This window comes from Phycodurus eques, chromosome 11, assembly GCF_024500275.1.
Source record: "Phycodurus eques isolate BA_2022a chromosome 11, UOR_Pequ_1.1, whole genome shotgun sequence".
Classification (NCBI taxonomy): Eukaryota; Metazoa; Chordata; class Actinopteri; order Syngnathiformes; family Syngnathidae; genus Phycodurus; species Phycodurus eques.
The window spans coordinates 21,363,298-21,435,386 of NC_084535.1; the positions used below are offsets into that span (position 1 = coordinate 21,363,298).

The 72,089-nt window shown below is 41.4% G+C and overlaps 1 long non-coding RNA gene across 2 annotated transcripts; it reads left to right on the forward strand.

Moving 5' to 3' along the window:
- The first annotated feature begins 16,806 nt into the window (after positions 1-16,806).
- Positions 16,807-41,169, forward strand: LOC133409925 (uncharacterized). Of its 2 annotated transcripts, XR_009769470.1 has the most exons (4): positions 16,807-17,003; positions 18,636-18,709; positions 40,857-40,969; positions 41,051-41,169. It is a non-coding gene; the product is annotated as an uncharacterized LOC133409925 (long non-coding RNA). The 2 variants fall into 2 exon arrangements; XR_009769471.1 differs by lacking the exons at positions 16,807-17,003; positions 18,636-18,709 and adding an exon at positions 36,904-36,991.
- Positions 41,170-72,089: the final 30,920 nt, after the last annotated feature.

The window sequence follows — 72,089 nt, forward strand, 5'->3', positions numbered from 1 at the left end:
CTCGCCCCATCTTTGCTTGTGAATGACTGAGCAATTCAGGGAAGCTCATTTTATACCCAATCATGGCACGCGCCATTTCCCAATGAGCCTGTTCACCTGTGGGATGTTCCAAACAGGTATTTGATGAGCGTTCCTCAACTTTCTCAGTCTTTTTTGCCACCTGTCCCATCTTTTTTGGAACATGTTGCAGCCATAAAATTATAGGTTAATGATTATTTGCTAAAAACAATCAAGTTTATCAGTTTGAACATTAAATATCTGTTCTTTGACGTGTATTCAATTGAATATAGGTTGAACATGATTTGCAAATCATTGTATTCTGTTTTTATTTAGGTTTAACACAACATCCCAACTTCATTGGAATTAGAGATCTAAGCCAATCTCTAACACAATATGAACTGTACTCTATTGTGGTCTTCTCTTGAATTCTTTGTTGTGGTACAGCATAACATGAGCAATTTTTGCTGTTTAAAAATATGAATCTCCAACAAATCCAATGTCCTCAAAAGAAACTCACTTTTGAAAATGATGGCTTGCGATGTGGCAATACGGATACTTTGTGATGGAGTGATGGAAAAACAAAGACTCCCACTAGATCATTTTAAACACAGCAACTTTCAAAATGGTATCAAAATGAATCATATCAAACAACAGTCTTCTTGCCTAAATACCACAGGAGTCATCACACACGAGCTTGCTCATTATTATTTATTGCTTTGTTCAGGTTATAATATACATGAAGTCAGTCGGTTCGTGTCTCTTTTTGCACTGTACTTTCGGTTTTCCCCAGTACAACTACTTTTACAAGTCACTGCCGAGCTGTGTTTCCCCAAGCTTACAATTCTACAAATTGGTGTCTGATTCTGTGGGGGTGTTTGGGTTCCTATTCTCGATGAGGGTGTTTGTGTGCAGTATGTGCCTGTTGTTTTTTGAGTGGGGAGTGAGGAAGAAAGAAAGAGAACAAGTTGGGATGGGGGGATGACAAGCTGGATCTGATTATGGGTTGGAATGACTGGGAGGCTTTGCGGTGTGGTGCTTTCTCAATAGCACATTCCTGTGAGCAAGTCAGGGCAGGATCCAAAGCTACAAACCAGCCCCTGCCAGAGGGATTGAGTAAAAAGAAACGGTCAGGACTTACATTTCATAGATGGAAGCATGGGAGCCTGCATTATGATTAATGAGTGTGCAGTCATACATCCAGGATATATTTTCTATTGCAGGTTGGAACCTGCAACCTATCTAAGGTTGGAACGGGAGTTTGTTGTTTGTGGATTGTAGGTGGCTGTCCAGTTCAGATGGCCACCGAAACTATCAACACTGTATGGAGTGACATTTGCTGAAGGAAGCCTGCCTAACGAAAGCTTGCATATGCCAGTGTTGTGTTTTGTGTACAGTATGTGTGTGTGTGTGCCAGTGTGCCAGTGGGAAATGTCTGCTCAAATAAGCATGTTCAGTATGTTATATATATCTATGGTGGCACGGTGGATGACTGGTTAACGCATCTACCTCACAGTTCTGAGGACCTGTGTTCAAATCTGGCCCGCCTGTGTGGAGCTTGCATGTTCTCCCCGTGCCTCCGTGGGTTTTCTCCGGGTACTCCGGTTTCCTCCCACATCCCAAAAACATGCATGGTAGGTTGATTGAAAACTCTAAATTGCTCGTAAGTGCAAATGTGAGTGCGAATGGTTGTTTGTTTATATGTGCCCTGTGATTGGCTGGCGACCAGTTCAGGGTGTTCAGGGTGTACCCTGCCTCTCACTCGAAGATAGCTGGGATAGGCTCCAGCACGCCCGCGACCCTAGTGAGGATAGGCGGTTACAGAAAATGGATAGATGGATATATATATATATATATATAAATATATATGACCCGTGTGAGTATAAGCGGTGTATAACTATATATAGAAAACAACAACAACACGGAACATTTGGAAGAGCATTGCAGATGCAAAATGAAGTTTGAAATTAAGTTGCTAATGTTAGTGGAAGACAAACATATTACTGGGTTACAGAAAAATAAATCTGTTGCTCTGATAATTTTGGGGAAGCCAGCAACCACATAAAAGACATATTTTGTTTGATTGAACTTGTCCCGAGTGCATGGCAATTAGATGTGTGTGACCATTTTGTGTAACATTTCATCTGAAACTTGGGACAGCACACACAAATAACTGCTCTGGGAGAAGTCAGCTCTTAGATCATTCGGAAGCTCCAAAATTACATTGCTGAATAGACGATAGGTCGGGATAATATTTGTTTCTGTCATCAAAAATGTTTACACAAGTGGAAAAGATCAGTTCTCCTGCAGGGTTAGGGTTAGGGTTTCATACCTGCCCTTCAGATGCAGTATTTAAAGATGCAAAATCAGCCAATTCGTCTCAGATTTGTTGAATCACATCTAGCATGCTAAATTAATTTATTTGCATATATCCCTCAGAGGATGTGCAACATGAACTGTGCGGCAATTTTGCCCATTTGGCAGACGCAATCCTAGGTGCGCTTAGTTAGTAGACCAACTTCCACATTGGTTTGCGTTTAAACTATGAGTGAATCAGGCTCTTAACCTTCTATCAATAAGGCATCCGCTGTGATTTAAATGTTGTTGAACTTGTCAGTTAAAAGCACAAACACAGATCCCCATACAAAGACACATACACAGACATATGTTCACACACAAACACGGACACACGCGTACCCTGTGCATCAGTTCGGGCGGAGGTTGACACAAAACTGACATACTGACACAAGTCAGTGAAAAGCAGAGGTCCTCATAAGGAAAACTGATAAGGAGGCCTTCCTCCCGCTGCTTACTCATCTCACTGCCAGGAAAGGAGCGTGTGTGTAAGGAGCTGGGGGAAGTCGAAAAGGGTTTTCCAGGTCTTTGCACAGCCCTTTGTTCCTTCATCTACTCCCGCCACCATTGCTGGTGACTGTAAACACTTCACCCGACTTACAAAAGAACCCCCCCCCCCGCCACCCCCACCTCGCCAGTTTACCGGGAAGTCAGTGTGAAAGCAGCGTTTGATTTACAACAAGACGGAAATAACATTAACTTGTTCATGCAGCGCTTCGCCTTCCCCTCCACACTTATTCTTTGTTTGAAGGTTTGTTTACTATTCTCTGTATGGAAAATCCTTCAGGAATGTGGAGGAAGTGGGAGTTTCCTCCCGGAGCAAGTTTTAATAGGTTTGGGTGGAGAGGAACAAGAGAAGAGGGAGGATGGGGCAACTATTCCAATATTACAAAATGCTTCTGGTGGCCCCTGTTTGTGCACGTGTGAGAGTGTGTATACTGTGTGTGTGTGTGTGTGTGTGTGTGCATGCGTGTAGGAGTGTGTGTCTGAATGGCTTCAGGGTAGTCAACGCAGCAGCAATTATTCCTTGGGTTGCTTAATTAAAGGGGTTAGACCAATAAGTAATCCTGAGTGCACGCCTGCAGACCTGCAGACAACCACTACACCACTACTATACTGTATTAGAAAGAAATGATGTGATAATTACCATATAAATCAATGTCCAAATTATTTTAAAATAATAAATAAAAATGGAATGGTATTGAGCATTTCCTTCAAAATATACATGTAACATTTAACTTGAAACAATACAGATTTTTTTTTAATTTATTTGAAACGGAGGTTAAATGACAAAAATGGAACTTGGTTCCTTGTCCACATCAACCTGTGGATAATGAACAAATCTCTGCAGTGTTAATTGACTTTAATGTTGTTTAGATTTTCCCTGTATTTTACTGTTTATTGACAATTATATACAATACACGTTTTGATTGACTTGGCTCAACGGGGGGGAAATATTCTCTGCACACAATATAGTTTCAAGCTTTTATTAACTTTATAGTGCTCAAACTGAGATAATCCTGACTGAACTGACAACAGGCCTGCATGAGCAAAACAAAACAACATCCATATATCCATTTTCTGTACCGCTTATCCTCACTGGGGTCACAGGCGTGCTGGAGCCTATTCCAGCTGACTCTGGGCGAGAGGTGCACCCTGAACTGGTCGTCAACCAATTCCAGGGCACATATAAACAAACAACCATTCACACCTACAGGCAGTTTAGAGTCGCCAATTAACCTACCATGCATGTTTTTGGGATGTGCGAGGAAACCGGAGTACCCGGAGAATACTCACTCAGGCACAGGAAGAACATGCAAACTCCACACAGGCGAGGACGGATTTGAACACGGGTCCTCAGAACAGTGAGGTGGATGTGCTTATTAGTCGACCACCGTGCCGCGACAAAACAACATGAAAATGCCCATTTGTTACTGATAAAAAAATAAATAAATAAAAAAGCCACGTATTGTTGAACGCTGGTAGTTTTTGGCATTCGCTACAAATCATTGTTGCAGCTGACAACGTCAAATAAATCTCTTAAATAAGGCAATGGATAGGGAATATTTTGCTTCTCTGATGCTGTTGCATCATTGTTGTTAATGGTCCCTGGTTCACGTTCCTCCACGATGCTTCTGTCCCTGTTTTTCCCTCATAAGCCCCCAAGAGCTTAACCAATCAATCAATCAATCCTTCCATCCATCCCAAGAAGATGTCAACAATGGATGATTTCAGCTCGCTTTATTTGTGCCATTTTGACATTTTGTTTAACTTAGTAAATCGGAACAAATAGGAAAATACAGATATCTGTTTTCAAATGTAGGGAGTAAAAGTAAAATGCCATAAGAACAAATAAATGCTCAAAGTATACACTCTACTTGAAAACTCTACTACAGTAACCAAGTATTTGTACTTTGTTATTTCCCGCCACTGGAGACAGGAAACCATTTCCATTCACATTCACAGTTCCACCTGTCACACCTATGGGCAATTTAGATACTTCAAAAGGGTTACAGTCATTTTATGAACAATAACTCCATTTTCAGGGGCTCAAATGTGCCAACCACCCACATCCCTGAATTCTGAGTTTCCTCTTTGGAGATTCTTTGTTGAACCTATACTACAGCCACCTTCAGAGGCTGCTTGTTTCTGGGTCTTGCTGCTTTCAGTATTTGTCATCTTTGACTCAAAACTAAGCAGCAAGTGAAGCCAGATGCAGTGAAGTCCTTGGAAACCATCTCCGGGAAGTTAACGTGATGTCCATGGGCTCCAGACTTCCACTAATTGTTGACTGCAAGGGATTTCCATCCAAATAAAATACTGTATATGGGTAATTTACTTTACAAAACATTATTCGATGCATTTTTAATCCCTTCAGGGAAGTTCAATTTACTTTCTACTGTTTTTTTTTTGTGTGTGTGTGTGCACATCACACAGAGAAGCAGACCACACATATGCAGGCAGGCAAGGAAAGATGTCAGATTGTTGAGGTGAGCCCCCAAGCTGAGTTTTTAGGGGTTTGATGCCTTTCTTCAGGGCACCTCAATGGTAGTCGGGATGCTGACTAGCATATTTCCAAGAACTAGTTTTAGTCATTGTTTTCCTGCAGTGGGACTCCATGACCAAATGTCTAATGTGCTGCCCTATTCTACGGCGCCAATGGGCTTTCATAATCATGACGATCGGGGCGCCGAGCTAGCGAGTTGCGACTAGTCAAGGGGCTACATGATCTCATACGGCCCGGAGTCAGATGCTGCACTTCAACACCAAGCCGCCAAATAACACTTGTCAATTAGACACATTTTCAGAAACACGAAAATATTTACTTGGTTGTTTATTTCTCACTTGATCGGTGGAAAGGCACCCAAGAGTTTGTGTACAAGCAATCGAAAAGTACATTTTCCATAACATGTCCTCTTCAAAAGTTGGTGGACACCAAAATAGAGCTAAAACTGAGATTTGGGATGATGCGTAAAATCACTAGATTAGACTAGTTCCCACTCTTCTGGGTAGACCTATTTCATTTAGTAGGATGAATTTGATGTCTACTCTTCCAGAAAAAAACATTAAGGGGTAAATTTACATCAGGTTTACGTATGCAAAAGCAAGAGCAAACTTGATTACACACACAAACAGATATTGAAGCTGATCTACTAACTGGGTGCAACAAGGACTGAGTCTCCCAAATGTGCTAAATTGTGTGGCTACAAATGGCTCGGTCAATCCCAGGAAAACCTCCTGCTTGACTGAAGCGCTAAATGAAATGAGGAAAACACACACACCTGAATGTGTGCTGATTTCGTTTGCTTCAACGATTAACTTATAAATGATTATTTAACACCCGCTATTTAACGTCTTAGCACACACGCAACACATGCAACATGTTGCATGCCTGCTAGAGTGTACGTGCAATTTAAGCGACCGCTATTCTCAGAGGCAACTGATGCAGGTCAGTACACTCGGGCATGCTGTAACAGAAAAAGAATACCAGGAATTTCAGGAATACCAGAAGAAAAGTGAGCAAAACACACTGATATTTGATCTCTCTCTGGAGCACTTTACTAATTGTCACTGATGATATGTCATTGACCCTGTTGTACCAATAAACCACGCCTGTTGTCACCTGCAGTCCTTTTCAGTGAACCCTGACTTAAACCCGAGGAGCTGTCTTTAACTTTAATCCTGTTTAACTATCTATCACATGCACGCACACACTAGACGAGGAAAACATAATGACAGTGTTTGGAAGTGCAATATTATTATTAGTCGCTGGCACCATTATAGAAACACAATTTTACTTTTTTATAACTATTTTCAAATACTGGAGGTCACAACCTTTCCATTTGTAAGTAATATTTTGTGGCTGTTGCGGCCATGCTCGTCCACACACACACACACACACACACACACACACACACACACACACACACACAGCATGACCCCGTGAAAAGAGGCTGAATCGTCTATGTTAATAAGGGCCCAGTATTTCCATGTCTCTCCAATTCTGACTGTGTGCCTTGACCACCGTAGCGCCCAGGCTGCCCACAGAAATGCCGACAGAGGGATGGATGCTTGCCAACTGACTCAATGCAGTAGTGTGTGTTTCTATGTGTGCTTGTCTAGCATGAAAAAAAAAAAAAAACACATTATGGACCTTTTGTTACCTCTGCTAAAGTGGAGAAAGTGCTAAATACAATTTAAATGTACAGATGCCTTCATAGTACCACATATCCCAAAGGCCCTACGATAAATCAGGACCAATAACAGCCATATCAGGAAGGTGTTCATGTTGTTAATGCTTAGTTTTAATTGCCACTGTTTCGGGGGTATCATTTCAGAACCATTAGACAACCTCTATACATACTGTATATCAGTGGCAGACTGTACATTTGATTCCTGGGCCTTAAGTGGGGGACTTATCCAACTTCATATATCGTACCTCATAATTCCTCGACTACAAGTATCATTTTTGAGAAATTGTACTTGTCAGAGTAGTTTGAATGCACCATAACTTTTAATTTTACTTGAGTATTTACATTACGAATCGATGCTTTTACTCCGTTACAATGATCAAACCATCAATACTATGGAAAAATGAAACCTCACAATGTGTAACTGTTTATGGACAAGTCCACCTTGAAATTGGAATTTTAAGGATGTCTGAGACCAAATATATTTCTTCTCATTCATCAGCCAGTTGTGGGCATAAAAAATTATAATGTATTGACCCATGTTGCTCACTCTAGTCATGTGCATCAAACTCGGCTGTAACAGTTTTTCTCTGATCAACCAATTAGGGGATGAAAAAATGCTGACGTTATTGTGGGCCAGCAAGCTACTCCTGTAAGGCGAATTTGAAATCTGTTTGGTTAAAGAAACAGTCCCATTGCTAATATAGTCCAAGTTAGATGGGCCAGCACTACTGCCTCTATTATCTTTGTAAAGGCACAAATTGATACAGTACAACTCATCCAATATTCATCTATCATTTGCATACACACCAGATTGATTTTAAATTTTGGTCACACTTGCCTCAACTATTATTATTGCTGCTCATTGTAATAGCAGTTTTCACACTTTTAATGTTTCTACACACTAAAAGTGTGTCTGTGTGGGAAAGTCCAATACAAGAGTCTGATCAACGTGTGTGCACGTCTCCCTATCTTTGCAGGTGATGATCTGATCTCTGGTGTGTTTATGTGTGAATGGGTTTGAGGAATTCCAGCTCCCCACATCCACCAATCTGTTCATCTCTCAGCACTCTTGTAGCAGGAGATGAAAGTCTCGAGCGGGTGATCACAGGACTGGTTTTTCATTTTTTTTTCCTTTTTTTTTGGGGGGGGGGGGGGGGGGGGGGTGGGAAATAGGCCTATCATACTGGAATGCAGCAACTCACTGAACTAGGATTGTTTTTGAATATTGTTTAGAGAGTGAGATTCTGCTGCTGCTGCTGCAGAACTTATCATTATTTGACGGTTGGCTAGTTAGTAGGTTTATGCAAAATCCGTACATGTTGCATCTTCTCTACGGCTTATCATGTTCAGGATCGTGGGATATATAGAGACACACAACTTCACAAAACATTGTGGAGAGGTAGTAGTGCATTGGCCGAGGAAATCACGATATAGAGCTTGGAATTCATTTCCACGCTTTGAGTTTCTTTTTTTTAACATGCATATTGTGACACATAGGTGAGTTTCATGCAGTCACTATGGGATCAAGGCCTGCTCACTGACAGTAGGTGTGAATGGTCGTCTGTCTCTATGTGCACTGTTACTGACTGGTGACCAATCCATGGTGCAGTCTGCCTTTCGTCCACAATCAGCTGGGATAGCCTCCAGCTCACCCGTGCCCCTGAACAGGTTAAGACAGGTGTCTGGGGGCCACATCAGGCCCGCCACAACATTTTATGTGGCCCGCAAAAACAAATGTGTCAACTTCCATGATTGTTGATAAAATCCGTACCAACATTTCAAATTCTCATATGTAATAAATAATAACGGCGAGATATTACAAGCATTTTTTGTTCGCTAAACAAGCTACAGTAAAACTATTATTCGTGACCGATGATTTTAAAACTTGTCATCCATCCATTTGTTGTGTATATGTAATTATATAATGAGGCGTCTAACTAACGACTGGCACCTGTAATGTGGCCCGTGAGTATGTGCATGAGTTTGACACACCTGGTTTAAGCAGTAGAAAATGGAGATAGACGGACAGTTAATAATATACTGTATATGTTAAAACATACATGTTATAAATGTGGGTGGCACGTTGGTCGACCCGTTAGCACATATGCCTCACAGTTCTGAGGACCTGGGTTCAGATCCGGCCTCACCTGAGTGGAGTTTGCATGTTCTCCCCGTGCTTGCGTGGGTTTTCTCCGGTTACTGGTGTTTCCTCCCACATTCCAAAAACATGCATGGTAAGTTACTTTAAGTTAAGTTAGTTAAGACAATTGCCCTCCCTAAGGCGATATCCATATAACCGTTCATGTATGTAGCAGTTACAAAAATGTTTTGGGCTTTATCATGCTTTTTTTTACTTCAACTTAAAATGCATTTCTGTCTCAATGTTTAATGGTGGATACTTCGCAATTGCCCTTAAGAAAATTGACCATAATTTCCTTTTACAGGCAAGCCAATGCTTTAATTTTTATCTTCCCTGAAAGGATAAGGGATGTTCTCAAAGATCTTAGTGAGACATTCAGTTAGACTCTTTGTAATAAGGACTTATAGGACTGAAAGCTTTCCATAACATCCTCATCATTATGATTCACCAGACCATGATTGAATTTCCCCTCATATACTCTTTTAAACCAGATTTTGTTTTCTTTTACTTTCCAGGCTTTTTTTTTTAACACGACTCTTGGACTTCACAAATATTCATTACTAGCATTAAATCCAGCATGTGCGTATACTAGACAGCTGTACAAAACAACAGCAACATTTCCCCAGCTATTGGGTTTTTACAACCCACGTCCTGAATAAAGGATGCCTCAGAGAACGGCCTGATTTTGATTGGGGTTGTCAGCCTTATTAAATATGAAGCTGCCCGGGGAGGTGATTCACTGCTTGAACGTAAACAACAAAAGGCCGCCTCGGTGTTTGTGGTCGATGCTGGCGATAACAACTAATGACAGGGTTGGGTTTGTTTTGGATCAATAAGATTGCCTTAATTGACTGCCTCAAATGCACACGAAGAATAGCCTGGATCTCCCAGCTGAACAAACCATACATGACCAAACAATTGATGGAGTGAAATGCATAGCACAGAACACATGTAGGGCGAGGAACACAAAACAGACTATAATCTATTTTTAAACACAGACAATTTCATGAATGTGTGTTTGAGGAAAACACGTTGGGCCCCATTTCAGTATTTCAACACGGTGTTTACTTTTGTCAGGTGGGCCTGTAATCTGATCCATCTTGGGGGAGAGGAGGCTAAAAAGATGCAGGGGTGAGTGCTGGTGGTGTATTTTTTTTTTTTACAAGTAAAAAAAGGTATATGGAAAAAAAAAAAAAATAAAGAAAAGAAAGTTCCATTATAAACGAGGAACTTTCAGTTGTAATTGAAAAACTGTCAGTTTTGGAGATGTGTGGGAAAAAATCCCCAGCTGTCTCTGGTCTCATCTTGTGCCTCTAATTTGATATACAAGAAAAGATTGCATCTGAGGAAAAACAGCCAATCAGAGACAGACAGCATAACGAGGTGTATGAGGTGTCAATTACTTGTCGCGCACTCACGGGCACACTCATCACAGGTATACACTTGCAGCCTTGCGCTGAACTGTTACCTTGTTACCCCAGAAAAGCACCCTATTCATAATGGAGTGTTACTATAATAATACATGTTATACGTTTGAAGTTTAATTTTTTTGCAAGGCAAAATAATTTTTCTTTTAATTTTCTTCTGTTTTTCCAAGCAATTACTGTACAGTTGTTTTGGCAGTTTTTACATGCAAAATGGTTGAAGTTGTCATAATGTGAATCTTGTCCAGTCTCTTGTAATCAATCTTCCACAAATACTAAGGTGTAATTTACAATCTAGAATAATCATCATCAAAACTTCCGCCATAGTTTACATTAGAACATCCAGTTTAGAACATCCATAGAGCAGTTTTTCCTAACAAGTGTCGCGGTATGTGGAAACAGGCTTGGACAAGTGTCACAGAATAAATATGCCGGCGTTACGTATTCAGAAATAAAATAATAATAATAATAATAATAATAACTGTTATCTGGTGGGGTTACTGAAAAAAAAAAGAATCAGATTACAGGTACATTTATTAAAAATGTGGATTATTTTGCAGGACTTCATTCTTAAAGTTGGGAGAGAGATTTGATTTGTTGATTTGAGTACACCGCTTTAACACTAGCGGGCCAAGCAACCTTGTCACTAGTTTCATTAGACTATATATATATATATATATATATATATATATATATATAATAGAGTATATTCACAATAGGACTAAGCAATTTGACTGTCACATCCATACACAATGACACAAGGACTTGTCATTACTGTTTTGCAAATGTCAAGGATGATTTGAGAAATGTACCAAAGCAACTGAGAAAAACTGTAATAAAATATCGAAAAAATAAAAATGTTATATCTTGATTCGTTTGCTTGGGCTGACGACCACCAGGCTTGTATTGACAGGATATACCCGATCCGCCTGTTTACACACTGCCACGTTGGTAGATACATAACAGATTGTATCCACATTTGGAAGAGGCCTGATTCTTATCTGAGCATATCCGACCTGGGCCTTATGGGATCTGAATTGTGTCACTTGAACCATAAATAGTTGTAAGTGTGTCATAAAATAACATTCGACGGAGCAATCTGACAATAGCAATTCAGTTGGTTTATTACGTATGTTGTGTAAAATAACATACATTGGTTGACAAGCTCACAGGTCATGTTGTAGATATTAGACAGACATTGGATTTAGACATTATCTACATGTTTTTCTTCAATATGTAAAGACCCATAGTGCCTGATTTACTAAAAACATGTGCAAACTTGATTGTGCACGCAAACAGATGTGGGAGCTGATCACCTAACCGTGAGGATCCAGGACTGCGTCTGTCAAAGGTGCTAAAGATATGAAATTAGCACATGCAATGTAATCTATCAAACCTGAGCTGAATTGCAATGGCTGATTTTTTTTTGTGTCTTTAAATACTACTGTACGTCTGAAAGACAGCTACTGACGGCACAACCACGTTGTTTAACCATGACGAGGAGGACAGGCAAAACGTGAGGTGACGGGGTGAACATATCTTTTCCGCTTGTGTGAAAATGTTTGAAATTCCACGGAAAAAAATATATTGCAACATATTATCTGTCCAGCAATAGATGGTCCAGAGTTTTTATTCCCTCTCGCTGGACAGTCTACATTTTGTGTGAAGTAGTTGATTAAAATGATTAAAGTCTCCACTGATCAGTATGAGGGAGAAGTACCTGTTTTGATGCTGAAATTGTAATCTCGCGATCACAGCGTGCATGAGGTCACTCGTGTTGGCTGCAACAGCTGATGTTTGAATGTAAACAAACAAATGCAGATTCATAACAGCCATTAGTTCATCTGGTTTGTTGACCAACAACCCACATTTCCCATAATGATCAATGGAAGGAATGGTTCAAATCTCCACAAAGAAGTAAAAGAGAAGGTGAGTAGGCACTGCTTCAACAGGCTGCTGACTCTCACTGCCGAGAAGTGACTCTTGGGGGGGACTGAGAATGGAGAGGGTTTATTTTTATTTTCTAAATATTGATGACTGAAGGAAAAAAAATAGGTTCAAGCAGAAAGGGCATGTTTCTCATGCGGCGCAAAAGGGCTTGAGTGCCACTAGGGGTCTATCTATACACGTGCCTGATTGTATACATGCAACCCTGCACTTGGTTGAAAATTGAACAGTGACACACTGCTTTATCTCCACATGAGTGGCTGCAGAGCGATTTCAAAGTAAGAATGTTTCTGTGATTATCAAGACATTAAAAAGGGTACCGATAACATAGTATGCAGAAGGTCAACACACCGCACACTTTATCGCACTTGCCTTTGTCTTTGCTTTCTCAACTGTGAACTGTTGTGTGTGAGTGCGAAGGCTGCCAGTCAAGTTTCCGCTAACCCGGTGTCTACTCCCACCGTATCCCCCAATGCAGTGCTGATGTCAGGGGAAGTTGAATGCGAATTTGTGTGCTTGCTTCATTGTGTTTCAACTGTGCCATGTCAACAATGGCATGAAAGACAGCTTGCTTGTGGTAGATTGGTGGAAGGAAACTAAAGAATGTTGCAGCACTCTGAGCTGGGCCATTTTCTATGACAAGGAAAAAGTGTTTTACTTTCATCGTACCATATCATAACAATAACTAACAAAAATATAGTGATCTTCTTTAATGTGGCATACGCTGACGTCATCTCACATTCCTCTCAGTCTTTATACGTATTCCCTTGTGAAATTCTTGCTTACTGCAGGTTATAACAACAGCGTAGGTATTGCATGGTCACATGACATAAAACAGTATTATTTAGCTTCAACTCTTTCGTTTGAACAATTTATATTTTCTATTTTCTATTCTGCTTGTCTTAATTAGGCAGGTGAGCTGGTGTTTATCCTAGCTGACTTTGGGGCGGAGGTGGATTACGCCCCAAATTGGTCACCAGACAATTTCAGGGCACATTGTAGTACACAAACAACCATTCAACTCACATTTACACCTATGATCATTTAAGAATCTTCAATTAACCTAACATGCATGTTTTTGGAATGCTAGAGGAAGTACCCGGAGAAAACCCAGGCATACACGGGGAAGAACCTGCAAACTCCAAACGGGAATGCCGGAGCCAAGAATCGAACACAAGAACAGGCTATTATTGGTCTGTTAGTCATTCTCTCTTTGCTAACCACATGCCTGATCATGCCCGTGAACGTCAGTTGATAACCAGTAACCTTCCTCCTTGAGAAAGCGTGAGATGTGAAGGTATGTGCACTCAATTTTGAGCTTGTATTTACAAGCTGAATTACTTGACACAAATGTGTTTACCAATGTGATTATTGCTTATGCTCCATGCATGCATCCGTACAATAACTGACAAGTCCCAACTCAACAAGTTCAAATATAACAGATGCGTCATTTTTCGGTGGCCTTTGGTACGCTTTACACATGTTTTTTTCTTTAGAAGTACCATTCAGATTCAATCACGGCTCTAATGTATATTAAAATATGACGTTCTTTGTTAGTCTAAAATGTCAATGTCAGCATTTCCCAACTCGTCTATGACACAATCTTCAGCTGTGCTTTTCCCCTATTTTGAGGTGGCCATTTTTGCATGGCGTTTTGGCACCGGTATAATGGATGGGTGCCCTTACTGACACCAGCCCTTACTTATCTAGGCTGACACCGACTTGGGCTGGCTAGAGCCACCAAAGGCCAAGCGTAATGATTTAATCTGTCCATAAAATACCCTCTCCTCAAATTGGAACATAATTTTATTGACTAAAGTAACTCTAGTGATCAACCACTCTTACAACACAAGACAAAAAATAGTCATTGTATTTATAGTCCATTTGCGACAGTATATGGTATATCGAGAAAAAGGAAATGGCGGTAAGGTGTACGGATACGGTATGTAGTGTCCGAGGTATAAGGCAGTCACTCTTCAGACAAAAACTCACAAAGTCATACTCTTTTGGAGTGCATGTACAGACTCCGTTTAACTCAGGTCACATGAACAGCGTAACCCAACGACAGTGGTCTTTTTATTACATCATCCTTGTGCCTCTCTTTCCAGGCATGACTAATGGGTTTACGCTTAATTCAACTGTTACAGAAAGGAGGGAGTTCTTAAAGCAGTTCTAAAATGGTTAGGGTAGCGTGCGATAAAGCTGCCTTGACTGTGTGGATTATGGTCTGCAGGAAAAAGAACATCCACTTGGTCCACAACATCAACTGTGAGAAGGCAAAGCCTCTCTACCAGCAAGTCTTAACGCAAAGCCTCGATAACCCTGACACGGAGGAAGCAGGACCGTTGGCACGATCCATGTACTGTAACTCTTTCGCTTTGGTATGCAGTCATACAGTACAGTACAGTATGTTCATTGCTTTACACTGGACGGCATCACTACAGTAATTCTTCATCATCATTAGAATTGTTGATGTGTACGAACAGGAACTGCACATTGTCTTTGTGTCTGCACAGCTGTAAGCTGTTTACTGTACTGAACTGTATTTTTAAGGGTACAGCAATGTTTGAAGACGTTTGTAAGCATTTGAAAGGCTATTAAAAGGCTTGGGGATCATAGTTTGTGGTATTGTTTTAAACTATTAATATAGGCAGTTATAATCCCTTTTAACAGAGAATCAATTTCTGTATTTGTGGAAATTTGCTATTAGCTAATAGCTTGGGTATATGACGATGTTGATTCTTTTTTTTTTTTTTTTTTTACCATAACCTTCAAATAAGTTTGACTTCCCATTCACTAAAGTACCTTATTTTTGCTTTGGTGATTAGTGGCCCTGTCCAGTGTTGAGCGCATCCGTCAATAACACTCTGGACAACAGATTGGGACCTGTTTCTTTTCAGTGTTCATGATCTGGACAGAAAATGGCAAATGGCCAATGCCGAAACTGTGCCAAAGTTGGAAGCATGAAATTGTCCAAAATGTATGGCTAAGATGGAAAATGAACCTAGTCCAACAGCTAATTAGTTAAGTCATTGAAGTAATTGAGAGGTATGTAGCCTATGAGAGATGAATTTACTTTAGATGAGCTGAATCCCACATTTGGACGTTTCTTGTGTCAGCACCACATTGTTCTGAAAACTATCTGTTAGAAGTGTCAGTGTTTTTAGATTTGGACACATTACTACCGTTTCTACTCTATATGTAACTGTAGCTTTCTGTGTTAATGTGTGCATGTGTGTATGCCACATGGACAGGATCGCTGGAGCCCAAGAAAGAAAAAAAACTGCCAGGATGACATCAGAGGACAAAGTGTACTCATAATAATGTTGGTTTCCATGTCTACGGGTTTCTGCTTCGAGCCTCTCCCCATAGAGTTGTCCCTTCACCTCCAATCTGTTACCACCATCAAAATCATCAACATTGCATCAAAATGGAAGTTGATTTCATTCTGTTTACCTTGACCTCCAGACTGACTGCAAACTACAATTTCACACTGGTTTCCTTATCTTTGTTTCCTTTCTCCTTTACCTTTTTTTCTATTTATCCATTTGACTGTTTCCATTCCGGTCTATTTCTCTTTCGCTTCCTCCTTTGATGACTGTTTTTCTTGGCACACTGGCAGTTTCGTTCCAGTGACAAAGCAAATTTCCCCCTTTTTTTCCTCTTTCTTTTCTTCATGAGTTATTCCTGGCCAATGGCTCTGTGTCCACAGGTGTTTCTCTCTGAAAAAGTTGCTCTCATTTTTCTTCATTTGCATCCTCACTGCATCACCCCATCTCATGAATGAGTTTGAGTATGTGCATTTACCATTTTCCTCCGCTGATCTGCGTGAAATCGTTTTCATAGACACATCCTTTAGATTACATCTACAGTATATGAGTGTGCATACAGTCAGGAAGTGTGTGTTTGTGTGTATCACTCCAGAATCTCTTGATTTAGGAAAGCCTGGCATGGTTGCTAGTGTTCCATGGTGAGCGAGGCAAGTGTTATGTAATTAGACCTAGTTCTATCGATGCTGCAGATGTGTGTTTTAGCTGTGTGTACGTGTATGTGTGGGTGGGTGTTATGGTAAGCTATCCATCTCCAGGGCATCTGCTCTCCATTATGGTTTAATGGATGTCAGATAAGAACATGACAAACAGATTTGGAGTGCCTGTGAGTCGCCTCAACACACCCACTGGGGGAGCTAGAAACTCACTGCAAATAGGATAATTCTTCCATTTGTCCTCTCCTTGCTTCCCATCAAGGCCACAAAAAAAATAATTACAGTCAAATAGTTTTTGCTGATAATTTGAGGTGTTTCAGCTTGTATGTCTGATGGGTGGGATTTGTCATGAACAACACAATGAGTTCCAGATGATAAGAAAACCATTAGAAAGTTTGCTTGTTCAACTTGACTCTCACCTTTTGGAATAGTCTGAACTCTACCTAACCTGACAGTGCCAGGTGAGTTCTGCTTTCTATCTGTTGTGACTGTTTTTCCTCTTTATTTCTTTTTTTGGTTTATTAGTTGCATTTAGCCACCAGTCCTCATAAACATAAAGCGTGTATCTACTGTAGAGTTACCCCTGTAGTAAAGCTCAGACACAAAAGATAAATGGTCCTGTCTTCCTTTAGCTTGCACCTTTCCAGGACCACCCTGCATTTTTCCAGATGTTTTCTCTTTGCTCTACTTGGACAGAAGAAGAACAAAACTGTAGTGGATGCTCAAGGCCGTAAATTGTCACTTTTGGAAAAATACCAGCATTGAAACTTGCCACAGAATGTTTACATACAGCATTTCTGAGGAACCACAACACATACGGGTTCATAAAAATCACACAAATTAGAAGTCTTGCTATGTGGTGACCATCAAATAATCAAGTCATGGATACTACCACATATTGGGATCTGTCAGGAAGTGGAGTTAATCAAAATGGAACTTGTAGTGGAAACTGAAGACAACTCATTCCAGGGTGCTGGCTGGCCTACATTACAAATAATTTTGCCAATAAGAACTAGCAAAAATTGAAATACCTGTATCTGTTCGATTCTGCCACCGTTACGATGCCAGCCAATGCCTCCATCGACAACTGAACAGAACAGAAATGAAACCAAGACACGGCAAACTGGCTACCAGACTCACGGAGGATAAATAGCTTGATCCCCAACAAGTATCACAACTTAAAGGTCCCATATTTTACCAGGCCAACTTGCTCTAATATTTTGGAGTTATAATGGCTTTACGGTGCCTCAGTAAACATGTGACATATGAATTAAAATCATCCACGCATTCCTGACTTCCAGACGTTTTTCTGCCAAGAGGCCTGAAATCACGTCATTCGAATTTCTCAAGCTTATCTTCGTCACGAGTAGCAAAGATATCCGCTTACCTCTCCGCTCCGAGCCAGCGCTGTCAACATAACCAACACGTGTACCCTCACAAGTGGGTCTTCTGCAAGGAGGCAACCAATCATAAGAAAGGGGGCGGTCTTCGCCAAATATGTACAAAGCCGATACAAAAATGGGTCAAACATAAGTAGCCGTCAGAGGGCCCTTTTCTGGACACTCGTATGACAAAATGAAGGTGCTTTTTGAAATGAAATTGACACTTTTATACTAAGTCCATGTAAGACAGTCATTCTATGGAGGCCTAAATAGCCAACATATTGGACCTTTTAGTAGCTTCTTGATCATGAAACATCCTCAAACAAGTCTAATTAGGCTGTTCATGGATCTCCAATATGTTACCCAGTCTTGTTAGCTGATGTACATGAAGCATGAATTTGTCTGTCAGTTTTCTGAGCTGCTCTTCTGTCTTCATTCCCTTTATTACGTTTGTATAGTTGGCCTCACATTGATATTGCATGTATTTACATTGGGAGAACAGTTTATCTGAATCTGCACACATCCATGCATGTAGACCTAAATGCATATGTTAATATACAGGATATCAGATATGTAGAAAAGGTACTTGTACGACTCATCCCTCTGAGTCCAGTTAGTGTGTAAATATATTAATAGCGATTGCAACACTTCCAACAGGCCCGGGCATGTACAGTAGATATCATGGCAGTTTTCTCTGTGTGTGTTCATTAGTCATAGGTTGGAGGGAGGACACCTAATCCTCAAGTACAGACAACTACTTGTTTGGACTACAGCCAGAGACACAGGTAACAATCTGTCACTTTATTGTCAAAACACACTTGATTTTATTGCTTCTAGCTCCCCCTGTTCAATGTACCCATAACAGACACACCCCAATAAGCCTCGACCTTACCATATTAGTTCTATCTTTACTGGACCTACATGACTGATTGAAAAACATATCCTTTCATACTGATATAAAGATATCCGCGGAAGAGGGCCACACTACTGCTTAATGAAATTAAGTAATTAATTTTGTCTTTGAGATGGATGAGCAGATACAATTTAAATTACCATTTTGACATAAAAAGGGTAAGGTTTTGCTGAATTCCATTCTCTTGTGTGTTTTCACATAACATTAAAGCCACGTTTCCATCAATCATTAAAGTTCAGTCCACTTTGCCATGGTACTGCTTACAACAGTAAATCCAGATCGAGCTTGTGTTTCAGGGATTGTAGGCAAGAGAAACACAATGAAGAAAGATAGCAGCACAAACAAGGAGAAAGATAGCTGGGATAGGCTCCAGCGGCCCGCAACCCTAGTGAGAATAAGCGGCAAAGAAAATGGATAGATGGGATTCGAATCCTCTCTATCACAATTCACAGTAGTGTTTAAATGGGGCGCGTGTTTTTTTTTTCTTTACTTTTTTTTCTTCTTTTTTTCATTTCCTTCCAATTCCATTATTGCATTTTATTGTAGCAAGAACATATTCTCTGTCAACCAATTGATGAACAGCACTGTGTCTAGTTCCACACTATACACTGCACCAGTGTCAAACTCAAGGCCCGGGGGCCAGATCCGGCCTGTCACATCATTTTATGTGGCCCTTGAAAGCAAATCATATTCATCAACTTCATAATTCTTGCTAAAATCTGTAACAACATTTCAAATTTTCATGTGTCATAAATAATAACATTGAGATATTGCAAGCATTTTTTGTTTCCAAACCCCTTTTTGTAGTAACATGAACAACAGTTGAACAAACTATTATCCTTGACTTCTGATTTCAAAACTAGATATCCACACATTTGTTGTGTATATGTAATAATATAATGAGACGATTAAACATTTATATGTTTGTATGCTATAACGGCCCTCTGAGGGAAACCAAACCTACAATGTGGACTGCAACAAACACTCATGCAGGGTACTATCATACCATATTACTGCAACCACAACCCTGATAAAAAGGTACTGAAAGGTGGGATGACATCCATCCATTTTCTACACCACTTATCCTCACGAGGGCCGCGGGCGTGTTGGAGCCTATCCCAGCTAACTGCGGACAGGAGGCGGGGTACATCCCTGAACTGGTCGCCAGCCAATCGCAAGGCACAACAAACAACCATTTGCACACCTACGGGCAATTTAGAGTCTTCAATTAACTTACCGTTTTTGGGAGGTGGGAGCAAACCGGAGTACCTGGAGAAAACCCATGCAGGCATGAGGAAAACATGCAAACTCCACACATAGGCGAGGCTGGATTTGTACCTGGGTCCTCAGAACCGTGAGGCAGATGTGCTAACCAGTCGGCCACCTTGCCGGGACATAAATTTGATTTTTGAAATGCCTAAAATACATATCAAACTGAAATAAAATTACTGCTTTGGCAAAACAATGACTCATATCACAAGTCAGCCTTATTCTTTAGTGGTCAGTGTTCTATTGTATATGTCTTGTCGATGATGGCTGCTCTGTGGATCTGAGGTAACACATGAGGTAAACATTTTAGCTAGGACTACAGTCTTTTATAGAGGCTTTTATGGGATTGCCAAAAGATTGCCTTAGTTAATAAATGAAGGCTTGTTGAGGCCTGTTTTTTTAGCAAACAGAGGGGAACGCTGGCTGCCAGAGAGGGCTGTACACGCAAGCATGTATGTTAAAATTATTGCACATGCACACATACTTCAGTTTTGTGGTTGCTATGGAGATGGGTGATATGAGGCCTGGCACAACATTTCAGTTATCTTCCACTGAGAGGTATGTTGGTACATCCAACAACCAATTAGTGGAAAGTCCATTGGCAAACTTAAGAGCACACAGATGCCTATACATCTGTTAAATATCATTGCCTCCCATTCGACAGGGAAAGATTGCTTGGTACTTGAAAAACAGACAGCAATCACCATCCGAGAGGATGAAAAGCATCAGAGCGTGTAAAGATGGGGAAAGTAGGCGAATGGAAAAAAACACAACAGCACTAGATCCTACTTTACCTGTTGGTTACTGGCCTACTCCACAATTGTAGCAGGACCCATACTGTATTTCAGTATGATTATATTAGTTATTGACTTCAAGCTAAAAGATAGCAGGCTGACATTTAACTTTATTACCCAGCTAAATGGCAGTAATGAATAACATGTACACACATTGAGTGCAATCAAGAACAGCCACTGGTCCTGCTATAATGACTGAAATGTGAGCCATGAAATAGCAACCCAAAGACAATAGTCTTTCTAGTGTCAGACGGTGAAAGAAGGCAGTACTCAAAGAGTCTAGCGATTCACAGCACAGCACAAGAAAACAGTCTGACTGAGAAAAATCTTAGATGGATGCTTTCTGTACGTAAATAAATAGTGGATGTGTCCGACGGCAAGAGGACGTCTGGTCATCCAAATAAACACATGCAAGCTCACACGCTGTCACGTCCTGATAACTCTCAGATGGTCTGGATTACAACTAGCACAGTCTACTCTTAATGCAAACAAACTCCCAAACTTGTTCAGTCTTATCACAATTAACTCTTATAGTCACCCCCAAACACACACTGGCATGTATAAACATGCACGAACGCAGACATGCAAGCATGCACGCACACACACTAAGTACTTGCTTATACCTTGGAGCAGTTTACAGTTGGGGTTTGGTTCTTGTGTGACTGTGTAATTAATAGCCTCAGGGTGTGAATGTTAATAACAAGCATATCACTTTATTTTCCGCAAGAAAAAAAACGCCTGAAATTGTGTAACAAATAAATGAATCCCAGTATTGGAACTGGAAAAGGAAAAAGTGCACATCATTCATCTCCATACCATACTATATTATTCCTTTCCACACAGGAAGCTGGAAAAAAGAAAAGAAAGAGCATATTGACATACATTATGGTAATGATTTTGCTATGGAAAACCACAATGTATCACACATAATCCAATTTGTTTGCTATATACTGTAAGTACATTAATGCAGCTGATTTGAATAAATAGTTAACTTGTGTTGGTTAAATATTTTCATTGTTTGCTTGTTAATGAATAGACTAGGTGTACAAAAGTGAAATATATTACTGTTAGAAAACAAAAAACAAAACCTCAATTCGGATGTTAATCCTGCGTGTTCCAAGACCTTAGCTGATTTTTAGGTAATTTGCCACATGATTTTTATAGTTTTATAGTTTTAATATTAAATATTACTAGTCTAATTTATATATATATATATAGTAATAAGACAAGAGATGCTCAATTGGGTTTAAATCAGGGCTCTGGCTGGGCCATTCAAAAACAGTTACGGAGTTGTTCTGCTGCCACTCCTTCGTTATTTTAGCTGTGTGCTTCGGATCATTGTCTTGTTGGAAGGTGAACCTTCGGCCCAGTCTGAGGTCCTGAGCACGCTGGAGAAGGTTTTCGTCCAGGATATCCCAGTACTTGGCCGCATTCATCATTTCTTCGATTGCAACCAGTCGTCGTGTCCCTGCAGCTGAAAAACACCCCCACAGCATGATGCTACCACCACCATGGTTCACTGTTGGGGACTGTATTGGACAGGTGATGAGCAGCGCCTGGTTTTCTCCACACATACCACTTAGAATTAAGGCCAAAAAGTTCTACCTTGGTCTCATCAGACCAGAGAATTTTATTTCTCACCATCTTGGAGTCCTTCAGGTGTTTTTTTTTTGTAGCAAACTCCATGCGGGCTTTCATGTGTCTTGCACTGAGGAGAGGCTTCCGTTGGGCCACTCTGCCATAAAGCCCTGACTGGTGGAGGACTGCAGTGATGGTTGACTTTCTAGAACTTTCTCCCATCTCCCAACTGCATCTCTGGAGCTCAGCCACAGTGATCTTTGGGTTCTTCTTTACCTCTCTCACCAAGGCTCTTCTCCCCGAGTGCTCAGTTCGGCCGGACGGCCAGCTCTAGGAAGGGTTCCGGTCATCCCAAACGTCTTCCATTTCAGGATTATGGAGGCCACTGTGTTCTTAGAAACCTTAAGTGCAGCAGAAATGTTTTTGTAACCTTGGCCAAATCTGTGCCTTGCCACAATTCTGTCTCTGAGCTCTTCAGGCACTTCCTTTGAACTCATGATTCTCATTTCCTCTGACATGCACTGTGAGCTGTAACGTCTTATATAGACATGGGTGTGGCTTTCCTAATCAAGTCCAATCAGTATAATCAAACACAGCTGGACTCCAATGAAGGTGTAGAACCATCTCAAGGATGATCAGAAGAAATGGACAGCACCCAAGTTAAATATGACTGTCACAGCAAAGGGTCTGTATACTTGGCTACAGATATTTCAGTTTTTATTTTTCAATAACTCTGCAAACATTTCAACAATTCCCTTTTTTCTGTCAATATGGGGTGCTGTGTGTACATCCATCCATCCATTTTCTTTCCTGCTTATCCACACTAGGGTCACGGGCTGCTGGAGTTTATCCCAGTTATCTTCGGGCGGGAGGTGGGGTACACCCTGAACCGGTCGCCAGCCAATCCCAGGGCACATAGAAACAAACAACCATTCGCACTCACATTCACACCAATTGGCAATTTAGAGTGTTCAATCAACCTACCACACATGGTTTTGGGATGTGGGAGGAAACCTGAGTGCCCGGAGAAAACCCACCCAGGCACAGGGAGAACTGTGAGGCAGATGTGCTAACCAAACGATCACCGTGCCGGTAAAAAAAATTACTTAAATGATTTTAGCAAACCCTGCGACCCTAACAAGGATAAGCGGTGTTGCAAATGGAATGGAATCGATTTTAGCAAATCGCTGCAATATCACAAAGAGTGAAAAATTTAAGGGGTCTGAATACTTTCCTTACCCATATATATATATATATATATATATATATATATATATATATATATATATATATATATATTAGAGAGAGAGAGAGAGAAAGTGAAATTATTAGAATTAACATTAAGTTATTATATATTATTGAGTACTAATATTTATTTCCATAACATGGCTATATAGAAACATCCAGTCTATTTATATACCTCTATTTGCCACTTTTCATCAGTTACTACAGAGAGAGTGCAATACTGTCTAAAGACTATCTATGTTCGTGGATCTGTTGTAGAAATGAAACAGTAATTTAAACAAATATGGCTTTTAGGGAACATCTGAGGCAAACTCTAATCATTTATCCGTTCAAACTAAGTATTTCTAGCGTTAGTGGTGAGCACATCTACCTCATAGTCGAGAGGTTTTGCTTTTCTGTGTGCAGTTTACATGTTCTGCACGAGCTGACATGGGTTTTCTCTGCGTACTCCAGCTTCCTCCTACATTAAAAAAAACATGCATATGAGATAGGTTTAATAAAAGTTCTAGATTGAATCTGATTATGAATAATTTTTTGTCTATATACAGGTATGCTCTGTGATTGGCTGGTCACCAGTTCAGGGTATCTCTGAAAGTCCGCTTTGATGGGCTCCAGCCTCCAACTCACCTGCAACCCAAATAAAAATGGAAGGATAGATGAATTGTTATAGCAAATATTACTATAACATACTCAGTTTTTATAGTTAAAGAGAGCCAAATGATTTCTCTTAAGGCATTATTAGGCTGTCTCGAGGTGCTGTTTGTAGAGAACATCAAAATGTATTTTCTTGTTGTCAGAATTGAGGCAAGAATGCATGTATACATGCACGTATAAAGTAAAACAATTTCAGAAAAATGCTGTTCTTTAAATTGAGCTAATCCACAAAAGATAAACAACAAACCCTCCCCACAAATTAAACTAGTTGCATATCATATCCAGGTATGAAGTTTGAGATGTCAAGTTGTCAAGTGATGACACAAAGGGTGGATGAGATTTGCCTGGAGTTCCTAAAGGCTGTGGATGTTGTCGGGCTGTCCTGGTTGACATGCCTCTGCAACATCGCGTGGACATCGGGAACAGTGCCTCTGGATTGGCAGACCGGGGTGGTCGTCCCCCTTTTTAAGAAGGGGGACCGCAGAGTATTTTCCAACTACAGGGGGATCACACTCTTCACCCTCCCTGGTGAGGGAAGAATGAAACGGGAGATCGACAGGCGGATCGGTGCAGCGTCTGCAGTGATGCGGACTTTGTATCGGTCTGTTGTGGTGACGAAGGAGCTAAGCCGAAAGGCGAAGCTCTCAATTTACCGGTTGATCTACGTTCCTACCCTCACCTATTGTCCCGAGCTGTGGGTCATGACTGAAAGAACAAAATCCCGGATACAAACGGCTGAAATGAGTTTCCTCCGCATGGTGTCCGGGCTCTCTCTTAGAGATAGGATGAGAAGCTCGGTCATCCAGGAGGGGCTCAGAGTAGAGCGGAGCCAGATGAGGTGGCTCGGGCATCTGATTAGTAGGATGCCTCCAGGACGCTTCACTGGTGAGGTGTTACGGGCATGTCCCACCGGGAAGAGACCACAGGGGTCACCCAGGACACGCTGGAGAGACTACGTCTCCCGGAGTTGGCCCCGGAAGAGCTGGATGAAGTCGCTGGGGAGAGGGAAGTCTGGGCGTCCCTGCTAAAGCTCCTGCCCCCGCGACCTGATCTCGGATAAGCGGAAGAAAATGGATGGATGGATGGATGGATAATAAAAACATTATTTCCATTCTTATGTCTTTGTCACAACTGGCTGTGATTGGTGAATTAAAAAAAAAAGATCTATTGTAGATGAGTCGTTATTAAAATCAAAGACTAAAAAATTCAAAGTAACCCATAATCATCAGAAAAGAATTTACCACTGACTGTCTTCAAAACAGATTACGCTCAATGTATTATGACAAACCAACGACCACAATATGTTCCGTGACTTTTCAAACTTGGATGTGGTTGTGTTTTATAGCAAAATTTCCAATGGAGATCAAATATATTTCGAATAATATGTCACAGGGTCCATATTCTCCCTATGTTTAAACCTTCTTAGAAACAGTTATTGTAACATTTTAAAATAGCATACAGCAGAAGTTAAAGGTACAGTACAATATGCACGTTTTCAAACTGCGAGCAGTAAGCGTTCGAACTTCAAGCTATCAATGTGTTTCAAGTAAAAGTAGCACAAACATTGCCATCTATCCTTTGTATTTCTTATCCCAGTTGTGCGGTAAGCTTAAGCATGCTCCAGCTCAGCTTAGGCTTCACTCCAGAGAAGACACATTCTGAGCCGAGCATTAAATGGTTAACTAAAATGGCTGGACACAGTCAAGAAGGTTCGTGGAAAGAGCCTACAAGGAGGTTTTCTGTTAAGAAGCAGTGATGTCATTCACAGTATGTTTTTCACACACACTGCAAGAAGCAGGCTTAAACTTCAAAAAAGCTCTTTTAATGGATGGAACATAAAAACACATTTATAGAAATCATAAAAAAAATACTAAATGTAAAACAAAAAACAAAAAAATGTTTTATGTTTTTCTAATGCTGCTACTGTAGTGGGGGAAATACTGTATTGTTAGGCTATGCAGATATTTTAGGTTTCAAGTGCGTACAGTATGTGCGTTTTATATCCATTAAATACACAGTGTTCATTCTAGCAAAGATAACAAATAAATGACCAATGAGCCATATTGTTTTATGTCTTACTGGATTTTGATGGAAATTAGATATGGCAGGCTGTAATAGGCTGTGCAGTTCCCATACTGATGGAGGCTGGGCGAAAAGATTGGAGGGGGAGGGGGTGATGAGTTGAAACGAGAAACAGCTGCTGCTGCTCTTGTCAAACTTAACGAGGAAACGAGTTGGAATTTCCAAGTGAAATGTTGGAGCATGAATGTATATCAGTGTGCTAGCATGATCCTGCAATACTTACCAGGAGTATATATTCAGGAGTATTTCTGTCACACTTTCTGCACGGACTGCTAATGTGCTACAGTCTTAATTATCGTATTTTTTTTTTTTTTTTTTTTTACTGTTGGCAGCTTCAAAATACAAGGTTCTCAGAAGTACAGTAGATCCTTCAAAGTTAAATGCTGTCGTACAAAGTGGTAAAATGGGGGATTCAGTATCAATAGTTTGGTAAAATATGTCTAAAAAGGAGTGGAGTTCACACCATCATCATACATGGCATCATAACTCCACAAGTGTTTTGCTTCATAGCCTATTTGGCTTTTATGCGATGCCACCCGGTGTCGGCGTCCGAGCACATCCGGAAGTGGGGGCATGTTTTATGGTGTCAAAAGTTGAATTCATTTTTCATATGAGCAAAAGTATTTGAACATGTGTTTGACAGGTTTGTTTTGTTGTTCAAACTATAAGTTGTGCTGAATGTTTGCAGTTGGGATTGCTTGTAAAGAATACATTTATATAGTTAGAGGTGTAACCAACATGAAAACCAGAGAGCTATCATAGGGTAAAAAACAAACTATTGTGAAGCTGAGTGAAGATATTACACTACCTGGAAACATCAATGTGTTCAGTCTACAACAAAAATAAAGGAATGAATAAAATGTTTGTGGGATACTGTATGTGAATATGCCCATCTCAACAATTATTTTCCCTCCCACGTTTAAGATATTTACTATAGTATCGAAGTCACATTTGATTCTTTTTTGATGAATGAAGGCCGCAAACCGAAAAATCACACATGTTCTGTATGTGAAAGAAAGGTCCAGTTCAAGAATAAACATGTCTCCTTTATGGACCATGAATCTTAGAGTGAGACCCACCATATGGAATTAAACATATGTTTGCATTGCAAGATTCTTGGATTGAGAGCACAATTCTGGGGTTGACCCTTAAATGCCTCACAAATCATACAAGCGTGTTGGTTTAGTTCATTAGTGGTCACCTTATGGTCAAGAGACTCAGCCTTTACATCCTCCATTAGTTCTCAAGACCCACACACTTTACAGTCCCTCATTCCTCCTAAATCTGCCCCATACTCAACCCTGGCATTCTAGTGAAAAATAAATAAATTAATAAATCTGTGGCTGTTATTTTGATTGAATTCCCAATAACTTTACCAAGATTACAGTTAAATGCAGAAGGCTGGAATTCATGCCTCCAGTACGGGGGCCAATCTGAGGCCAGTGTGAGTCTGGTGCCAAGCAGGGAGGTGGAAAGGTCATTGCTTGTTTTTTTGTTTTGTTTTGTTTTTAAACAAACAGGTTTATTTGTAAAACAGGTTTATGGCCACCCAGTGGACAACTGGCCACTAATAACTTTATCCACTGAGAGCTATAACAGAGCTTCATGCTATTGTGTGTGAGAAATAAAACACATAGCGTGTGAGTGTGTATAATTAATTGATTTTATATGTTAAGACAATGGTGTTATGCCCTGCATGCTAAGGTTTTACAGTCTGACCTATTCTGAAAAACATGACTACCATCATGACTCAGACGTGCGTGCAGGATTCAAAGCTTCATATCCTCCTCCATGAATTTTCACAGTCCCACACTGATTTGTTCTGCAACTGTTGTTTTTGCTGTATTGCAGTTGCTCAGTGATGGCTCAATCATGATCAATTATGAATAGAGAGCACACTGCTCTTTTCAAGCAAGATGTCAAACACAAGTCTTTTATTCTTCATTCCTGTCAATCACTCAAGTACAACCCCAATTCCAATGAACTTGGAACATTGTGTTAAACATAAATAAAAACAGAATACAATGAATTGCAAATCATGTTGAACCTATATTTAATTGAATACAATACAAAGGCAAGATATTTAGTGTTTTAACTGATAAACCTTATTGTTTTTAGCAAATAAACATTAATTTAGAATTTTATGGCAGCAACTCGTTCCCAAAAAGCTGGGACAAGACATAAAATACCATAAGTGTGTATGGTTGAGGCGGCACGTTGGACGACTGGTTAGCACATCTGCCTCACAGTTCTGAGAACCCGGGTTAAAATTCGGCCTCGACTGTGTGTAGTTTGCATGTTCTCCCTGTGCCCGCGTGGGTTTTCTCCGGGTACCCTGATTCCCCCCCACATCCCAAAAACATGCATGGGTCAATTGAAGAATTGTTGTTTGTCTACTGTATATGTGCAATTGGCTGGCGACCATCTGAGGGTGTACCTCGCCTCTCGCCCGAAGATAGCTGGGATAGGCTCCAGCACACCCGCGGCGCCCCTGTGAGGATAAGTGGTACGGAAAATGGATGGATGGATGGTGTGTGGTTGATAAAATTGTTTTGATGGCATAGATGCATGAAAAATGTTGCGTTATTTAAATCCCGGCTTTCAAAGCTGTCATTTTGTCATTTTGTAAATTTCATGTTTCACTGAAGCAGTAGTGGTTCTCAAGGTTGAGAGGTTCCGCTTTTGAATTTTAGCTGAGTTGAGTTTATATGTTCTCCCCGTGGTTCTGTGAGTTTTATCCAGGCATTCTGGGTTCCTCCCACATTCCAAAAATATGCATGGTAGGTTGCTCCTTTAAGACACTAAATGGTCCATAGGTGTGAATGTGAGGGTAAATAGTCGTATGTTTTTATGTGTCCTGCGATTGTCTGGCAGCCAGTCCAGGGTATACACCACCTCTTGCCCAAAGCCAGCTGGGATAGACTCCCGGTCAAGCTTGACCCTAATGAGGACAAGCTTTCTAGGTGGATAGATGTTCTCCTTCACAGTTTACAACAGATGTTCTTCAGCCTTTCAAGGATTGATTGTTTTACCCATGACGATTACATATTCATTTGGAATTGTGTAGGACACAAGATAAGAAGACATGTTTGTATTTGAGTAGTACATTCAGAGTGTCCAAATAAAGAGGGAGCTGAAATACAAGGCTATACTTATTTTTTGTCAGTGCTCACAATTTGTAGCTATTTTCCCCTAAATGAATAACCACTTTGTTGTCTGCAACATCATCTGCTGATTTAATGGTTTGAATTGATTTCCACATGTTCTGCTGCTCATTATTGATACAGAGCTTTTTGATTCTCTTAAAATGTAATTTTCATGAGAGGGAAAGGAAGGGAAAAAAAACAACTAGGTTAGCCATCATGTTGCATTGGCTTGTATTTATTATGGCTTCTGACTTCACGTGTGTGTGTATGTGTGTTTAAATGAATAAGTGTCCCAACGTTGCAGAGCAGAGGGGTAAAATATACAGCAGGCCTGATTTCACAACACAGTTTGACGCTTAAATTGTGTTACACTGACCAGAACCCGTTTATCATGCATTCACACACACGCGCACACACGCCCAACACACACACACACACACACACACACTAATGCAGCGGTTGCCCAGTGCTCCCCAGAGTGCAGGTTTGGTTACAGAGTTAAGTGTATGGCAGCGGTGACACGACTGACACTTGACTCTACTGCTGTGGGCAGTTAGGAGTTATGAAGGCCTCCACTGACTGCCCACCACATGCACTCCCAGGCAAAGCGTTGTGTCTGAGCTGCGAGTGGGTCTGTCTGTGTGCAGAGCTTCAGTTCCCAGGATATGTACCCCACAGCTGTCCTCTGTGGTGCTTTGACTATTCCTATTACAGTTTTTCGGATCTCTGGAGAGACATTCCCACGGTCCTTACCGAAATCTTACTGTGAACACATTTACCTTGGCCAATCATACGTGATTGACTCACTCAGGATGCAAATTAATAGGAGTTGTGAACAAACCTTAGACTCCTATCTCACTGGCCTGGAGACTAGTTGACCACCTGATAGCGACTTGAGGCTGAGCGTAGATGGCTGCCGACGAAACTTCAGGACATGTCGCCCATTTGAGAGTTTGGCCCCAAATGAAAAGAATATTTATGTTCAAATGGGCTGCAAACTCCATCTACACTTGCATGCAACAAGCACCGTGCCTGACGCACATTACTCGCTTTTCATCGATTCAAATGTTTTAATAATTGTGAGAAGCCAAAATTGAAATTACGGTTATAATTTGATTAATTGCCCAGCCCATACATTAAAAGTGTAAATGGTTTCGTCTGAATTGCACGCTGTTAGTAAGCCTGTGTGTCTGCATTAATAAATTACACATGGAAACCGATGTCTCCTCTCTGTAGGCAATCAATCAATATTACCGTAGGTTTCCATCTCAGTATTGAAAAAAACACACACACATAATATACAGTTTATATGTATTTAAAGTGGCACGAAGCAGATATCAGAACAGCTCGGTGACGTTATTTAAGCTCTCAAATAAATGAGGAAATAAGCGATGGGTTGACTTTTTGAAGACACGCAGAGCGAGCTCCATGACACGACCACCCAACGGATTATTTTGTAAACTTTCACCAGAGCCAACATGGCTTCGTGGGTAATGTGATCCTAGTGAATGGGGCAGTACTGACTGTCTAACTACTTAGGCTTCCTCCTACCCTCCCGCTGTCGTCAGATGCCGTGCTATGACATTATGTGGCCCTTATTATTCAAGTTTTGAAGCCTGATTTTATAAACTTAGCGACTTTTTTATTGATTCAAATTTGGCAGGCTTGTTAACATTACTCTTCTCTGTGGTGTGTCAAATTTACATGACATGTTTTGGGCCTGTTTAGTGCCACTTTAAAGAATATAGTATTTTCGAACGGTGTGACCGCTGACCCTCAAACAACAACATGGGGTCTTGTTGCTGTTGATGCAGTTTGTGGCTGGGGCTGGGCTGGAGTCTGTGCTTCTCAGTCATTGCCAGTAAAAAAATGTGATTTCCTGGGTCCACAAAAACAAGGCGAGTTAAAACTACAGTCTTTGGCCAAGCAAGATGTTTGATTCCTGATTGTACTCTGGCAAGAATATCATGCCTTGACTTCTTGTGTGCACAAACACAAGGGCCTGTTCATTGTGTGTGTGGATTTGTGCTTGTATAAGAGTTCCCCAGACTCAACATGTGTTGTGGCTCATCAAGCCAGAACATGGAAACTTTGAGTGTCTGCAGATGTTGAGAAAGAGAAGATGAGTTTTTTTTCATGCTTGCATTTGGTTTGAGCATGTTTCCTCACACGCCACAAAAACTCCCCAGCAGACCTTCATCACCCGAATCAGAGGCGCCCTAGGACAATCTCCTAGAGCACATGCTTCTCACCGCTCATCACGTCCCATCTCCAAAGAGTGATGGTCTTAGGGATCAGGGCTCCGCACAACATCTGTGCAGGATCCAAGAACAGACAAAGATATAAAACAAAAACCTTCAGTTTTTAACCAAGTATCAGGACGTAATGAAAGGATAGGGACAGTTGGACTCGAGAGCCTTTAATGTGAGCAAAGACCAGACGGTACTATCCATCTTCGTATAATGAAATTAACATACTATCAGCCATAGTGACTAATCCTGAAATATGACAGTGGCCACTCCGTAATCTACCCACAAGATCCCCATGAAATAGCATCGGCATCCGGATGTGCCCACAGATTGGCTTCCACGCCACACAGAAGGCTATTCACTCGACAAGATGCGTGGGAGAAAAACTTTGTCCTTGGAAAGTATACATAAAACCTGTGGTTTTAGCCATCTCTCACCATTGTCATTATACTAACGGGATTTCTCACACTGCCCCCTCCAGACACCTGTTTGTTTGTGTTAAGAGTCCAGTCAAGACAGACTGAGCAATGCTACTTTAGGGATCAAGAGGGCAATCTGTGTGGAAATGTCAGTGCACCTTTTTTAACGACCCAACAGTTGCTTTGTCTGCAGGAGCATTTTATTAAAAATCCTTCTGAATAACTCATCAGACTGATACTTGGGTTTTTGTCTCACAGAAATGGAACTGCACATTTATTTTGGATGTACTGGCCACAGGTTTTGTGCAGCCAAATATCTGCAAAAGTACTCTGTGATACATGCAGGCGTGGGAAGGTCCAAGGAATGTTAAGTTCCTAGTTTTGTGTCAGCAAAAATCTCATTCATCATCAGGATATTTACACAATATTTTGCTCTCAAACACTGTAAACTATATTTGACAGCAATTTGACAGCAAATGTAAAATATGTGACAAACTAATGATCACAGAATCACTTGCAATTTCATTTTATATTGTATTAAGTCAATGTGTTGGCAGTTTTCAGTTATTTTCCTATACTGAAGGAAAAATGATGGCCATGGTAGGACTTATCACTGGATGACTAAGTGCGCCTTTTGTAACGCAATTTGTACCCCACCTTCTTCCCATCATTCCCCTCTTTTGGTCCATTGAGGACTTATGCAATGCAATACTGTTCCTAGTTAGGGAAATCAAGTTAAATAAACTGTGACAAGAATTGAATCCAACCAGGGGCTGTTATGCAAGGAGAATGTTACTTCATAGATGAATGTATCTTGGAACTGCCACACCGTACAGTCCCAAGACCTGTATTTATTTTCTTTAACACTGGAATTGTTTTGTAAGATTATTGATGATGACAGAAAATAAATGGAAACAATTAAATCAGAATTCATTTAAGATGTAAAACCAGCTGCAATTTAGTGGATCACATTTACTGCACGTTCACCCTGTGATTGTGTAGGGTTTCTCCTTCCTCCTACATTACAAAATAAAGCAAACAAAAAACATGCATAATAGGTTAACTGAAGACTTGAAATCGTTCATAGGTGTGAATGGTTAAAGGGGCACCCTACAGTCTAACCCAATGTCAACTGGGATATGCTGCCAACAGGACCCTAGAAAATACATGGAGACCACCAAAAACAGCAATCGAATCATGTACAAATAATTTTAAAAGCAAACTAATTGATTAACAGGCAGGAAGAGCAGATATTCCATACACAGCAGTGATTAACTTCTTCTTTTCCTTTCAGCTTGTCCTGTTAAGGGTTGCCACAGCGTGTCATCCTTTTCCATGTAAGCCTATCTCCTGCATCCTCCTCTCTAACACCAACTGCCCTCATGTCTTCCCTCACGACATCCATCAACCGTCTCTTTGGTCTTCCTCTACCTCACTGGGCTGGCAGCTCCATCCTCATCATCCTACCAATATACTGACTATCACTCCTCTGGACATGTCCAAACCAAGTCTGCTCTCTCTAACTTTGTCTCCAAAACATCTAACCTTGGCTGTCCCTCTGATGAGCTCATTTCTAATTTTATCCTCTGAGAGCGAACGTCAACATCTTGATTTCCGCCACCTCCAGCTCTGCTTCTTGTTGTCTCTTCAGTGCCACTGTCTCTAATCCGTACATCATGGCTGGCCTCACCACTATTTTATAAACATTGCCCTTCATCCTAGCAGAAACTCTTCTGTCACATAACACACCTGACACCTTCCTCCACCCGTTCCAACCTGCTCGGACCCATTTCCTCACTTCCTGACCACACTCACACTCTGAACTGTTGACCCCAAGTATTTGAAGTCTTCCACCCTTGCTATCTCTTCTCCCTGTAGCTTCACTCTTCCCCCTCCACCCATCTCATTCATGCACATATATTCTGTCTTACTTCTTCATTCCTCTCCTTTCCAGTGCATGCCTCCACCTTTCTAATTGTTCCTCCACCTGCTCCATGCTTTAACTGCAGATCACAATGTCATCTGCAAACATCATGTTACACAGGGATTCAAGTCTAACCTCATCTGTCAGTCTATCCATCACCACTGCAAACAGGAAGGGGCTCGGGGCTGATCCCTAATACAGTCCCACCTCCACCCTAAATTCCTTTGTCACACCTACAGAACACCTCACCACTGTTCTGCTGCCCTCATACATGCCCTGTATTAACATTGGTATTGACATACTTCTCTGTCACTCCAGACTTCCGCATGCAGTACGACAGTTCTTCTCTGGGTACTCTGTCATAGGCTTTCTCTAAATCTGCAAAGACACAATGCTGTTCCTTCTGACCTTCTCTGTTCTTTTCCATGAAAATCCTCAAGGCAAATAATGCATCTGTGGTACTCTTTCTAGGCATGAAACCATACTGTTACTTGCAAATACTCACTGCTGTCCTGACTACTCTGTCCCGTAACTTTATTGTGTGTGTCATCAACTTTATTCCTCTATAGTTCCCACAGCTCAGCAGATCATCCTTGTTCTTAAAAATGGGCACAGCACACTATTCCTCCATTCCTCAGGCATCTTTTCACCTGGTAGAATTCTGTTAAACAAGGTGGTCAAAAACTCCACAGCCACCTCTTCTAGATGCTTCCATACCTCCACAGGAATGTCATCAGGACCAACTGCCTTTCCATTTTTCATCCTCTTTAATGCCTTTTTTACTTCCCCATTGCTAATCATTGCCACTTCCTGGTCCGCCACACTTGCCTCTTCTAATCTTCCTTCTCTCTCATTTTCCTCATTCATCAACTCCTCAAAGTATACTTTCCATCTATCCAGCACACTACTGGCACCAGTCAACACATTTCCATTTCTATCCTTAATCACCCAAACCTGCTACACATCATTCTCATCTCTATCCCTCTGTCTGGCCAACCTGTATAGATCTTTTTCTCATTCATTAGTGTCCAACCTGCCATACATGTCATCATATGCCTCTTGTTTGGCCTTTGTCACCTCTACCTTTGCCCTACGTTGCATCTCCATTTCTTCTTTTCTCCTCTCCTCACTCCTCTCAGTGTCCCACTTCTTCTTTGCTAACCTCTTTCCTTGTATGATTTCCTGTACTTTAAGGTTCCAACACCAAGTCTCCTTCTCTCCTTTCCTGCGAGAATATACGCCAAGTACTCTCCTGCCTGTCTCTCTGATCACCTTGGCTGTAGTGGCCCAGTCTTCTGGAAACACAGCAATGATTAACTGATCCACTTAAACGAGATGCTGCATGTCAAGCGGTTTTCCATAGAAATAAAACAGGTTTGACCAGGATAAAGAACCTGAGCAATTCTGTTGAGCTATGTCGCTATGGCTACGATTATAAATCTATTTGCTATAGCACTTCCTCATTGGGGTCGCCGATGAACTGGAGCATTTTCCCGCTGCCAGTGGGAGAGACTGGGTACACCCTGGACTGGTCACGAGACAATCGCATTTACACTCACCTATGGACAATTTATAGCCTTGACCCACACAGCATATTTCACCAAATTGCATGCTTGTATCATCAGTTGAATGATTCTGTCCCAAAATCGCCTCTAACTGCTCCACTTCATTAAACCTACCATGCATGTCTTTGGAATGTAGGAGGAAGCTGGTTACCCAGAGAAAATCCACATAACATGGAGAGAAAATGCAAACACACTGGCGGGGCTGAGCCAAGATTCAAACATAGGATTCCTCGACTGTGAGGTTAAATACTATGAGATTTGTGAAATTTAAACATGTATTTCAGTCAGTCTGGTCTATTTGGATGATTGCATTGGAAGGCAAACTGTACAGAAATACCGGTACATAACAAAACTGATTCATGCCCACCTTGGTTTTTATCATCAGGCAGGTTCTTTCTTTAAATATGGCTAACTAATAAAATCGTTTTTGTGCAGGATCCAAGAACAGACAAAGATATAAATCAGGTTCTATCTATTTAACTGCAATTTGTTTTGTTGCATGATAACTGGAAAATGTTTATCCTGAATAGTATATAGCTCAGTATTGAGGTAATGCGACTTTGGGGGGGTCATTGGTAGTGAAGTGGTTCACATCATTGACTTGATTTCAGATGGTCACTCCTTACCTCATTTTCTATGCCATCAGTCTGTGAGTGATAAGCTACAGCCTCTAATATGATCATGAACAGGATTCGATGATGACATTGAGTCTGATTTATACAGAAGAGCTGCTTCGAAGACTTCTTGTAGAAACGTTTTATTTGCTGGCAGTTGAGAAAATGTGATGACACATGATGCCTGCGGCTTTCCATTCGGTTGCAGCGTGAGAGAAAAGTGGACCAGTCAGCCACCTTATGGCCACAGTCATGTCATTTTCTTCCCAAAACTTGTGACCATTGCTGAGACCTGGAATCAAAATGGACTCGTAAGTTTAGATTTCCATTGTACCAGAAGTTTGTATTTTTAATTTTTTCCTTCAATCAGGTGGTGATCCCTAATACCTCATTATCCACAGTGTTCATTGGTTATGTAAGTTGAACAATACCACAGATGGCTCTTTCCATTTGGAGCAATCATTCCTTCCTCTTTCTGTTTCCATCCATCACTCTGTGCTAGGCCACTTCCTGCAGCTGAGCTCAGCACTGATAGCAGCTTGGTGCATCCCACTGGACCGACCTTTGCCCTCATGTAGCGGATAAGGAAGTGTCAGTGGGAATAGGCCATGTCAGGTGGGTCTCTGCCTGGTCCCTGGCTGCTCCATTGCATTTCTATTCTTCCCTGCATGGAGTCCTCCACATGTGTTTCCTGTTGTTTTTCTCACTAACAGGCCTGTGCCGGCACAGCACACCAAAGCTGAGGCCTTTTTCCTGAATCTTTGTTGGGCTTGGCCTATGGGAAAGGCTTAAATTTAGGTGTGCATGATAAGAGTCACACAACCCTTGAACTTTTTTGTAACATGACAAATACAACTGAGACTCATCATTATCATTCTGTCATTTTACTGCCCAAAGTTATATTTTGAGACCATAGTGTCATATATCTACGAAGAGTTGGAGGGAAAGATTCCGGAGCAGACTGTGGATATTCTGATTTACAGTATCCCACAGATGCTGTAATATTTTTTTCATTAATCTCTAAAATGTGTGCCAACAGTCAGTTACTTTGTGGGGTACTTTCAACCACCTGGTTGGTGGTTATTGAATTTTGTTGCCAAAATTACAGGCACAAATTTGCCTGGCCTTGATAATCAAGGAGTTTTATATAGTGGCTTTGTCAGATATTTGTCAGTAAAGCACAAACCTCCAGTAATGTGCAAACTGTTTACAAAAGTGAAAAACTAGCGTCACACGTGTTTGTCCTTCCCCCCCCCCGATTCTTCCATTCTATTAATAACATGAAAGTATCTCAACTTTGTCGGCATCCTCCAAAACTAATTGTGTTTTTTGATGGTCCATGCACGTCTTCATAACATTTTGTGAAGTCAGGAGGCTAGTTGGTGCGAAAGTCACTTTATTGTGTGCCCAACACAGTAAGAAGTGACTTTGCAGATGGGACTGTGCAATTTTTTATTCACAGTAATCTAATGGTACCACTCATCTTTGCACGTTCACAGTTGGTGGGACAAAACAAAAACACTAAACATAATGAAGGAAAAGTTAAATTTACATCAATCATCTTTGGGTAATTTTTTACATTCGGATTAGTGACCAACATTAATGATCAGTTAATGACGCGATAATTGACGCACTGTCCTGCGTAATAGAAACTGAAAAAAGTGTACTTTTGCATTAGTGTAGTTGACACCAATGCAAGATGTCCACCAGTTTTTTTGTTTTTTTTTCTCGGTTAAATTGATTGGACTCAGCAGCTTGCTGTGTGATGGATTGATGAAAAAATACACTTGGAGTATTATGAAGATTGCAGCATGTCCCACTTCAAGAAACAGTCAACATTAGACAGTGGAAATTGGACTGTTCTGACCTAATTATCTCCAGCAGATTGCAAAGCCAGGCTGTTTATACCGCCTCAGATTTTTCCATAAAATATGGAGCTTGTAGAGACTTTATTAGAAGCAGCCGGGCTCATCTGCTCTCTCTCAGGCTCTGGTTCGTCTACTGGGACCTCAGCCCTTTCAACTGAAAGAACACCAAAACCAGAACCTCCCCCACCTTGACAGAGCACGACTCTCGCATTTCCAGGGTCTCAGAGGCCCCCTCTGTGCTGCCCCCCAAATGTTTTCCATCAAGGAACCGGCATACTAATTTACAGTGTGGTGGGAGGAAAAAAAGCTGGCGTTTCAGCAGTTCACTCTCTTCTTCCCGCTCCCTTCGGCACCCCCTTCTCTCTTCTTGCCCCCTCTTTCCTGACACAGCATTAGTGTGCCAGTGTGTGACATCACCGCACTCATCTCCACAAGACATGCAGACATTCCAAACAGAGACGGAAAATGGCTTCGAAAGGGGATGTGCAACTCCCCCGCCAGTTAACCTCGACCTCCTTCAGCATGGGGATGGTGGTTAATCTTCCCGATGAGAGGACAAGAAGAAGAAGAAGAAGAAGAAGAAGAAGAAGAAGAAAAAGAAGAAGAGGAAGAAACAGGAGAGTTGGCTGCAGAGCTTTTTTTTTGAAGCATGCCTTTCTTTTGTACAGACAGTGGACATTTCTAGACAGTTTATCCTGCTTTCCCGGATCTATCAATTTTAGACAGGAAAGACTTCTCATCAGGTTTCCTTCTCTTTTGCCCGGTGATTTGTATAATAGGAACTGAGATCTCAGTACTGGGCTGCTCTCCTTCTATTGGCCACAGGTTTGCCTTGGCCAAAAGCCAGCCAGCTGCCTGACACTCCATAGCATGGGAACATCCTGCCATACACGCAAATCACTCACTTTTCTCTTTCCACATTATTGTAATAGATACATGAAACGGTACCGAAAATGTTTCTTTTAGGAATCTTTAGTTCCATGTGGCTCTCATTTCACTCACAAATGCAATAAAGAGGCAGGTTATTACCTGGTAATGCAGCAGGATGTGTATTTGTGCGTGCACATGATCGGGTGTGTTTGACTGCACTCTAGCAGAGTGCCTCCAATGGAGGCCTGCAAAAAAGAGATTAATGAATGTCTGCCCTTGGTTTCTTCCAGGGGGCTCTCCAGTTCACTTTAAATCATTCACAAATACATAGACATCTGCACATGCTGCCACTTTAAACCACGCTTAAGCACAAGCCCAGGGTTCTTCTTTCTTCCAACCGTTTGATTTATACGCCCTCAGTCAGAGTGAAATGCTGTCCACAGATGGAAAAGTGTATTTTGTGTGGGGAAGTGTGTTTGCATGTCCGTGGAGCTGTGCACGTTGTGTTGTGTGAGTGCTCTCTGCTTTATGTGCGTTTACTTGTGGACCACTCGCAAGAAGAACAAGAAAGCGAAGCCCTCTTCAAAGCATCACCAAGATGCCAAGTAAATGCTTTGTTTGGCTGCCTTTTTTATTTTATTTTTCTCATTAATCATAGTTCATGTCCAACTAATCCTTCCTTCTTTCCCCTGATTGCAGGATGTGCGTGTGTGTGTTAGTGTGTGTATCTGAGTGTGTGTGCGTGTGTGTGTGTGTTTGTGCATGTGTGTGTACAGGACCGTGGGGGCAATTATGGTCGTCATCAGCATGCAGTACAATAGCAAAAAAATAAAGAAGACAATAAATTGGGCATGACTTTCTCCTTACATCCAACTCTAAAGCTATTCTTCAAGTAACTTATCATTAAAGGTGTTAGATAGTGCTGTTTTGGTAAAAGAAAAGGAGTCTCAATTAATCGAGAGGCATGCTCAATGGATTAACACATCCCTAGCCTTAATGAACAAATGTATAGCAGGGAGGAACGGCTGACCCAAATAAATGACTTCTCCAGCAATCAAGAGGGCCCGGTCATATTTTCTTCTCTCGAAAAACTCAAACATTCTCTTTAGGGCAACTTCAAAAATCATGAAATTGGGGTCAAATGCATAATTATTTCCCCCAGGAAGCGGAGCAGAGACTGACGCAGGTTTGCCCAGTGCACCTCGTATGCAGCGGGCGAAATAAGTATTTAACACGTCACAATTCTTTTCACTAAATATACTTCCAAAGGTGCTATTGATCTGAAAATTTCACCAGATTTTGGGAACAACCCAAGTAATCCATACATACAAATAAAGTAGAACAAATTAGCTCAGAAATTAAGTTGTGTATAAAAATGTGACACGACACAGGGAAAAAGTATTGAAGCCAATCATACCACCATAAACTTGCCTCGATCAGGTGCTATCGAGGCAATGCATGCATACATTAGGATGCATACAAAGCATCAATTCATTTTCGATAACGCTTGTCCTCCTTAGGGTCATGGGTGTGCTGAAGTCCATCCGAACTGACTTTAGGCAAGAGGTGGAGTGCACCCTGTGGACTGGTCAATTGCAGGGCATAACAACTCCATCCGACTACAAATTTGTAGGAGCAGAAGTCAGTCGTGAACTGAGTACAGTGAAATAGCAGAAGTACGTCGTAAACCGAGTGCTCCTCTCGCCCTCTCTCTCGGTCTCCCTCCCTCTCTCTCTTCACAGTAATCAGCACCACCTCTGCTGCGCACCTGTCATCAATCAGCCCTCATCATCACCTGCATATAAGCCTGCCAGATCCCGGAAACCCTCGCCAGAGTATTGCAGCTTCTCCAACGGTACAACGGCTCCCCAGTCTCCAAGTAATCTACTCTATTCCTTGTTATCGTTCTGACCTCCGTGTTCTTCCTCGTCCTCAGTGTATCCTCCCTCATCAAGTGGATCTCTGCCACCTCGCCATCAAGTCAGCCACCCTTCCTCGTCGCTGCCTGCCACGTATTCTCTGCATCAACAACCCGCCAGCGCATCTCAAGGACCATCCCCATTTACCTTTCAATAAAATGTTCATCACAACCTCTCAGCCTCCGCCTGCTCTTGGGTCAGGTCTCCAATCCGATCATGACAGAAATTTTGGCACCCTATTTTGTGCAAGTGTGATAATTAAATTTTTTGTCATTAATTAGCTTTATGAATAAGATGGAAAAGGGCCTGGAATGTGCGTGTACTTGCTTGTTGGTGATTCCTATGTGCAATGTAGGGATGTATAGCTCCATCATTGAGTCTGATGCACTGCCAATAATAGAATACAATTAGGATGCATACAAAGCATCAATTCATTTTCGATAACGCTTGTCCTCTTAGGGTCATGGGTGTGCTGAAGTCCATCCGAGCTGACTTTAGGCAAGAGGTGGAGTGCACCCTGTGGACTGGTCAATTGCAGGGCATAACAACTCAGGCAAAAATTTGGGATATTTAGTTTTCATGCAAGAGGTGCTGTTGGAGCTGGTAGCCGAATCCAAATGCACGTTAAAGACAACCGCTCTGGGGTCACACCATACCGTCTTTCTAAGTGCTGTCCGTGTTCTTTAGCATCACAGGATATTTTCACATTTTCTTTCGAAATCCGATGGAGCTAAACACTGGACTTACTGTAGCTCACTTCCTCTGCTTCCTCTTTGGGCCGCTGACCGCACGAAGATGAAGTAAGAGGGTGAAAGAATCATAATTTAATTTATTGGTAGGCTTTACACGATCAGGATTTTTAGAGAAGATCATCGATCAGCGAGTGTAAAAAAACAATAGCCGATCCGATCCCAAGTTGGAGCAATGTGTCTATTTAAATGAGTTGTTCATTTACTGCATATACTTGTGAAATTAATTGCTCAAAAAATTATATTTACAATAAATAATGTATGTTTGTTCATCTATTTATGGCAGTTAGACATAGTGACAGACAGAACAAATGAATGGTCTTCTATTAGATGGCAGGAAGTACATACATTACATTATTGTACCCACTTTTTGTGACATTTTTGTTTGTTGGTGTGTCGTGAGATTTTTCAATTGTAAAATATGTTCCTTGGCTCCATAAAGGTTGGAAATCACTGCTCTGCTCAGATCGTGTATTCTAATCAGTCAGGTCAAACCAACCTTACAACATGACAGAAATAATGGGTGCTGTAATTAAATTACTTCACACACACCAAAACTTTAGAGCATGATTCGACAGGATGCCTGCATGTTCGCTTACAACCGTTAGTGCTAGCATTAGCTTGCAAGGCAAATTACGTTTTGTTGCCTGCTTGCGAGCTGCAGCGTATTAAAAGTACAGGAACATATCTCAAGCAATCCTTAAACCAACGTCCTCTCCCAAGCACCAGTGACCACCAACACGTTTTCCCCCATTTCGTTCTTATAAACACACGGCGCGATCCATTCCTCACCATGGTAATGAGTGTATCCGGTCGCGTTTCAGTTGACAAGATAAAGCCCAGTGAACGTAAAAAACGGGATGCGGTGTTATCGGAATACAAGATTTTATTGCAGTAGTCTGACATAGTGCAATTGGGAAAGAGCAAATTTGTCTTGTAGTCTGATCCAGGTATTACACGTTGTCTGTCTCAGATGTGTTGTCTGTCTCAGACGTGTTGTCTGTCCCACACCGCTGATGTTTTCTTTAAAAAATAACTTTATTGGCGGTCAGAAGACACACAACAAGGCTAAAAATAGAGCTTTTGGCTTCAAATATATTGTACACGATGGCAATGCAGAGTATTGGATCGGCAAATTATGACATTAAAGCCGCCGATCGGCATAAAATGCTAATTATCGGCCGATACCGATCAAGCCGATCAGATCGGTGTAAAATCTATTTATTGGACGACATTTCTAAGTAATCACGCCCAAACACATTCTTTAATATTAATTACAGATTCAGTTATATGCACTGCAATAAAATAGATTCCACAGATTGGAATGAGTTGGGAAGTTAGGTATTGTGATTCAATCTCAAATTCTATCCGTGATAGACTTCTACCCTTAGAAAAAGGTCCTGCGAATATTACTGGAGATGTACCTCCATGGTTTCTTACCCTCATAGCTAAGGGCTTTTTTAAAGTTATCTCTGCCTCAATGTGTAGATGATATAACATTCATTACTAGGATGTTGAACCCAAAGGAAAAGTTCCATATGAAGCGTAAAACAAAGAACAACAAAAGAAAATACGAAGCCGTAACAACAAAATAAAACATAGTTACTTCAAGAGGCAGTGCCTGTGTGACTTCAAAGGTCAGCGTTTCAGAGCTCAGAGAGGCAGAGGCATGAAATTGTCTTCGAGTTAACAATCAGTCAAAGCTCACAATGCCAAAAATCCACATAGTATGAGTAGAAACATATGGAAAAGTGATTGTACATATGTACTGTACATATTGCATTTTAAACCTGATAATTACTTTTATGGGATCAATACAGTGGCCGCACGGTGGATGACTGGTTAGAGTGTCTGCCTCACAGCTCTGAGGACCGGGGTTCAATCCCCAGCCCCGCCTGTGTGGATTTTCTCCGGGCACTCCAGTTTCCTCCCAGATCCCAAAAACATGCATGGTAGGTTCTTTGAAGACTCTAAATTGCCCATAGGTGTGAATGTGAGTGTGAATGGTTGTTTGTTTATGTGTGCCCTGCGATTGGCTGGCAACCAGTTCAGGGTATACCCCGCCTCCTGCCCGATGATAGCTGGGATTGGCTCCAGCACTCCCGTGACCCTTGTGAGGAGAAGTGGCTCAGAAAATGGATGGATGGATGGATCAATATAATACATAGTAGCCATCTAATATGTTTTTTTTCGTCCTCCATTATTACGTCATCATCATTCAATTGCGGTGACGTGGAGGAGCAGGCAAACGTTAATGGTCTGATTTCAGATGACTTGCTGTAACATAATGCACAATATCTTATAACTAATTTTGAAAAATGCTTGGCATAAGTTAGACATAGACCAGGAAATCAGCTCATTTTTAACCTGTAATTCTAGTTCAATGAACACAAACTCATGTACACAACTCTTAAATCCCTTAATACTGGGGTCAAAGCTCAACGAAAAGTAGAAATTCATTTTTATTTATTTATTATTATTTTTTTTTAAATAGAAGTTTCATATTAGCCCTCCTTTACACAGCCTGGTAGGTCATAGAATGAAATGCAGGATAATTCCCAAAATAATTCCATCTAGTGAGAATAGGAATAAGGGGTCAGATAAAGAGGACTGGGGTGTACAAACACGCATAATTCTCATGTCCAATCCACCCCTGTCACCACACATATCTCCTCAATCTATGCTTGCATTTTCTTTTCAGAAACACACATGCGCATGCACACTTAAACACACATGCACTCATCCAGTGGAAATTCCCTCATCATGACTCCCGTTATGATAATAACTGTTATGTCCAACATTTCCATAGCAATGTTAACAAACATCAGAGCCAGACGGCGCAACTGCCAAAACTCAGACAGATAAAGCATCCAAATGTTTGATTCTATCGCACTGCTGCTCGGCCTGCAATCTTTGAGTGCCTGCACTTGCTGCAGTGAAGTTTAAATTCATCCTCACCACGAGGGTTTTGACTGTTATACCTTGGTGGCTCTGGTGTTGATGATGAGGTGTTGAAAGAGCTCTGCTGGATGGAGTGGGGTGTTACTGTGGAAGTCTAACAAAACAGCATTTCAGCCACATGGGCTCTGCCGTTAAATTGCCACAAGGATGATTGGCTCAATATAATTGGGTGTGCATGTGTTTCAACAGCACGTGAGAGCCTACGGAGTGATGATGGGTTGTGATCGATGTATGACCCATAAATCCATTGTTCCATGCCTTTTCCTGGGAGGCTCCACTCATTCGGCACTCCATAGTTATGTTTATGAGTGCCCAGACTGTCGTTCAAGTGATTTAGTGGTGATTTTTGGACATTTCTGTGAGATTATGTGCATAATCTCAGTCACATGCAATCTTGTTACAGAATGTCTAGACTGGACTTTCACGTTTTGCACAATGTTTCAACCGTTAAGCAAATTTTAACGGTTGAGACAACCTATTGTGCTTCAACTGTGTATTTTGGACGCTGTCAATAAAATACTTTTTTGTTGTTGTCTTAAAAAGGGGAGCGTTTTGAACAAATTATGTATAAAATAAACTGGATTATACTGTACAGGCCGAACTCCAGTGGTGCAATCGGTTAGCGTGCGGTACTTATGACAGTAGTTTAGAGCAATGCCGAGGTTGTGAGTTCGAGCCTCACCTGCAGCAGAAATTTGGCGGCATGGTGGTAGAACATCAGCCTCACAGTTCTGAGGACCGGGGTTCAAATCCCAGCCCTGCCTGTATGGAGTTTGCATGTTCTCCCGTGCCTGCGTGGGTTTTCTCCGGGCACTCCGGTTTCCTCCCAAAACATGCATGGTAGGTTGATTGAAGACTAAATTGCCCGTAGGTGTGAATATGAGTGTGAATGAATGTTTGTCTATATGTGCCTTGCAATTGGCTAGTGACCAGTTCAGGGTGTACCCTGCCTCTCGCCCGAAGATAGCTGCGATAGGCTCGCGACACTAGTGAGGATAAGCGGTACCGAAAATGGATGGATATACGCTCAAGATTTTCACCTATTCCATTACAGAATAGAAAAGACCTGTCCCACATACACAGTGATTTTATATTTTAAGTGCTTTGGATTGCAGTGTTGTGTTTTATACCATACGTTGGACTAACCGGCAATGATGAGTATTTGGTTCTCGTTAGTTGCATCGTTGCTCTCTTAATTAACTCTCACTATCACAAGGCAAAGAATATTCACAAGAGTTTAGATACATCTAATCCATAAACGCATAGATCGGTTTCAAGGTATACCGCGGTTTTAAAACGTCACGGTTTGAAACCCTTTGACAACTTTCCATCACCGGTATGAGTTTTTTTTTTTTTTTTTTTTGTGGGGTTGTCACTGCAAGAAAATGGACACCACCCCTCACCCTCTTGTTGTTGGTGCGAGCAGTCCCCTATGACTTGGCTCTTTTGGCAATTCTTCAGGTACTGCCGCTTTGTAGACGTAGGATTTTCTGCAAAACGTGCTTACAAAGAGTGACGGCTAGAGGAGGCCATGCTTCCAAAACTATATCACATTTAGGAGAGCACCACCCATCACTCTTCAACAAATTCAATGTAACGTTAATATATTAATATCACATTGTCTTCAAATTTGCAATCAGCTATTAGAAGTAGCGAGTCTACAGTTGGTGAACTAAATACCATAGACTTGCTACTGAGGCAGATAACACTCTGAAATGAAATGATGCCAGACATTTTTTATTTAATAAATTTTTTTTTATTGTTATTGTTTTATTGTTTATTTTGTTTTTACATTTACTAATGTACCAAATATCCTATATGTTGTTTAAAAATAAAATAGCTTGTATTTAATTCAATACTTATTTATCCAAACATTTCCAAATAATACATAAAGCGCAGTACAACATTTAGAGCAGTACAACAGAGCAATATGATGATATGGTGAAACCACAACATTTTCGTCAGAATCTGATACTGGCCAATACCCACTTGTAACCAAAGCATGTTCTCATGTTTTATGTGTGTTTAACAATTATTCGCATAGTTACTGAATATTAGCTAAGTATGTATTTACTGTATGTATTTATTTAAATATTTGAAATATACAAATTATTTTTACAAACATTTTTACTGCCGTAGAAAACTTGACTTGTCACTCTATTTCATGACATTTTGGAATTCAGAGCTTGGACACAACTATAGATTTAGAATGATATCTCACAGCAACAGCCAAGCTCTAATGTATGTAGTATGTTTCTGAAATATGTTTCATACAGGTTACAAAGAGAAAGCTACAAATGCTCTCTGGAATATAATTGTGTGATATAACTGATTGGTCAAGGTTGAGCAATAGTGCTGACATGTGCATGGGAGGATAAACAGACACTGTTCTTAAGACAGTCATATACAAACTCACACACATAGACACAGAAATATACACGTTGCTGCATTCCACTAGCATGAAAGTACTTTCATGTTTAGAGCAGAACAAACTAAAGAGGGCTTCATGTCCTGTGTTTATCTGCAATATGTTCGTTTCCATGACGGCATCGCCTTCCAACAGTAAGAAACTAAACATTTGTTTGACAATTAGTGAGAGTGATGATACAACACATACATTTATTTTAATTTGCAACTGTCATTGGCTACTCATTAGCACAACAGTTTAGTCATACACACTTCATCATCAACACTGTCCTTAGTGTAAGATTACAGTATATCAAACCCAAGTGGTGAGCCAATGGAAACAACAACATACTATAGCTATTAAAGTATACGGTACAATGGTACAGTTTGGAATTCAGTCTACATTTTGATAAAATAAACTGCATAAAAGTTGTCCAAAACCTTGTGAGTCGAACTATCATCATTAGGGGTGTAACGATTCATCCACTACATCGATTTATTGATTCATATTCCTACACTACGACTCTATTGATGTGTGCTGGACAAATTGGGCTTCGGTATGAAATATATCATTTTTAAAAGTAACCAATTGATTGTATAGATACTAGGAAATAACGCATTGGCTTTACGCACAACAAACTTTATGTGACTCACCTCGGTGCATGTTGGAGCCTTTCAAGTGGGCTTAGCTAGCGGCTAACATACAGTAGAGATGCGTTTGTGATCAACGACTCGCGAAGCAGAGATCACCTGCGTGTGTAAAGTTGTGATCACCATGTGAAAAATTTTGAGTCGAGGACCCCCTAACAGTGGAGACATTTTTAATCTCAGCTGAAATAATATAAATGACAATAAGCTGCTCCCTCCCCCTCCCCTTTATTCAATTGCAAAGCAATAAAAGTACATCAGGAAAATCATTTATATTTAATGACCATAATTATTTTGTATCCGATTCTTACAGAAAGAAACAACAGGAATCTACAATTTCACCCACACTGTGCAGTATTCGGGTATTCATTTCACAGTCACACTGGTTGAAATTTTGTCGAAAAAGTTACTGAATCAATTTCAAGCCACTGAATTGTTTCAGATCATATCGTTCTAAATAAACCAACATTGCCCTTGAATTGAATCGGCAATGACGAATCGTTATGAGAATCGAATTGTTGTTAAAATAAATTGTTACATCCTTAATCGTCATGCATGATGCAATGTGAAACGCCTGTATTAATGCATACCAAAAGATGCCAACTGTCAATAAACAACGGAAGAACAACAAGCTAATGATGGGGATGAGAAGAAGACCCCATCCTGTCCTAATGGAGTGTCCCGCATTACCAAGCCCTCTGTGTCATGGCAGCCAGGGATGAGGGAATCTTAAACCAGGAGTTGACCATGGGTAGTCGCAGAGATGAGGGAGATTAGTGAAGATTGGTAGGCTGATGAGAATGTGAGGGTCATCTTAAATCTTTAACCGTTTGTGTTTATGTTATATTACGCACATTAAAGGTCCCATATTTTGCCTATTTAGATCTCCATAGAGTGACTCTCTACATGGACTTAGAAAAGTGTCAATTTCATTTCAAAAAACACCCTTGGTTTTGTCATACGAGTGTCCAAAAAAGGCCCTTCTGACAACTACTTCCGTTTGACCCAGTTTTGTGTCCACTTTGTCAATTTTTGGCTAAGACTGCCCCCTTTCCTTTGATTGATTGCCTCTGTGTCGAGACCCACTTTTGAGAGTGCACGTTTGCTATGTTGACTGCGCTGGCTCGGGACAGAGAGGAAGGCAGAGATCTTCGCTAGTGATGTAGATTAGCTCGCAAAATTCGAATGACTTGATTTCAGGCCACTCAGCAGACGAACGTCTCGAACTCAGGAATGCGTGGACAATTTTAACTCACATTTCACATTTACTGAGGCACCATAGAGCCAATATTACATCCCAAATACTTGTACGAGAAAAAGTCAGTTTGGCAATACACGGGACCTTTAAGTTAACCTGTCACAAGATGTTTACTGAGCAATTCAATTCAAATACTCGGAACATAAAGGCAAAAATCTTTCACAGCACGATGACAGAGCACACTGGATGAATAAATTGGATACAGTCTTAAAGATCTAATGGACATGCATGTAAGAAGCATGTAAGAAGCGTGGCTTACCTGTGTGTGTCTTGTGCATGAGGGGGTGACCTGCTTATAAACTCTGAGGAGTAGGGGGTGCTGCAACGCCTGCCTTTGTGGCTTTGGCTTGATGCCCTTTTGTCAATGTTGTGTGTGTGTGTGCATGTGTGCGTCTGTGTGTGTGTGAAAGCCTGTTTGTGGCCTTTCAACAATAAAATTGAACAACATAAGATTTATTTAGATCAGTGGTTCTCAAACGTTTAACACCATGTAACACCTAAAAAAAAAAAAAAAAAATCATAGCTCTCCAAGTACCACCATCATGACCAACATTAAAATGCATAGTAGGCCCAAGTGTTCATCAAAAAGTTTTATTCCTAAAAGGTATCCATCCATCCATCTTCTTCTCCTAATCTGGGGTCGGATTGCAGGGGCTGTAGTCTAAGAAAGGAAGGCAGTTTGTCCAGCTGGACTGGGGGGATCATGAGGCCTTCCCAGTGCAGCTGAGAAGAAACAATATATATATAATTTGTTAAGAGACTGTAACATTATGCACAATTTGAACATTTAATTTTGTGATTCTTTCGCTTACCACTAGAGAAAGCTTGCCTCACACTAGCGGTAAGTGCCCTTTCGTTCTTTTATTCAAGTTGGAGAAAGTGAGGCTCACCGTTTTCTAACAAAATGATTTTCTTGAGTGTGTGTCTTTTTTTTTTTCTTTTTGCTTAATAACATGGATGCGTGGGTAAGCAAAAGGCGTGCACCTTTTCTATAAACTGCCATTCTCGTTGTCTTTAAGGTGAGTGTCTTTTATTATCTAATTTTCGTCAATTGCCTGCAAAGTTTATCGGAATGTCTTTGTTGCTTATCCCTACCCTAAAATACAATTAAATCATACTATTCTGCCCATTGTCTTTAGCCTGACTGCTACCTCCCTCTTAATTGCTTGATTGAATGATTGATTGATTTTCATTTAACACAAACGTAACAGAAGTTACAGTAATTATAAAGAAATAAGAAGAAAAACATTTGCTTAACAAGCTATGTCAAGGGGACAAATTAGTATTTCACGCTATACCTATTTCTTGCTATGTATACAGTGACCACTCTTTAGGTAACCCCCACAACCTGGGCCTCTGCAAACATCAACTCCTGTGCCACCTAATAAGCCAGCAGCAGGCCAAGCAGGAGGACACCAGTCACGCACATCATTTCAGCCATATACAAAGTACATACAGTGCAAAGAGTTCTATCGTGAAGTATGTCCATATTTGGGGAAGACTTCCCCCTTTCCTTTGATTGGTCGCCTCCGTGTAGAAGACCCACTTGTGAGAGCACACGTGTTTGTTATGTTGACAGCACTGGTTCGGTAACGGAGTGGTAGGCAGAGATCTCTGCTAGGGATGTAGAAAAGCTCGAGAAATTCGAAAGACCTGATTTCAGGCCTTTCGGCAGAAAAATGTCCGAGACTCGGGCACGCAAGGACGATTTTAACTCCTATTTCACGTTTTCTGAGGCACCGTAGAGACAATATTACATCCCAAATAGTAGAAAAACTTGGTTTGGCGAAATACGGAACCTTTATTCATAAAATGAAAGCTGAGACACATCTGTGATGCAACTTTTATAACACTTAGGTCGCTTGTCATTGAGTGTTTAAAGAATCTTATTATGGTTTTAAGTATTATTATTACAGTGGTTAACATAGATTTTTGTATAGCTGATACCAGTATCAAACTATAACTTAAACTTAAATTTATTGAACTTATTTGTCATTGCTTGTACACAGCTCATTGTTTTAAAGTTTTATAATGGTGACAACATTATGAAATGGGTTGTTTGAGGTTCTACTGCAGAAGTCATAAGGTAATGAGTGTGTCAATAGCCAATTGCAAAAATGATAACAAGTGGTTAATGTTTTATGGTACGTACATTCAGCAATTGTATTATAGTTCTCACTGTCAAACAACAGCAGGAAATTTACCAATAGAGCAGTGGTTTTCAAGCATTTTATATCAAGTACTACCTAGAAAAGATTTGGCTTTCCAAGTATCACCATAAGGGCCAATATTAAAATACTGTACAGTGAAAAAATACAGAGGCAAAGATTTTAGTCCCACAAGGCACATTTACTGTACTTAAGTTCAATACAACTGAACTGTACTTAAAAAACGTATTGTACTTTCATTAAAAAATGTATTGTACAGGAAAAGTACAAAAATAAAAGTACTGCGCTGGATTAAAAAAAAACAAAAAAAAAACAGAATAACTAAGATTTTGCATCGATACAAGCTTTATTTGAATAGGTTTGTTTGTATTTCATGTTTTAAATATTGTAAATTTGAATTTGTATTAAATTCAGTGATTCTTTTGTGTACCACTAGAGAGAGCCCACGTACCATTATAGGGGTACTCGTACCACGCATTGAGAATCACTGCAATAGAGTATTACAACCATTGTTAAGCTTGACACAGTGTGGATGTGGCTTTAAAGATAACCAACAAGACCAAATAGGGGAATTAAGTTGCGTTGTGCTCTCCTCTTCATTATCATCTGTCATGACAATGCAAAAGCAAAGCCAATGACTTTTCCCTGGCCAGACTGCAACAACAATAAAAATCTTGAATAATATTCATATAACAATATTTATGTATTCACTTTTTTAAATATATACCGAGAATGAATACGTTTTGGGCGGCACGGTGGACGACTGGTTAGAGCGTCAGCCCCACAGTTCTGAGGAGCGGGGTTCAATCCCCGGTCCCGCCTGTGGGGAGTTTGCACGTTCTCCCCGTGCCTGCGTGGGTTTCCTCCCATATCCCAAAAACATGCATTAATTGGGGACTAAATTGCCCGTAGGTGTGAATATGAGTGCGAATGGTTGTTTGTTTGTATGTGCCCTGCGATTGGCTGGCAACCAGTTCAGGGTGTACCCCGCCTCCTGCCCGATGACAGCTGGGATAGGCTCCAGCACGCCCGCGACCCTAGTGAGGAGAAGCGGCTCAGAAAATGGATGGATGGATGAATACGTTTTGTGACCAGAAAATGAAATGTAGACATTACAATGTGCAAACTGACAGGAGGGTTCAAAGTCGTATGCACTGTATTGCTTTATAGACCATACTCGTGTTTGATAGACAAGGATAGTTAATATAGACTACGTGTTTTAGTGTATTTGTCAGTACTTGTGCGTTAGATAGGTTTGAGCCAGCGTTCGCCTCGCTCCATTTGAATCCAACCCCAACTGAAATAAAGAACATGTGGGAGCTTTTCTGAACCCCCACGCCCCCTCACTGCTGGTTAAAATCGTATTTCCCCTTGTGACTTCTTACTGTCTCACGGCAAACCTGTGCCCATCCCTCATCTTACCCTTTGTATGTACAACTGTACACTAGGAACAGGCAACACCAGTCAAACTCAAAATTTCCATTCGGAAAAGAGATGAAAAAGCTAAATAAACAGATGATGGAAAAAAAAAAGAAAAAAAAAAAGAGAAACAACACTAGCGTGCACAGCAGCGATCGGGGGGCAGATGCTGTGCCAACTGTGTTATGGTTGGCAGACCTTGAAGTGCCTGATCGAGAGTTGCGGGAGGAGGGTAGAGAAAAAAACAGAACTGGATAGACAGGCTGCCATACAGTGCGGTTGCCAGCTGCTGTATGTTTCAACCATGGGAGAAATTTCACGTGGTTCTAATTTTCATATTAAAGTAATGGGGGTCTATCAGTGTTTGAGGTGTACAGCTTTCCGCCAGCTGCTCTGTGTATGTGTGTGTGTATGAGCGTGTACATTTGCACTGTTATTGAAGCTAGCACATGTTCTCAAAGCTTTACTGTAATTCGCTTGAGTGTTATTCTCCATTTCAGAATCACGACAGCACATTTGAACATTTTACGGTAAATTATAGGTATTTGTTACAATGTTGTTGTTTTTTTTTTTTTTAGAATTCAGTGTGAGGTCCACTTTTTAACAAACAGATGTGAGAAACAGTATAGTATGCAAATCACACATTAAGCGAAAGCTCTAATTCAAATTCTAATTTGATGAGATTTAGTCAAGTGAATATTCTACTTTGAATTCCTTTAAAGTTGTTACAAACATTCCTCAAAATGTAATTGGCTGCTGCAGAGGGACACAAACAGAAAAGATAATCTTGCCAAATTTGAAAATGTCCCTTTCCAATCAAAGTCAGCCTGCTTATCTGATGGATGTCTCTAAAGATTATCCTGACAGATTATCCTGTGGTGTGTACCATTCCTGATCTGCTTGCAAAAATCATCGTAAATGTTAAACATCTTCAGTATTTACGACCACGAATCATGTTGTGTGAGGTCAACACCAAGGACGTCTGAGCCACGGACTCAATGCTGGAACATAGCACTGGCCAATCGGGAAGCGAGCTGTGAGATGGACTTCAGAAATGAAGGACCAACTCTTTTAGTTGTGTGTTTATATAGAAGCCTCAATGACGCTGCTTTTCCAGCAGGCATTTGTTTGTCTATTCCTTTCAGTCAGAACTAAAGCGGGAAATTTCTGTGTCCATAGTGTACTTTCTCACAGCATTCAGATAATAAGATGCGTAGTCTGGAGAAGCGACAGTCAACACAAAAGAGGTTTAACTTTACACGCTGGTCCCCTTACACAAGGGCGCCGTTCTGCCTCTGATATTATGTCTCAAGGCAGAACATTTGCAGGTTGACTTCAACTCCCCATTTTGAATCGCTACGTTAAACACAGCATAGCAAGGTGGGAAAACTAGGATGAGCAGTGTGAAAGGAATTGATGTGCCCTCCGAGTCTCATCCTTAAAGAAATGATACTGAAAAGAATTGCCACTGCAATGGACTTAACAGAACTATAACAAGCTAACCTACCTTCTTGTTTTTATTTGGGTATGGGAAACATTACTCCTTCCCAAAGGCCAGTCCGGGTGCTACATCAGGTCATGTTTGATTGTGTGAGGTTTTTAGTTTCTCGGTCAAGATTATTGATTGTTGGTGGACGGATCAATTAAGAATGCGATTTTTATTGTCATACGTGAGGTCTGTCATGTTTTTTTTTAAATGACTAAGATTTTTTAAATCTTTATAGGTACACCCGACTGAAACGTCATGGCCCAACCAATCAATGGCACTTTCTGTAATAACTGAAAGATATAGCCTACTAGCCAAAGACTGCATGACTGAGTGACTCAAAAGCCAGCCAATGGTGAGATGGCATTTCTAGAACAAGGTGGGACCTACATGGAGTCCCAGTGAGGTCCCAAATATAGGACAAGGACAGGAAAATATATACTGTAGGTCTATTTGTTGCGACATTTCACTGGACAGAGGAATTCAATTTGTCCAGCCTTGCTCCCTTTTAGTTTCATTTGGTAGCTACTGCATCATTGGCTGTTCAAGGTTGAGGCTCTCAGTCAGCTGTTTTATCCTAAAATGCCTTTCAATTTCATATCATTGTCTGACTTCATGTCTGCTGTTGCACCAAAGGCATTAAGGACAAGTCCTCTATATCAGTGACCCCTCGAAGCCTGTTGACACGGCGAGTCTCATGTTCAGGCTTCGACATTTATCGCTCACCAGTGGTTTAATTCTAGCCGTATTTGTATAACTGAATGTGCTTCTATTTCACTGGGTGGTCTAATAAAGGGGATACTTTGAATGTATCTTGACTTGAACATAACAAGAGATAGTCGGGGACCGATTTACTATAAATCATGATTTAACTATCATTTCGCCATTCAACATGGATTGGTTTCAATTTCTTCTTGTCTTACAAGTACGTTTCATTTTGGTTAGAGTCTTTTCCCCCTAAGCTTTTTCCGTCATACTGTGTATGGCTACTGACCACTGAGTTTCACTGTCTGTTTATTTGGTTAATTAATGAGACAAATGAACGTTTCTCATAGTAGAAACCTGGGTAATGCCTTTAGTAATTAGGTGTATTGTTGCATGTACGGTACGTATACAATTAAGCAAATTCAGGGACTCTAGACATTCATCCCCCGCCAGCCACCTACCACGACCTCAAATTTCGACTTTTCGAAATTTAGACCAGGGCGTGTGTGGAACTTACTGTATGTATTTTCTACATTCCATGAAAATTGATAGTTTGTAATAACACAGAACAAAACAGAGCTGTAATGCTGACCAAATCACCTTTTGACATGCTCACAGCTAGCAGATTGTTCTCCACTATTTGGGGAGGTCTTGACAATAATTTAGGTCAAGAGGTCAAGTGCCAACAGAGGCAGACACACTTTGGTGAAATATATGTGGATGGGGGACAAAGCTCAAACTGTCTCAAAAGTAATGTCTTGTCTATGGCATCAGCGTCATTCCTTTTGCCCTGAATGAAGGTGCTTTACGCAATGGACAGTAAACATGCTTGGTTTTGCTTGTCTTTAGCAAATCCTCTTGTTTGTCTCAGAGTGACGCACACGTTTGACGGTTTTCTCCAACGTAGCCGGCTCTCTCTCCATCTTTGGTGGTTTTGAGTATGTCTGTGACGAAGAGGTATTTTCATGACAAAGAGTGACTTGATCACTTCCATCACTCCACAAGTTGTTAGGTGAGAGCAGAATTTGAATATGTTGGGCCTGTGATTAATGAGCACTGTGTTGTTTGAACCCATAACTTAGAACATTTAAGTAGTCCAGGGTTTCACTGTGGTTACATTAAATGTTTTCTAACTGGGGCATTTTACAGCTAATTGAACACCTCTGATTTATTTTGTTTAACAAAACACCATTTTCAAATACAAAACTGCTATGGAGTTTTGATTCGAGCTGACGTGCACCAAGTGTTTGACCCCCCCATCTGTGAAGGTTTCCTGTGTAACTTGACTATGGGGGACAATCATCATTCCTCAGCTATTACCAACAAATCTCTGACCAGTTGTGTATATGGGGAGATGCTGTGTTGTCAGCTGGAAGGCTCTGGTTTCTCTACAGATGAGTGGAGAAGGGAATCAGTGACGCCTGTCAACGACCCCCAATGGCCCCTGGTTTCCTGTCCAGGCATCGCTCAATGGCCTCCATTACGTCCCATTGAAGAACCAAAATGGCCTCTGCTCTAGATTTCCACCTTGAAGCCTTTATCGTAATAGTTGCAGTGCTGAAATTCAAGAGTTTTCATAATGAATACCCAGTGAGAGCAAACGCTAGCAGCGGAGGACATAGCAAAGATATATATACACTGATATAGGTAATTTACTATGAAAGTCAGTGGGGTTCTTTGTCCAATCTGAAAGATTGCAAATCTTTTCAAGAGTCTAATTTTCCTTGCAGATGTTAACGATAGACAACTGTAACTTTAGAAGAAGCAGGGAGGCTTGGCCAGCAGGAGGAAGGACACCATGGGAGTTTTGGAAGACAATCACTGAGTCTGTTCATCAAAATGTCTCTTTTAAAAAGAAGCACATGCAAGTTCAGTGCAAGCAGCTGCATGTGCAAGCTACAAACTGTTGAACACAAAGCAACCACATTTCCTTTGCTGAAATGATCGCTGCTGATGCCAGAGTGATTTTCATCTGAGCTGAAATGGAAAGTAACATGAACTTGTAATAGTTCTCTTATGGCAACGGAGCTTAAACCTGGAAAACGATTGAACCAAAGAGAACAGGACCATTGAAATCTATTTCTTTACTTGTCATCTTTGTCCAGCTTCTTCAGCCATTCAGTGAACTAGCAAAATAAATAATTGAATAATGTACGTCACGGCATCTCTGTCTTTCAGCGAAGTCTATTGCTTGTGTCAGGGGGTCTAGCTTCATCTTTAACTTTGGACTTTCGTGTATAATCAAAATGACTGCCATCATCATTGTTGCTGTGGATGATTAGCGTAGGAACTCAACAGTTTTTAAGGAAATTTTAGAGGGAGCAAAGTGCAACAATGTGTAACAATCTGCATTTGATTTGATTGTGGAAAAGGTTTGAGGTAGAATAATTCATTTATCATTAATTTTCCTCTGCTCATCAGTCTTGGGTCTCAGTTGTGGGGAGGAGAACACTCTTCAAAACCTGTTAACCCAGTATAACTATAGATATTCTATATGCTGGCTGGCGACCAGTTAAGGGTGTACCCCGCCTCTTGCCCGAAGTTAGCTGAGATAGGCTCCAGCACGCCCACGACCCCAGTGAGGATAAGCGGTGCAGAAAATGTATGGATGGATTATTATTATTATATCATCAAAGTGGTTAGTACATCTGTCTCACAGTTCAAAGGTCCAAAAATTCCAAAAACATTTAGGTTGATTGAAGAATCAAAATCCTTCATATGTGCAACCTACTTCCGCATTTGGCAAAATGTGTCGAAGCACTTTTTCCCATTTCAGTTGAATGGAAAAGGAGACGAGATCAAACCCTAGGAACTTTAAACATCTACAATATCTTTTTTTTAACACAACACCCCAGAGCCACCACAGATTACAATATTCTATGTTTAGGCTTTACATATATCATATGGTATTTGTGTAGATAAATGATACACGTTTAGCTTTTGTCAGAAGACACCAGCCATAAAAAACAACAACATTTTAGCAAGTTGGGCTTAAACAATCAAACCGTAGTCATGCTCGTTAGTGTAGCATAGACAGGAAGTCAGCGTTCCCTTTTTTAAGGGTTTGGTCACATGATGTTCTGCATATAGCAGCTAGTCCTGAGGTGTGGACATAAATATGAATAGTTGTTTGTCTATATGTAGCCTGCGATTGACTGACGACCAATCCAAGGTGTACCCCGGCAATTGTCCAAAGTCACCTGGGATCGGCTCCAGCTATCTCGGAATACGAATGAGGACAAGCGGTATAGAAAATGGATAACCAGATGACTTTTATTATAAATAATGTCAAGCAGAACATTAACATTGATTACACTCCATGTCTATTTCATGTCTCAGGCATGAGCAACTGTACCAAGCCAAGGCACATCTTTTCCAAATGTGCTGGGGCCATGGAGGCGTACCATGCTTGAGCGCAGCAAGATGCACAACAGTCTAACAATCCTTTGACTTTAGGTGTCAAGTGTGCCCAATCACAGTATAAATTGCCAAGCATGAGTGCACCCTTAAGGACAATCAAAGAGTGCCATGTATTGACACAACATCAATGTGGGTTGCAACTTAACCCAACTGCAAGATCTCTCTTGCCTGCATGCCTTACATGCAGGTATAAATGTAAGATAACAAAAGAACACACACACACACACACGAACACACGTTACCTACTTTAAGGCCCCCTCATCCCAAAAGCCACTCATAACGTAGCAAAGACTGAAGCGTTAAGTGAAACCACATCCTCTCTGATTGAATCTGTAAATCTGTAGTCCTGCTGGGTCTGCAGGGTGGCTGTGCAAACAAACTGAGCTGGCCCATGACAGCCGAGCCTCTGTGGCGTCTCTTTCTCTGGCTCTCTGAAACACGAGTACACACACACACACACACACACACACACACACACACGCACGCACACACACACGCATCCCTAAAAACAAACGCTTAAGGTCATTTGGGAAGTTGTATTTAGTGGGGTGAAATACTAAACCTTCACGTTTTCCAATCTTCTTTTTCTATATCAAGAGCTAACTACATCAAAAATACCCACGCGCACACACCCTCACAATTTTACTTTTTTAAATTCACATGCGCACAAATGCCTGTTTGAGAGAAACTGCAATATGTTTGTTGGCGGATCGACAACACGATGGGAATGCCATTAAATCATGTTTGATTGCCAACTAAATTTGATTGACAGAAATTGAATAGGACATAACAGACTAGTAAAATAATATCATGGTAAGAGAAAGAAGGATCTACTGGATGCAAATTCAAAGTTAATTCCTCAACAATGCAGAGGTATAACGCGACTGGGCATGAGGAACCACTGAACTCTGCTCCCCATCTGTGTTATTTTTCCACAACGTTTGCTTTGCTACTGTACTGGTATGTCTTTCAGCTTCAACAGTGTGATAGTGCAGATTTAGGTATCTTATATAACTCAATGAGGAGGACAACCCGCTGGCTTTGTTTTCATTAGCCCTCCCCCCTCCCTTTTTAATTTACTCTCCAAACTTACTCTTCTCTGAGACTTTGGTTTGGTCTATCTCCCCATATCCATGCTCCCAAATTTTGCAGTGTGTTTGAATGTGTTTCTAATAATTGACCCCTTTGAAATGAAGAAATGACCAGCTTACTTAACCTGACAAACCAAATGGTTTGTTTAACAAAAATATGTAGTTAATAAATAAGTTTGTTTCTCAAATGTACACAAATCCAATCCAAATTGTTTTGAAAAAGACAGATTCTAATACTTTTTTACAAGCAGCTCATATTTCATGACCACAGAAGACAAAAATGACAGAAACATGCTACATCCGGGAATGCCTTAAAGTGCAACCAAACTCATTTTCTTGTTTTGTTTCTAAATACATTAAATATGTTTGAAGTTCTGAAAATGTGCCAAGACTGAGAACAATATAGTACTGAATTGCTTAGATATGGCTTAAAACTCTTTTTCACCTTCAAAATTTTCTTGATCTTGTGGGTGGGGGGGGGGGGGGGGTGTATATACTCTACCTTAAACACCAAGCGCCCCTATTCCATGCAATGACCAATTGGCGGAATGGCAATTCCTTGTTGATAACTTCACCCAGTTCTACCAGTATAGTGTGCAATTAGCCATGAAACTATATCCACAACTTGAAAAAATACCGTACATCTTCCCTGAAGTGTAATATGTTTTGTTTTATTTGGGCAACTTCTCTTGCCGTTTGACAACCACGCTCGTTGTGTTGTGAGGCAGCGGCGAAACGGACAAGGTTTGCCGCCCCGCGGCCCATTGCTAGCGGTTAGAGGACCCGCTGGAGGCCCAGCAAACAGTAGTTATTAAGGCTTCTTTATACTCGCGCGGACGGCGACCGCGCTGACGTCACTGCGGCTGTCCCACGCGTAGTTTGCCTTTATACTCGAGCGCAACCCACGCGCGCAGTTTTGAAAATGTACTGCAGTTCACCTCCAAGTCGGGGGTGTCGCTACGACTGGTATTGGCTAGGACACCATAGGGTGGAGTTTCGCTGTGCATTTTTTCCAGTAGCCGTTTTTACTTTCCTTTCCGGAACAAGAAACAAAGCAACAACAATGGCTGCTAGAACAAATGGATCGAGATGACCAGATGATACGTTTAATTATGCTGCAAAATCGATCGAGAAGACGGCAGCGTAGGTGGTATGTAGAACCAAGGGGCACGCTGAGTACGTCATCACAGCATGTGACTAAAACAGACCAATCGCAAGAGATGATCTCCGCGTCAAGCTAGGCAGACGCGAGGCGCGAGGCAATTCGTCGGTCGCGTCATGCAATGCGGGTGTTGTCGGCCGCGTGACTGCGGGAGTATCAAGAGGCCTTTAGCCTCACAGCCTCCTTATTCGGGGCGAGGACGAGGTGGGGAAAATTCATTCGGGGGACCGGAGCGTGTTATGGGCGCTTTGGTCGCTTATGGCGCACCATTCGGTGGCCACAAAAGCCTGTTGCTCACTGAATTTCAAAGGAGGGAAAATTGTGCTGGCGGCGCGGTTTGTGGTCATTATGCTGGCTCAGAGGCTGCTTCTCTGCAGCCCGTGAAAGCGTGTGATATATTGGTCGCTGGAAAAGAGCCGTGAGAGAAGGAAGGTGGTACATGTACTATGTTTGATTGACAGGAGAGGCGGGATTTTCAGAGCTCTCAGCGACACGCCCACAGTGTCTGCAAGCTGAAACAATGTCTCACTTCTTGAACATTTTGAAACCTGATTTCACATACTTTGTAATTTTTTCATTAATTCATTCATTGTCAGGCTTGTTAACAGCACTTTTCTGTCTGTGAAGTGTCAAATTTACAAGACATTTTTTTTCTCCTGTTTGGTTGCACTTTAAGTGCAGTGCGTAAAAATGCGTACTCTATGTTGTAAATTGATTGCTGTGAAAACATTGCTGAGTTTTCACATTTGGATCATAGCAAACCTTTACCTGCTGCTGCTGAGCCAATCTCCTGAATGGAAATTAAATGCTTTAATAATTAAATGACTGGCGTGTGTGATTTTAAGAAGTAGTTGAAGTTATGGCTAAGGGTGAACAAATCCTGTGACTTTCTCAAATTTTTTAAAGTAGCGTACCAGAGGGTGATGTGCACTAAGTTAATGCACATGTTAAGCGGCTACTCCATAGCCATAGGGCAATATCCATTTTATGGTGGTGCAATATTATCAAGAAGCCTTGTAGAATGCAAATGTGCATTTTATGCTTTTGAAATGGGACTTCATACATAATTACAGTGAATATGTTACTACATTAGGTACTCTGTTTTGGAAACACTTTTGTACTCAGTTGGTCGTGACTTAGTTATTGTCTGTTCTGCTGTATTTTGTGGTCTGTTTGGTTGTTGGTACCTGTACGCCTTTGTAAAATCAACTTGCCAAGGGATTAGATTAGAGAACTATAAATTAAGAAATCGGAATATTGTTGCATTACCCAATCCTCAAATATTGTCCATGACTATGGCTACCACTGTGACCTCTTTTTCGGAAGCTGCTTATCGTGCACATTGCTTTCGACATGGCCATGGGAATCTGTTGTCTGTGATAAAAGCAAGGAAGATGAGTCAGAGCAGTGAGGGATCATATCTTGTTTGTACAGTGGTTTCCTCATTTGTAGAACAAGTGACATGCAGAGAAACTCCTGTCACCTTCAGAGATCAGTAAAGGATGTTTTTTCTTCACAAAATTTTCAATGTATCTGTTGCAGCTCTAGATTTCTCTCTGGTCTTTTTGGCTATTAAAAAATAAAAATTCTGTTATTTATTCAGTCTCGTAATAATTTGCCGAAATGTAACAGAACAACGGAGGTCAATTCATTTTTTTTCCTGCAGAATGAAAACATTTGGGGTTGACATCAAAAGATGAATATTAGACAAAACATCATCATTCCAGGTTTGTTTCTTGATACTTTCATCTCCATCTAATTCACAACTAAAGATCCTTTTGTTTGAATCTTCTCATTTTTCATGCAGGGAAAATCACTTAAGTGTGTTTTGTTGCCCAGGTGTGTATTACATTGATTATTCCAACAATAAATAGTACTGAATGTCTACACTTAGTTTCAGGTTTTGGGTTTTGTCTAAAATGACTACAGTACATTTTTATTTATTTATTACACTTATTTGTTTACCTCAAAGGAAAATTCAACTCCCACTCCAATGTATACTCAGTTCACACACATACTCAACATGCAGGCATGCGAGGAGAGATTGAGAGTGAAGGAAGCGCGCTTTGTATGCTACACCACTTGAGCTGGAGTGGTGTGGACAGTGCCTTGCTCAAGGGCACTTTGACAGTAGCCAGCAAGAAGACTAACATCTCTCCAACAACTAGTTGCCATTTTGAGAGATTATCAGGTGTGCAGCAGGAAATTATCAAATTTCTCTACCCACTGGGTTTTCACCGACATTATTTACGACAAATAATGTGTCTTTGTTCATCTAGCGCTGGCACGATGGACGACTGGTTAGCACATCTGCCTCACAGTTCTGCAGACCAGGGTTCAAATCCGGCCTCGCCTGTGTGGAGTTTGTATGTTCCGGTGAGGGTTGGACTCCGCCAAGGCTGCCCTTTGTCACCGATTCTGTTTATAACTTTTATGGACAGAATTTCTCGCGCAGCCGAGGCATAGGGGGATCCGGTTTGGTGGCCTCAGTATTGCATGTCTGCTTTTTGCAGATAATGGGGCTCTGTTGGCTTCATCAAGCCGTGATCGCCAACTCTCACTGGAGCGGTTCGCAGCAGAGTGTGAAGCGGCTGGGATGGAAATCAGCACTCCAGGTCTAGGATGAAATCCTGCTCCAAGTGGAGGAGTTCCAAGTATCTTGGGGTCTTGTTCACGAGTGAGGGAAGAATGGAACGGGAGATCGAAAGGCGGATCTGTGCAGCGTCTGCAGTGATGCGGACTTTGTATCGCATATTATATTTTCCAGGCTGGAATTTACTAAAAAGTACAGCGAAAGAAAGGGCTTGCTCATGATCCCAAACATACAGGCTCATCAGTTGAGGTAATGTCATGGCTTGGGTCTTCAGGTTTTTTTCTGGGACGAGCTCACTAAAAATGAACTCAGCAGCTACTGAAACATTTTACCTGCCAATTTAAATAAAGATACACCCAAACTTATTTGCCGACTCGTTGTCCTTCATGCAACAATATAATGACCAAAAACGCACTCCCAAAGTAGTTAATCAGGACAAAGAAAAATAAGGTTTTACGTAAATATGGCTGGCAACCATTTCAGGGTGTACCCCGCCTCCTGCCCGATGATAGCTGGGATAGGCTCCAGCACGCCCGCGACCCTAGTGAGGAGAAGCGGCTCAGAAAATGGATGAATGGATGGAAATATTTGTGTTTGTAACTTAAACCCTCAAAACAAACAATAACTGAAAGATGGCCACAGGCTTGGCTACTGTTTCATTCATTTGGATGGGAGCATACACAAGTCCTGACTTAGGTCTGACTCAAGACAAAAAGGTACTGGGAACTTTTAATAAATTTTGCAGAAGCACTTGCCTGTATCTGAAATAAATAACCAAATGAACCAAATCAATTATATATCATATCATTCTATACTATACTATACTATACTTTATTATACTATACTATACTATACTTTATTATACTATACTATACTATACTATTCTATCCCTATTATTATCTGATATATAGCCTCTCGGGCTGACTGTATGACCTGTAAACACTGATATTTGTCTTGAGGGTGACAGGTATGGTTTGGATGATTTGTTTGTCCATTTGTTAGTCAGAATATGTAAAATGCTCTGTAAAGAGAGCTATTTCAACAAGCAAAATGAAACCTATTTGGACAACACCCTTCGCTTCTCCAAAACTCTCATCAACTATTTTCCATTGAGATCATAATGATGATCTATTGCATCTTAATTTACTGACAAATGTACTTACTCAGTGCGAAATCTCAGACCGTTTAATTGAACAGAACGCTGATAAAATGCAAAAAGGTATGACTTCTTCTGTTTATGAATGGCAACAGGTGCATACAAGGGTTAAACTGGCATCTAGTGAAACAGCATTTAATTGCCTGTAAATATAAATCGCTGGCATAGATACAGTAGATGAATAAAGATATAATTTGTAGTAAATACAGAATAATTTTTTGACCTGCGCCACACCTAATAATCTCTCTTGGGACACTAATGTGCCGTGGAACAGTGGTTGGGAATCGTTGAGCCAGAGGATCAAAACATGACTCAAAGTACATAGTTAATTAAAAAGCCACAAAATGGGGGTTACCCTCTGTCACTTCATCACTATGAGTGAATGTGGTAAATATTGATGTATAAACATTAATTCTTGCATCTTACATTACGAATGAATCATGGAGTGGCTTGACAAAATGACAGTATGACTTTGTTCACTCATTTTTTCAGCCGCACGGCTCCTTCTTTCCTTTCTTATTACAGATCTGTGTGAATGCCTCGGTTCCTTTGCAGATAGAGCTCCATGTCATGAAAAAACGTAATGACACTTCACCTGCTGTTCTCAACATTCCCTGCTTCTGTAATCCTGGGAGCCATAGTCAATACAAACAGAATGGCTCAAACCCAGTTTGAGCGAATAGGAGGCTGCGGAGGGTGGAAACCGATGACTATTCTTGGTGCAGAGTAATACTTTTGCAAACAGACAATGTACATGTCGGTGGCACTGGTTAGAGCATCAGCCTTACAGTTCTGAGGACCGGGGTTCAATCCCCAGCCCCACCTGTGTGGAGTTTGCATGTTCTCCCTGTGCCAGCGTGGGTTTTCTCCGGGCACTCCGGTTTCCTCCCACATCCCCAAAAGATGCATGAATTGGAGACTCTAAATTGCACGTAGGTGTGAAAGTGAGTGCGAATGGTTGTTTGTTTGTATGTGCCCTGCGATTGGCTAGCAACCAGTTCAGGGTGTACCCCGCCTCCTGCCCGATGATAGCTGGGCTAGGCTCCAGCACGCCCGCGACCCTAGTGAGGAGAAGCGGCTCAGAAAATGGATGGATGGACAATGTACATGTCCATGTGGTGCTCTCTCTCTCTCTCTCTCTCTTTCTCACACTTCCTCTCTCTCTCACACAGACATCTTCGTCTTTACACATATACACGCATGCAAGCACAATCGTAACCTCGTTAATATAACTGTACACGATAGGGCCACCCAAATATTCAGCGTGTTTCTTTCATTTCTGACTGGATTGTTTTGTGGTTTTACAGAGCATCTCCTTTCCTCCAAGATCGTATTCCCAAAATAGTGGGAAATATAAATGTTCCACTGCACACTAAAACACACAGGCCCACCCAAAGTCTAATGTTAGCAGATTTATAAAACATGCAAATACCCAGCGCTCCAACTGTGTCGCTTTTCTATACATGACGACCATTGATGTGGAGAATGGGTGGGGGGCTTCTCGAAGAGAGAATGGATTTCTGAATGACCAAACACGCACAAGCACGCATCATCATCCATTCTGGACCTCCTTAAAGCGGCACTAAACAGGCTAAAAAAATTGTCATGTTTCCACACACCATAGAGAAGAGTAATTTTAACAAGCCTGCCAAATTTGAATGAATACAAAAGAAAAATCGCTAAGTATATAAAATCACTTGTCAAAACTTGAATAACAAGGACCACCTCTCAGCTCTCAGATGCTGTGGGCGTGTCGAATGGATGCGCCAAAAAGAATCAAACATACTGAGGAGGTGACAGCTTATATGATGTATGATCACATTAGGAAGCTGGATGGTTATTGTGGACTATATTCAGAAAAAAAGCACACAACTCAACTTACCCTCATTGTTGGTGACATAATGTCACAGCCGAACACGGCTGTGACATTATTAACAAAAGACATTAACATCGCAAAGACAAATTAGGCAGAAAAGTTGGAAAAACAGTTTAGCGCTAACGACTCTACAGTAAGTGAGTCTGGCGTGGATTACAATCGCTAACCAACTACAGGCGACTATCCCCCCCAAGCAGAGAACCATGAAGGACCAGCTGAGAAATTCTACTGCAGATTTGAATCAGAATCAGAATCATCTTTATTTGCTAAGTATATCAAAAACACACAAGGTATTTATCTCCGGTAGTTGGAGACGCTCTAGTACGACAACAGACAGTCAATTGACAGAGAATACCTTTGAGACATACAGACATTGAAAAAAACAGTCACTGAGTAATAAAAGGTTGATAGTAATCTGGTAATGCCGGTACAATTGTTAGTTTTTTTTTGTTTCGTGCAGAAAGATGCAGAGTCCTCTCGCAAGCTGTTTGAAATGATTGATAGAACAATGGTCTGGGGCAATGATCATTGTGCAACGGGCGCTGAGACTTCAAGAAATGCATGCAGTTTAAAGTGACTCGTCGTGCGATAATCTGTGACAATGTTGATTGTGCAAATGTTCCAGATGCTACTCAGGCACATGAGTGGAAAGTATTGGTCAACAACAGATATGCAAATAGTGCAGTGTGGCGAGACTACTGCTGTGAGTGCACGTTTAATGTATAATTGGCCCGACAAAGATGTGACAACAATCTCAAAACAAAAATTGGCAGCATGTTAAAATGGAATTGGAAGTTAACTGTTTAAGAAGTCAATGGGAAGAGGGAAGAAGCTGTTGGAATGTCTGCTAGTTTTATTTTGCATTGTTCGATAGCGCCTAACTGAGGTAAGGAGCTGGAAGAGGTGGTGACCAGGATGTGGAGGGTCCAAGAGGATTTTGCATGCTCTTGCCTTAGTTCTGACAGCGTGCAAGTCCTCAACGGTGAGTAGGGGGGGTACCGACAATCTTTTCAGCATTTTAATTGTCCATTTCATTCGGAGTTTGTCCTTTTTTTGTGGCAGCACCAAACCAGATTGTGATAAATGAACATAGGACAGATTCAATGACTGCTGTGTAGAACTGTCTCAACAGCTCCTATAGAAGTACATCCTCGACTGGGCCTTTTTGAGGATGGAGTTGATATGGGCCTTTTTGAGGCTGGAGTTGATATTGGTCTCCCCCTTCAGGTCCAGAGAGACTGTAATTCCCAGGAACTTGAAGGTCTCGACGGTTGACACAGGGCAGTTGGACAGCATGAGGGGCAGCTGTGGCAAAGGATGCCTCCTGAACTCCACCATCATCTCTACAGTCTTGAGCGTGTTCAGCTCCAGGTTGTGTCGGCCACACCACAGCTCCAGCCGCTCCACTTCCTGTCAATACGCAGACTCCTCACCGTCTTTGATGAGGCCGATGACTGTGGTGTCGTCTGCAAACTTCAGGAGTTTGACTGCCGGGTGCATTGAGGCGTAGAGAGAGAAGAGCAGTGGAGAGAGGACACAACCTTGGGGCGCCCCGCTGCTCGTGGTGCGTGTAGATGAGGTGGCCTCCCCCAGCCTCACCTGCTGTGTCCGACCTGTCAGAAAGCTGTAAATCCACTGGCAGATGGCAGGCGAGACGCTGAGCTGGAGAAGCTTAGGGGAGAGGAGTTCGGGGAAGATGGTGTTGAACGCAGAGCTGAAGTCCCTGAAAAGGATCCTATGCATCATCCGCAGACCTGTTTGCTCAGTAGGCAAACTGCAGGGGGTCCAGCAGGGGACCTTTGACGTTCTTGAGGTGGTCCAGCACGAGGCGTTCAAAGGACTTCATGACCACAGATGTCAAGGCGACAGGCCTGTAGTCATTCAGACCCGGGATTGCAGGCTTCTTGGGGACTGGGATGATGGTGGAGCGTTTCAAACAGGATGGTACTTCGCACAGTTCCAGAGATCTATTGAAGATCTGTGTGAAGATTGAAGCGAGCTGGTCCGCGCAGACTTTGAGGCAGGATGGGGACACAAGGTCTGGGCCTGTCGCTTTGTTCGTTTGAAGATGCGTCTCACATCCTGTTCGCCTCCATGCACCATAGATCACAGTCGTCCCCCCGGTGAATAACACGGGGAAAAAACTGACCGGATTTGCGAAAGTTGGTGAAAGAAAGTCCGGGGTAGACTACCTGATGTTTAGAAAGTCTTCCCTTGATTAAGTGAGTCGTGTAATGTCTCCAAAGACGAACGAAAAACACAAAAACATAGACAATACTAGTGAGCACGTAACCGAGGTGTCCACACGGGTAGGCGCCATCTTGGTTGTACAAAGGGACACTTTCACACCCCACACCCACCCAGCCGCACCACTGACCACCATCACACCTCTGACTCCCCCTCCTGCATTGACCATCCACGAACAGGATGTGAAACGTATCTTCAAACAACAAAAGATCAACAAAACGGAAAAGTCCTTTGAACGCCTCGTGCTGCACCACCTAAAGAGCCTCACAGGTCCCCTGTTGGACGCAAAGCAAACAGGTCTGCAAACAGGTCTGCATATGACGCAGTCAACATTGGACTGCACTTGATCCTAGAACACCTTGATGGCACAGGTACCTAGATGAGAATCCTGTTCGTGGACATCTGCTGTGCATTCAACACCACCATTCCCGAACTCCTCTACCCCAAGCCTCTCCAGCTCAGTGTCTTGCCTGCCATCTGCCAGTGGATTTACAGGTTCCTCATGGACAGGACACAGCAGATGAGGATACCACCTCAACAACAAGGATATGTTCTCTCTCCACTGCTCTTTTCTCTCTACATGAACAATTGCACCTCAACACACCTGGCTGTCCAACTCCTGAAGTTTGCGGATCATCGGCTTCATCAAAGACGGTGAAGAGTCTGCGTATCAACAGGAAGTGGCGCGGCTGGAGCTGTGGTGTGGCCGACACAACCTGGAGCTGAACACGCTCAAGGCTGTAGAGATGATTGTGGACTTCAGGAGGACTTCATCCTTCGCCACAGCTGCCCCTCACGCTGTCCAGCTGCATTGTGTCAACTGTCGAGACCTTCAAGTTCCTGGGAATTACAATCTCTCAGGAACTGAAGTGCCAACTCCATTCTCCAAAAAGCCCCGGCTTCTGAGGAAGCATGGCCTGCCACAGGAGCTGTTGAGACAGTTCTACACAGCAGTCATTGAATCTGTCCTATGTTCATTTATCACAATCTGGTTTGGTGCTGCCACAAAAAAGGACAAACTCCGAATGAAATGGACAATTAAAATGTTGAAAAGATTGTCGGTACCCCCCCTACTCACCGTTGAGGACTTGCACGCTGTCAGAACTAAGGCAAGAGCATGCAAAATCCTCTTGGACCCTCCACATCCTGGTCACCACCTCTACCAGCTCCTTACCTCAGTTAGGCGCTATCGTACAATGCAAAATAAAACTAGCAGACATTCCAACAGCTTCTTCCCTCTTGCCATTAACTTCTTAACTTCCAATTCTATTTTAACATGCTGCCAATTTTTGTTTTGAGATTGTTGTCACATCTTTGTCGATTTCTACCTTCTTTGTTAGAAGGTAGAAATCGGGGGTTGGTTGTGGTGTCCAATCCAACTCCTTGACCAGCTCAACACAACAACAACTCAAATAGGTTGCAGATGTGATTCCACTTGACTACCAAATTAGTTGGAAACTCAGCAGGTGTGAGGGAATGGTGGTATGATCAGGAATTTAGGCGGTAATTTGGATGTGCACGTGTAGGTTAAAAAGTGCATATGCGTCTATGACGTGAGCTCATGTCCATAATGTTGAGTATACATTTAGGAACAATGTGCAGTAAATAGATGTTAAAACATTTGGTCCATGTTTACATTTATGCTGAACATTTATTACTAAAATTGAATAATCTTTAATTATTTGAGTCTGACAGTATATTTCGTCACGTAAACATATGTGCAAGCCTTGCTGAGTTACATGTTTTTTCTTTTACTGTAGAAAAATCTATTTTACCGTCGGGGATTTCACCTGTCAGTAGTCTGGTTAAACTTGGTTCACTTTTAAGATTAACTGTGTTCACACACCACACAAATCATACACCTGAACTTGAAAGCACACAAACCTACTGATCAAACAGGTTTTGTGCACACACAAACATGAACACACACTAGCTGGGAATAGAGTGAATGCTGTTTTCTGCATAAAACAACAATGCCAAAACTGTGTGCATGTTGCTGGTATGCCTGGGTTCACTCAGCATATAAGCCAAATAACACCCCGCTACAAACACACAACCACACACAAACGCGCACACACACACACGCACTCACACATGCACACACACACGGTGACATTAAACACGGTTGATGGGGAGAGGGCAGAATAAACAAGGCCCTGAGTAGAAAGGCTCCCATTGGAACACTTCATTCAGCGAGCATTGTACCAGGATCAACAGTGTTTATCAGTCCTGAGGCTACAGAGACAAAGACAGAGGGCTGGGGAGATAAGGGGGGAGTGGGATTTAAGGAATGAGTATTTTAATATGTAGGGTGGAATAAGGCATGGTTTCCAGACGTGGAGAAAAGTTCATTTTTAAAGGCTGTGATGCACTTGGGAGTTTGACCATCACATAGACTACATCCATTTATTTTCTGTACTGCTTATCCTCACTAGGGTCGTGGGCGTGCTGTAGGCTATTCCAGCTATCTTAGGGTGAGAGGCGGGTTACACCCTGAACTGGTCACCAGCCAATCGCAGGGCACATATAAACAAACCACCATTCGCACTCACTTTCACACCTACGGGCAATTTGGGGTCTTCAATTAACCTACCACGCATGTTTTTGGGATGTGGGAGGAAATCGGAGTACCCGGAGAAAGTCCACGCAGGCGCAGGGAGAACATGCAAACTCCACACAGGCGAGGCACGATTTGAACCCGGGTCCTCAGAACTGTGAGGCAGATGTGATAACCACTCGTCACCGTGCCAACTTTTACAGCATAATACACTTTATCTTAACCATTCTGTTTCTATCATTTTTTTACAGCTACTAATTGATAACTACGCCTAATCAACACACTTATGAAGTGTTGAATTAATAAAGCTTAGTCTAAATATGACAAAAGTTTCTTTTACAAAATATCAGAACATAAGAGTTCTGTTAAGTTGGGTTTGAATGGTCGTGCCTGGAGAGTAAGGCACAAGGATGACGTAATAGAAAATCGACTGCCGTGTTACCTTCTCAGACGCTATATTTGTGTCGTAATGAAACCAAAATAGCCCACACATTAAAATAACAAAATAAACAATAGAGAGTTATACCCGTTATAGCAAACAGACATGAGATGTATTCCCCACCTTTGATAAAATTAAATCGTTACAAGTGTTGCAAGTAGCCCTGTTATCAAGTTTCCGCGTGAAATATGGGTAAACTTAAGAGTGCTTCTGCCTAGATGCCATGTTGCAAAAGTTCATACCCAAAATCCACTTCTTGCGTGTGACGTCATCACACAGATAAGGCAAGATGAATCGATAAGCTCTGTCTGTTTCTGTGCGTATGTGCCGCTGTGATTGATTGATGACCAGTGCAGCGTGTAATCTGGAACAGGATAAGCTGTTTTGAAAACAAATGGATGGTTAACAAATCTTCATTGTGGATGACAGTTTGACCCTGCAAATTAGGCTGTGTTCACACTACAAGTCAATTCCGATTTTTTTTGCCCAATGTGACATGCATCCGATTTTTTTCACGTCAATGTGAAGAGTACAATTCCAAGTTTTCATATCTGACCCAGGCCTCTTTTATATGTGGATATAAATCGGATATGTATCCAATGCGAGTGCAATATGGACTCTCACAGCGCGCTCATCCGACAAAAGGCGACAAACGTCACAACTGTTCCACAAAAGCAAACGGCAGACAAAGGAGCAGAAAACTTTACAACTGATA